This window comes from Primulina eburnea, chromosome 13 (genome assembly GCF_022965805.1).
Source record: "Primulina eburnea isolate SZY01 chromosome 13, ASM2296580v1, whole genome shotgun sequence".
Classification (NCBI taxonomy): domain Eukaryota; kingdom Viridiplantae; phylum Streptophyta; class Magnoliopsida; order Lamiales; family Gesneriaceae; genus Primulina; species Primulina eburnea.
This window is the reverse complement of record NC_133113.1, coordinates 24,038,492-24,110,580: the sequence shown is the minus strand read 5'-3', so window position 1 is coordinate 24,110,580 and position 72,089 is coordinate 24,038,492. Positions and strand designations below refer to the sequence as shown.

Below are 72,089 nucleotides of genomic sequence, written 5' to 3'. Positions count from 1 at the left end.
GTTAATACGTAGGCCAAGGCTCGGTTGAAGGGTGAGAGTGTCTTGATGTCCACGCCGCACAGTACTGTGGTTATATGTAGATGGATCCATCACCCAATACGAATACGAATACAAAAATCACAATTAACGATTCGAATTCAACGAAAACAAAAACGAATATGAATATGTCGATATGAATATGTTGATATAAATATGGATATATTGATATGAGAATGTTTACGAAAATGTTTATGAAAATGTTATATTTAAAGTTTATGAAAAATGTTTATGTTTATGTTATGTACGGTTATGAAAATGATATTTTAAGTACAATTATTTTCACTGTTGAATGTGGTATGTATATGTAGTACTTGTTATCAAAATTATGTAATGTTGAGTCTTTAGACTCACTAAGTATGATTGATGCAGGTGATTATGTTAATAATGATAATGGAGGACTTGATGGTTGATCTGAATGGACTGAAAGTGCACATAACCCAAGGATCGGCACTAGTTTCTCCGCACTAGTTTACGATTTATGATTTATGTTATTTTAAAGATTTTACGACTATTTATTTATGTTTATGAGTGGTTTTAGAGAGGTTGATAGTATGGGCTGTACCTTTCGGATAATGCTTTCATGGTTGGTAAAACGCTTAACGATTTGAACTATTTTCCTTTGGATTTTTAAATGTTAGTTGGTTGTTTTATTTTTAAATGGTGCAAAATATTATATATATATATATATATATATATATATATATCTATCTCTGTTTTCGGCCGATAATGTGAGGTTTAAAAAAAATAGTATTTTTAAGAAAATGAGTAGTGGACGTTTTAGTTGGTATTAGAGATTGATGTATGAAAACAAGTCATTTTCGTATCAGTCCACCCCACACATTTTCGTTATTTTCTTATAAAACGCAAAGACACGCCATATTCTTTCTTCAAACATCTATCACACCATAGTATTTATTTGATCATGTTTTGAATGAAAACAAGTCACCACTATGCCAAAAATCACTTTTTACTTCAGATAATATCTGAAGTAATAGGGTACTTAAGTGCCGAAGTATATGGACGTGAAGTAATAGATGTACCTTTTACTTCACATAATACCCGAAGTTGTAGTATTGAAAATACCGAAGTCTTTTGGCCGGTTTTGGGAGGAAAACCGGTCCAGAATTGGACCGGTGTCGAAGTAATAAATGTGTTTTACTTCATCGATTATAGTGAATAATGAAGTAGTATATTATATAACTTCCTCTTAATTATTATTTAGCGACGGAATACATGTTAAAAAACCGTCGCTAATTTGCGACGGAATTCATGTTAAACACCGTCGCTATATTGCGACGGTAAGTCATTTTAAACACCGTCGCTAGTGTGCGACGGAATTTATATCACAAAACCGTCGCTACTTAGCGACGGGGCTCAAATGAGTTCCGTCGCTAATATGTTAGGTAAAATCAAAAAAAAATTTAATAAGTCTGTGTTATGAATTGGTGCGGTAAAATATAAAAATTTAATAAATCTGTGTTATGAATTGGTACAATCGTGTAAGAGATAAAAATTTTAAGTATGGTAAAGTGGTAAAATCGTGTAAGAAATACAAAATTTTAAGTGTTTTGAAATTGTAAAATCGTGGTAAGTGATAAAAATTTTAGTGTTGTGAAGTTGTAAAATTGGGTAAGTGAGAAAAATTTTAATTGTTGTGACGTGAAGTGGAATAAATTGGAGAGAATTTGTATGTATTTCTAGAGAGTGGTGGAAGAAAGTAGAGGGAAAAATAGGCGGGATTGAATTTTTTTGAAACTAGCGACGGTTTTTAAAAACCGTCGCAACATTTTAAATCGGCGACGGTTAAAAGGGAGGGAAATATATGCGGGGTGGAATTTTTTTGAAAATGGCGACGGTGTTCTTTAACCGTCGCCAAATTTTAAAACGGCGACGGTTTATTTTAACCTGTCGCTACTTTTAGCGACGGTCAATAACAACCGTTGCTACAGATAGCGACAGTTTCTAAACAACCGTCGCTAGTTTTAAATATGCGACGGGTTTTATTTGACCGTCGCTAAATTTAGCGACGGGTTAAATTAAACCGTCGCCGATTTAAAATTCGGCGACGGTTTAAAAAACCCGTCGCATGTTTTAATCTTTTTACTTCATTAAGACGTATTTTCATTATTTTTACTTCATCAAAATTATATGCCGAAGTAAAATATATAAAAAAAATACAGTGAAGCCCGTGTTTTTAAACATCCGAAGTAAAATATATTATTTTACTTCGCTTGTGTTATTAATGAAGTTATTGGTAATATATTACTTCGTAATTTATTTTTGCCGAAGTAACGCCTGGCGAAGAAAAATGTCATTTTTCACATAGTGCACACATCAAGTTATCTTCGGAACTATGCATATGTATGGGTTAAACTCTTGATTTTTTATTTCTAAAACATGTTTTTATGTGTTAGAATGGGCTGTCATGATTAGGATATGATCAAGGATGTCTTTACATGAGTTTAGGGTCCTAAGAACACACACCACACGCTGCAAACATGAACTAAACAGGTGGAACCGAAAAATGTTGGTTGTTGATCATAGGGCTCGATTTATGGGATTGGTGGCTTGGCTTGGTCTCGGCTGGACCAGGGCTGGGGAAGAGTCCTAGACCCGAGAAGGGGTCATGCCAGCGCGCTTTTGTGCAGAACGTGCATAGGGTTAAGGGAGGGTTAAGGGCTCGGCCAAAGGGCTTTGGCTGTGCTAGGTCAAGTAGTTAGGGTCCTATGAGGGTGCATGAGGGGCTGATTCAAGGGTTGGCTAGTTGGTTAGTGGCTAAGTAAAAAAAATAGAGTCCTAGTCTAGGTGGGCTCTCAGCCATGGCTTGCATCTGTTGCTGGGGTTTGGTTTCAAGCTTGGGGCTGAGTCCTATGGTCCTAAGGGTCCAGGAGGGTCCCTAGAGGAGCTGGGCAGGGTTCGGCTCGAGGTGGTCCAAGCTTGGCTCGAGAAAAAATTGAATATGGCTCGAAGGGTTTAGGTTGGTTCAAATTAGGGTCTTCCGCATGGTTTTAAAATCAAAAACATGGCTCATGGGGGTTGAGTCATGGTTCACGAAAAATAATTATTAAAGTCTAAGTTTATAATATGAGAATTTTATATTAAAGTTTGGTTTAGTTCAGGATTAGAACGCATTAATACGTTATATTTAAATATTAATTTAAAAGTAATTGATTTAAGCCAAATAAGAATACGAGAAAATTAATATAGGCTTAAATAATTATTTGGGATGGTCTAGAGTCGACGAGATTAAGAAAATATCAAAAAACATGAAATTTTACATCTATGGGTAAAACAGTAATTTTACACCCGAAAATTAGTAAACGTCATGGCAGGTGATTATGTTAATAATGATAATGGAGGACTTGATGGTTTGATCTGACTGGACTGAAGGTGCACATAACCCGAGGACTGGCGCTCATTCTCCGCACTAGTTTTGGATTTATGATTTTAAGTTATGTTAAATATTTTACGACTATTTATTTATGTTTATGAGTGTTTTTGGAGAGGTGGTATAGGGATGGCAATGGCCGGGGTGAGGGCGGGTTTGCCATTCCCATCCCCATCCCCGAATGCCATCCCCCCCCCATCCCCGTTTTTTCGGGTTCGGGGAATCCCCAAACCCGAAACTTCGGGGATCAACTTACCATCCCCGTCCCCATCCCCATTTCAAAATATTAATATGACAAGACGATGACGGATTCGGATATTTCTCAAACCAAAACTTATTATTATATTATTATTATTAGATATAATTTTAATATTAATATTAATATCAATATCAACAATAATAATATTATTAATATTTAATTAATATTAATATTAATATCAATATCAACAATATAATATTATTATATTTAAAAATTATATTATTAATACTAATAATACTATTATTTTATTATTGATAATATATTTTCGGGGCGGGTTCGGGGATTTCGGGGATGGGATAGTAATTCCATACCCGTCTCGAACTACATAGGGGATTTAAAAAAATCCCCGAACCCGAACCCAAACCCGAAAAAATCGGGGATCCCCATCCCCGTTCGGGTTTTCCCGCGGGGCCCCAACCCGCGGGGGAAATTGCCATCCCTAGGTTGGTAGTATGGGCTGTACCTTTCGAATAATGATTTTAGGGTTGGTAAAACGTTTAACGATTTTACGATTTCAACTATTTTCCTTTAGATTATTAACTGTTAGCTGGTTGTTTTATTTTAAATGGTGAAAAATATTTTTTAATATATATATGTATTCCAGCCGATTATGTGAGGTTTTTAAAAAAATAATTAGTACTTTTTATAAAAACGAGTAATGGACATTTCATCCATCACATGTGCTTCGACTATATGAGGTTGAGCTTGATCCTTCTCTTTCCTATATTGAACATTCATTTTGCATTATGGATCGTAAGGAGAAAAAATATTGCGTAACAAATCAATTCCACTAGTTCGAGTACAATGGACACGACATGGTGTGGAAGAATCAACGTGGGAATTGGAAAGCAAGATGCGAGAATAATATCCACACTTATTTGATTTATTCCACTTGTTCCATTGTATTCGATGTATAATGATCCATTTACTGATTTTAGTTTTGATACGTACTATAACTGGTGAAATATTATATGTTTCCAATGTTAGTATATATATATATATATATATATATATATATATATATATATAGATACTTAAGATTTCGAAGACGAAATCTTTTAAGCTGGGGAGCAATATAAGGACCTCGTATTGTATTATCGTAAATTACATGTTGATTATCGATATTTATGAGATTGTGTAATGTTATTAAGTGAATGAAGTATATAAGTGACACATGTTACAGTTTTTAGCATAATCATATGAGTATTAGTCCAAATGAAATGAAATAAAACCAACTTCACTTAGAAAGCTAATACATATTATACTAAAACTTTGTATTTGAGTTTTGTCCAAATCCATTTGAAAATAGGGGCAAATCATCTCGAAATGTATCGTGAGCATTGAAGTTCATACAATGACACATCTTGGAAGAATGAGCGTACCTATCGCGTCCAATATCCAAATTGAGTGAGGTCAATGGCAAATGAATCCAATACATAGATCTACAAACTTTCATGTTGACCACTTTTGCTAATTCGAAACCTAGTGGTTTGGACAGAACAGGGCGCGCTAGGGTGCCACTTTATTTCCGCCCCAGTGCGGCATTAAAGCACATTTAGGACAGAGCTTGGCGCGCTAGGGCAACACTTCATTATCGCCACAGTGCGTCATGATAAAATTGCTCCGGGCAGAGCTTGGTGCGCTAGGGCGTCATTTATTTACCGCCCCAGTGCGCACACCAATATTTAATGGTGATAAGAATGACTCTCACCTACAACTTTTGAAGATTCGAGAGAGACAAACGAGGAATTCAAGTTCTACGTGTACGAATCGACTTCGAAACGTTATCAAAACTCGAAACCAATTATATATTCGGAATCATCGCGTTGAGAGCGTTCTTTTGGGGTAATTTTCTTCTCTATTCAGAACATTTATTCTTGAATAGCTGAAATAGCATGTATTTGAAGTTAATTTCAATATATGTGATAGAATCACTAACAAGAATCTAACTTTCACTGACAAGAAACTACTTTCAAAGTTAGAATTAAATTATGTTATGATTTCAATTGATGTGCATTTTCAAAGTTTCAAAAGATTTGTAACTTGAATTGTTGATTTTAAATGAATTCATTAATTGAAATGAAAATATTAATGATGTAGATTGATTATCTGTATTAAAATCCTAATTGTGGATCACGATACATTGACTGGAGAAGAAGAATGGAGGTATGTTATGACTGAATAACATACGACAAGTATCTGTATCATATGATATATGTTTGATTGATTTGATTGAGAATATGTTTCTATATGCCTTACTTGTTGAGTTGATGTGGCATACATGACATTCATGATTGGTATATCGATGTATACAATAAATCTTTTGTTAATACACATCATTTTATTCATATATCGATACATGATATACACAATGAGCTATGATCCTTGGCATACCTTTATATTCATTGGATTTGATTCCAGGGTTTGTGAGCACGATGCTACGTTTGGCATTATGTGGCCCTTAAAACATAGTCATTCGTGACCCCTATGATTGATTGATTGAGATTTGGGAATTTGATGGCGCTTTGCCGACGCTATCATATGATCATCCCTTATACTTGATTGAGGCCGATGTGCCAGCTCGAGCATTGATTTGATAGCGATTTGATTGGTTCTAATACATGCTCAGTGGATGGGCATTTGACCTGATATCCTCACGACATGCATGCATTGTATAATCATATACCATTGTGGTAGATACATGTTGTATATATATTATGTTTGTTCCATACGGAGACTTGTGTTCATTCCCAAAGGGGGGCTGTTGTTGTCTTTGTGTGGACACAATGGTAGGTACTCCAGGTTATCAGGAGATCGGAGATGATACTTCTAGAATTAGTCACGTCTGAGTTGAGGTTGAGTGGTCTATCTCAGTGTATATATGTTATCTATATCCCGGGGCATGTCCCGATGATATGAGTTATATGTAGTTGATTTCGATTATGCATGGACATATTTATGATGTGATAGTTTAGATGAAACTTTATTATATATTATTTTATTATCATAACTATAATTGTCACATTTTTGGCTCATTGTAAAAAAAAAATTCACTCGTTTTCTGCTGTAATTAATTAATCCTAATCAAATTGCATGTAATAACAATTAAGAACTAAGAGCCCCACACATAAATAATTTAAATAATCTTCTTCTACAAATTTGAGAAGGGGTTCAGCCATTATAATCATTTTAGCCAGGCTTTTCAACATTCATCCTGGTCAAATTTCTAAGAACTCAAGCAAAACCTCACCCTCTCTGGCACTGGTTGTAAAACTTAGTTGTGCATGATTTGTTTCAACAGCATGAGTGTGATTTCTACATGAGTTCATATGAGATCTCAAGCTTGTAGTTCCCATTTCTTGTATGGGTCACACCAAAAAAAAAAAAAAATTACTTCTCACAATAATTGCAATAGGATTTCAAGTCGTTATCGTCATAATTAGTAAATTTTGTGAAATTATCTTATACATTACTTCTTGGTTTTACTGCTTTTCGCTTGGTTACAATCTGCACATGTTTTTATTCCCTATATATAAAGATTATGGCACGAAACAATTACCTCAACATCTATATTTGTCTATTTTCTTGCATTGAAACTTACATATAAAATATATACATATAATTCTCCTAATGGAATTAAACATAAACACAAATAAAAAGATAGATTATTCATCGAGTTCTATAAAATTTATAAATAACTTTAAAATTTCGTTGTGACTCAAGCTTCAATTGTGAATGGCCACCATTCAGTAACTTCATTAATTAATGGACATAAATCATATAAATTACACATAGTTACAAATAAACCTAAAAAACTGAAGAAATGATAACGTGAGAGAAACTGAACCGTTGAAGAATTTTCATGCAAGAAACTAAAGAACTATTAACAGCAAAAAATAAAAAATAGATATTTTCGAAAATAAACTTAAACTTAATACAGAAAATCATAACATAAACTTTTACGGATACATAAATTGCTCAAAGATACAATATTAAATATTCATTTTCGCAAATAAACTTGATAAAATCTCCAATCCAACTAAATCAGCGCTTGTTCGTATGTATTTATTTTTGCAAATAATGAAATAAACATGAGTGATAAACCCAAATCTTATAGAAATTTTATGGATTTTATTTTATAATATTGTGATTATTTGTAATTGTTATCCCTAAATATTTGCTTATTTGAATTAAAATTCAACAATTTTTAATTTGATATGGGCTTCAAAGATTTGGAGAGTTGGGCCTAATAAGTTGAGATAAAAGAACAAACAAAAGACTCTGAAGAAAAAGGCGTGAAAAAGAAGAGAGAGGACAGAGACGAGAAAGAAGATAGAGAACATAAGGGAGGAAGAGAAGTGAGTTGAAATGATGGGAGGAGAACAAAAAGAGGAGAACAAAAGTGAAGACATCAACATAGAGGAAGAAGAAGAACACAGTTGAAGATAAAGACAGAAGAGGAGAACACGCTAGGAAGATCTCAGCACACCAAAATCACAGAAAATTCCTCGTATTCCTTCTTGATTATGTTTTCTCCTATGAATTTAAACACGAGTTTTCATTTTTGTTTTGAATTTATGGTAGACTTTTATAGCTAAGGTCATGATAGGGTCGAGACAAGTTATTTATGATGTTTTGAGTTTGATTCGATTTTATTACTATTTCAATTCATTAATTGATGTCTTTTATCGTTGTGTTCTTTTAATATGGTTAATTATATTAAATAGTTATTGGTTAATTTAAAATAGGAAGACGATAGATTAATATTTGTTTTACTAAATCAATCAACCCATAGATAAACTGACTAGAAATAGTATTTGATTTAGTGTACGATTTTAGGTTGAAAAATGAATTTTACAGCGACTTAATGCGGGTAATCTAATTAAATTCAGTTTGGAATAATGGACTGTTAGATTTAATTAGGTTTATTAATTCGAGAATCGTTTAATAATAATTTTGAGAATTTTGTCCTAAATTAAGTAATTAATTTATTGATTTGGATTTTGAGTTGTGCGCCTTAGTCGATTTTAAAGAATTTGAATTTTCTTTCTAAATTAATAGTTTAGATTTTTTTACTTTAGTTAATTTATTTAAATTTTTTAGTTTAATTTTAATTAATTTATGTCATCTCACTTAAATTTAATTATCCTAAATTTAGAAAAATAATTCATATTCTAGTATTTAAACACCGATCTCTGTGGGTACGATACCCTGACTCATCATCAAATTACTATTACTTTACCTAGTCCACTTGCTATAATTATTCTCAACCGAAATCATCGGTCAAGTTTTTGGTGCCTGTGTCGGTGATCAAATTGTTAATATTAGGATTTATTATTTTTTTGAGATGAGACTTTTATTTATTTTTATTGATTTTACGTATATTCATAAGTTCATATTTGTTTTTTAGGATTTATCTAGTTGTGTATGAGTTGTGCTAGAGGAAACATAGAATTAGAGTCTTTTGATCCAGAGATTGATAATATTTTTCGACTTAGACATAGAGCACAAATCGAGCAATCCTCAGACTCTGACGTGAAATTCAAACTAGAAGACAAGGTTGAAACAACATGGATCAAAGCAATGGCCAACAAAGATGATGACCACGCTATCTATGATCTTACTAGACAAACTACTGAAGGTTATGGTTTGAGCATCACTCGTCCTACTGTGGAAGCAAACAGGTTCAAAACACTGAACGCTAAGAATTTGATGGAACTGGCCTAAAGTAGATGCTCTGAATATCTCTCCACGAGAAGAGATGATTGCTGGCATGAAGCCAACCGAAGGAAAAAAGAGCAGCAAGGATCCAATACCTAAGCCTATGAGAAAATTGGTGATTCAATCTAGTGATTTTGAGGCTAGTCCTCCTCAACTGACCAAGAAGCCAAGGACTTTAAAGAATGAGACAACCTTTAGTCCTATGGTTCCAAAGATCATTGAAGCAGTCCCAATATCAAAGTTTCCCAGTGCAACGAAGGTTGCTGAACTAGTTGCTCCAGTTGCTTCCAAGGATATTGAAAAGCGTGTAACTTCCAAGGTGGAATTTGTTGTTGTCCTAGTCCCACCAAGAGTTATGAGGATTCTGTATCCTATTCCAGCCCCTCAATCGGATATGAGATTCCATAAAGGATTCAATTGAGGCTACTTGGTCAGGCTCTGTGTGGGGCCCTTATCTCCTAATCGTTATTACAATGCAATCTGATTAGGGTTAATTAATCACAACGGAAAACGAGTTTAAATTTTCTTTACAATGAGCCCAAGTCATTTTATTTTAATACTAAAAATAGTATCTCATCTCACGTCATAATCATGCCCACACGTAATCACAACCAATCACATACAAACATCTCATATCCTTGGGACATGCCCCGGTATATAGATACATATACATATATACTGGGAACAAGACATAAACATAAACCTCAGCTCAAGCTGTGGCTCCCACCAGAAGTACCCTCTCCGGTCTTCTGATATCCTGGAGTACCTGCCATTGTCCACACACAAAGACAACAACAGCCCCCCTTGGGGTGAGCAAAGCTCCGTATGGAACAACCAATCATATATACCACAGATATCTAAACAATGATATATGGTATGCAATGCATGTATGTCGTAGAGGTATCAGGTCAAATGCCCATCCACTGAGCACATGTCAGAATCAATCGAATCGCTATCAAATCAAATCAATGATCGAGCTGGCACACCGGCCGATATGGGAATACACATATGATAGCGTCGACGAAGCGCCATCAATCCCACATCTCATATCCAATCATATGGGACCACAATTGTCTATGCTTTACGGGTCATACAATACCGGCATAGCGATTGTGTTCACAAACCCCGGAATCCAATCAAATCATATAGGGTATCCAAGGATCATAGCTCAACGTGCATGTCATGTATCGATGTATGCATAAAATGATGTGTGTTAACAAAACATTTATTTTATACATCGATATCTCAATCTCAATGTCATGTATGCCACATCAAATCATCAAATAGGCACATAGACACGTATTCCAATCCAATCAATCCAATAACACCGACATATATCATATAATACAGATACCCGTCGTATGTTACCCGGTTGCAACATACCTCAATTCTTCGTTCTAATTGATGTAGCCTGAAGATATCGGTATTACACTTTATCTACATCAATAACATACTCATTCCAATCAATAACATGCCCCAAAATCATTAATATGAGTTTCAAATATCATTTGAAACTTCAAATATTCATATCAAATCAAAATCATATCATAATTCAATTCCGACTTCGAATATAAGTTTATTGTCGGATATTCTACTACATATCAGAAATTCAATTTCAAATACATGCTATTCCAGCACTTTGATATTTAAAACTGCTGAAATCAGAAGAAAATTACCTCAGTCTAAAGCCCTCGACGCGTAGATAACAAATATATAATTTTTTTCGCATTTAGACAGCGTTCGAAGTCGATTTGGAAGAAAGAAATCAAAATTCCTTCGCGTCTCTCGAATTCACTGAAATTAACTGACGGAGGAAAAGGAAAGAAGAATTTATCCTCATCCCACCGCCTCTCGCGCTCGGGCGGTAGAATTCTCGCGCCCGAGCGCGAGACATTCTGTCCCCGAGTTTGATTTGTGCCGCGCTCGGGCGGTCAAAAGTTACCGCTCGGGCGCGGAACATTCTGCCCGAACACTTATATCAGATACCCTGGCGCTCGGGCAGTAATTTTCTACCGCTCGGGCGCCACATGTTCTGTACAAATTATTTTTTTTGTACTATATTGGCGTCCGGTCTTTCAAATCAAGTTCGTACAACGTCAATTCATATACAATATTCATTTCTCAATTCATTGTCACGATATACATCGAATACATAATCCATGACAATTTCATTAATTATCGATAATCATATAAGATTTACGATAATACGATACACGGTCCTTACATTTCTCCTCCTCTTAAAAGATTTCGTCCTCGAAATCTCAAACATCACTATATACATAACATGGGCAAACATACATATGTTACCAGTTATAGTACATATCAAAGATAAAATCAGAATAAGGATCAGAATACATCGAATACAATGGAATAGATGTCGTAGAATCAAACAAATGCGGATACGAATCTCGCATCTTGCTCTCCAATTCCCACGTTGATTCTTCAACACCATGTCGTGTCCATAGCACTCGTACTAGAGGAATCGATTTGTTTCTCAATATCTTTTCCTTTCGATCCATAATGCGAACAGGTTGTTCAACATAGGAAAGAGAAGGATCAAGTTCAACCTCATCAGGTGCAAGTACATGTGATGGATCTGGTTCATATTTCCTCAGCATAGAAACATGAAATACATCGTGAATAGCAGATAGAGCTGGTGGCAATGCCAATCGATACGCAAGATCACCAACTCGATCCAGAATCTCGTATGGACCAACATAACGATGAGATAACTTCCCTCGCATGCCAAATCGAACAGTGCCTCTTAAGGGAGATATTTTCAAAAATAATCTGTCACCTTTCTGGAATTCCAAGGGTCGTCTTCGCTTATTCGCATAACTCGTTTGACGATCCTGAGCAGCTTTCATCCGTTGCCGAATCAACTGAACCTTATCGTTCATTTCCTGTATCATTTCAGGTCCAGTCAATTGTCTTTCACCAATTTCATCCCAGAATAAAGGTGATCTACATCGTCTCCCATATAGAGCTTCAAACGGTGTCATACCGATACTCGTCTGAAAGCTATCGTTATAAGAAAATTCAACCAATGGTAAGGCATCTTGCCATCCCATTTTGAAATCCATCACAACAGCACGTAGCATAACCTCTAACGTTTGAATCGTACGCTCAGTTTGGCCATCAGTTTGAGGATGATAAGCAGTACTCATAGCCAAACGCGTACCCATCGCTTCCTGAAAACTACCCCAGAATTTAGAAGCAAATCTGGGATCACGATCAGATACAATTGAGACTGGCACACCGTGTAGTCTCACAACATTCTCAATGTATAAACGGGACATTCTCTTATAAAGATAAGTCCGTTCATACGGAATAAAATGTGCAGATTTCGAAAGCCGATCAATAATCACCCAAATAGCATCACAGCCCTTGGGCGAACGAGGTAAATGAGTCACGAAATCCATAGCGATATGTTCCCAATTCCATTTCGAGATTTCAAGACTATGGAGCAATCCTCCTGGTTTCATTCTCTCGGCTTTCACTTGCTGGCGGACAAGACATTTCGAAATAAACTCAGCAATGTCCTTCTTCATACGTCTCCACCAGAATTGAGGTCTCAATGTCAAATACATCTTCCGACCTCAAGGGTGAATACTGTATTTGCTACAATGTGCTTCTCGAAGAAGGGCGTATTTCAAATCAGAGTCGTCAGGAACTACCAGCCGACCATTAAGTCGTAAAGAACCATCAGAAGAAATTTGGAATCCAGACTGATGTCCTGCAGATACAAGTTCTTTCGACTTTTGGATTTGAGCATCGCTTCGTTGGGCCTTTCGTATTTTCGATATCAAATTCGGCTCAATTTGCAATGCTGAGATAGTGACAGAATTTCAATTCGAGTGAAAAGTCCAGCCAGAAGTACATATATCCTCGTGTACTTTGGCGACATTGACAGAAGCTAAAACAGAATCATAAACTTTACGTCTCAGGGCATCCGCAGTAACATTCACCGATCCAGGGTGATATTGAATCTCACAATCAAAATCTTTCAGGAGATCCATCCACCTGCGTTGCCTCATATTCAAATCAGATTGAGAAAAGAGATATTTCAGACTCTTATGGTCCGAATAGATAACAAACTTTTCTCCGTACAAGTAATGGCGCCAAATCATCAAAGCAAACACAATGGCAGCCAATTCGAGATCATGAACAGGATAACGTGTTTCATGAGATTTCAATTGACGAGACGCATAAGCAACCACCTTGCCGTGTTGCATCAAAACACAGCCCAAACCTTTACCAGACGCATCTGTACATACCACAAATCCTCCGGTACCTGAGGGAATAGTAAGCACAGGTGCTGTGGTTAATCTCGTCTTCAATTCAAGAAAACTAGCTTTACATTCATCTGACCAAATGAATATCTGATTCTTCTGTGTCAGTTGAGTAATAGGTTTAGCTATCTTCGAAAATCCTTCAATAAAACAACGATAATATCCAGCTAAACCCATGAAGCTACGGATCTCAGGAACATTCGTAGGTCTTGGCCAATTCAATACAGCTTCGACCTTCGCAGGATCAACAGATATGCCATGTCTCAAAATAACGTGGCCCAGAAATACCACTTTGTCCATCCAGAATTCACATTTGGACAACTTGGCATACAAATGACTAGTACGTAGAGTTTGAAGTACCGGTCTCAGATGTTCAGCATGCTCCTTTTTCGATTTCGAGTACACAAGAATGTCATCAATAAAAACAATAACGAATCGGTCTAGATAATCTCGAAAGACCCGATTCATTAAGTCCATAAAAATAGCAGGAGCATTCGTAAGACCAAAATGCATAACCAAGAATTCATAGTGGCCATACCTCGTACGAAAAGCAGTTTTGGGCACATCTTCGTCTCGAACTCGTACTTGATGATACCCAGAACGAAGATCAATCTTAGAGTAAACAGAAGTACCCTGAAGCTGATCAAATAAATCATCAATACGAGCAAGTGGGTATTTATTTTTCACAGTAGCCCGATTCAGCTGCCTATAATCGATACACCTTTGCATAGTACCATCTTTCTTTCGAACAAATAAAACTGGAGCTCCCCAAGGTGATACACTCGGTCGAATATATCCCTTATCGAGAAGATCCTGTAATTGTTCTTTCAATTCTTTCAATTCCAGGGGTGCCATGCGATAAGGAGCTTTAGAAATAGGCGCAGTCCCCGGCACAAGATCAATACTAAACTCAACTTCTCGATGAGAAGGAAAATCAGGAATCTCATCGGGAAATACATCCGAGAATTCTTTCGCAACTGGAATCTCAGATAAAGAAGACTCCTTCTTCGAAATATCAATAGCGTAGATAAGATAACCCTCATCTCCGCTAGTCAACAATCGAGACATTTCCAAGGAAGATACCAATGGAATTTTGGTTTGGGAACTCTTGTCATAAAAATTCCACTTGGGTCCATCAATCGGTCGAAATCGAACCACTCCATGACAACAATCAACAGTAGCTCGATTTGTCGTCAAAATATCCATGCCAACAATACAGTCAAAGTCGTGCATTGGGAGGACAATCAAATTCAGAAATGCCACATTATCCTCATATATCAATACACAATTATGCACAACCTTTTCAGACAAAATAATCTTCTTGCTTCTGGGACGCAGGGCAGGCTGCTGAGCTGACACTTAAGGTGGAGGAGTATACTGTGGACCTCCTTGCCTGAGTCCAGCCTCGGCTGCCTTAGCTCGTTCAACTGCCTCTGCGTAGCTGGTAGGCAATCCAGAAACAACATAAGTATATATAGCAGGATGTAATGCATTCACAAACCTGTTATATTTTGCCTTCGCATTCCCAGCTACGTGAGGTGCATACTTCAACAGAGTGGAAAAATTCGAAGCATACTCTGCAACAGACATCGTTCCCTGCTGCAGATTATTGAATTCATTCTCCTGAGCAGTATAATAGGAAGGAGGGGAATACTGCTCCAAAAACTGAGCCCTGAAGACATCCCATGTGACTTAAGTCCCGGCCTCTTTCAATCCAATCTCAGCGGCTTCCCACCAAGATTTAGCTCGGTCTTTCAGCTGATACAAAGCAAGTTTCAGTCTCCGAGCCTTGGAATACTCAACAATATTAAACAAGTGCTCGATATCCTTTAGCCATGCCTCAGCTCTTTCAGCACTCTCAGTGCCAAAGAACCTCGGTGGTTTCAGATCCTGGAATCGAGCCATCACAACATCCATGGACAATCCTTCAAATTGCCCAACAATCCTCTCAGTACGGCTACTCGCAGTTTCATTCGTGTGATCCATCTACAAATCAAAAGATGAGTATCACAATTTCATATCAATTTCATAATCTCATCACCTCATATCATCAATCTCATCAGATACTTACTAAAATCAAATCACATAAGAGCAAGTAATACAAATAAGTCAAACACATACGCACAATTCATTTGTGCCTATTCAAGTGTACACAAGACTCAATAGAGCATTCCCAACTATGCTCTAATACCACTCTGTGTGGGGCCCTTAGCTCATAATCGTTATTACAATGCAATCTGATTAGGGTTAATTAATCACAGCGGAAAACGAGTTTAAATTTTCTTTACAATGAGCCCAAGTCATTTATTTTAATACTAAAAATAGTATCTCATCTCACGTCATAATCATGCCCACACGTAATCACAACCAATCACATACAAACATCTCATATCCTCGGGACATGCCCCGGTATATAGATACATATACATATATACTGGGAACAAGACATAAACATAAACCTCAGCTCAAGCTGTGGCTCCCACCAGAAGTACCCTCTCCGGTCTTCTGATATCCTGGAGTACCTGCCATTGTCCACACACAAAGACAACAACAGCCCCCCTTGGGGGTGAGCAAAGCTCCGTATGGAACAACCAATCATATATACCACAGATATCTAAACAATGATATATGGTATGCAATGCATGTATGTCGTGGAGGTATCAGGTCAAATGCCCATCCACTGAGCACATGTCAGAATCAATCGAATCGCTATCAAATCAAATCAATGCTCGAGCTGGCACACCGGCCGATATGGGAATACACATATGATAGCGTCGACGAAGCGCCATCAATCCCACATCTCATATCCAATCATATGGGGCCACAATTGTCTATGCTTTACGGGTCATACAATACCGGCATAGCGATTGTGTTCACAAACCCCGGAATCCAATCAAATCATATCAGGGTATCCAAGGATCATAGCTCAACGTGCATGTCATGTATCGATGTATGCATAAAATGATGTGTGTTAAGAAAACATTTATTTTATACATCGATATCTCAATCTCAATGTCATGTATGCCACATCAAATCATCAAATAGGCACATAGACACGTATTCCAATCCAATCAATCCAATAACACCGATATATATCATATAATACAGATACCCGTCGTATGTTACCCGGTTGCAACATACCTCAATTCTTCGTTCTAATTGATGTAGCCTGAAGATATCGGTATTACACTTTATCTACATCAATAACATACTCATTCCAATCAATAACATGCCCCAAAATCATTAATATGAGTTTCAAATATCATTTGAAACTTCAAATATTCATATCAAATCAAAATCATATCATAATTCAATTCCGACTTCGAATATAAGTTTATTGTCGGATATTCTACTACATATCAGAAATTCAATTTCAAATACATGCTATTCCAGCACTTTGATATTTAAAACTGCTAAAATCAGAAGAAAATTACCTCAGTCTAAAGCCCTCGACGCGTAGATAACAAATATATAATTTTTTTCGCATGTGCCGCGCTCGGGCGGTCAAAAGTTACCGCTCGGGCGCGGAACATTCTGCCCGAACACTTATATCAGATACCCTGGCGCTCGGGCAGTAATTTTCTACCGCTCGTGCGCCACATGTTCTGTACAAATTATTGTTTTTGTACTATATTGGCGTCCGGCCTTTCAAATCAAGTTCGTACAACGTCAATTCATATACAATATTCATTTCTCAATTCATTGTCACGATATACATCGAATACATAATCCATGACAATTTCATTAATTATCGATAATCATATAAGATTTACGATAATACGATACACGGTCCTTACACTTTGAATCCAAACTGACAACGCAATTTGTGTTAGGAAAAAAGAAAGTAGTGTTTGGTGAACCCATCTCCCCAGTCCAGAATCAAGTTGACTCGTTGATGGTTGAAGTCCGGGAATATGCTGAGGAAAATGTTAAGTTCTTTGATGAATGTGTGGAGTTTAGAATAGTCACCCATCGCAGGTATTTGAAATGGAAGTATGTTCTGCCTAGAGCCATCAGTTTAGAGAAGGGGTCTTGAATCCAGATAAGACACAAGTCATTTCTGAAGCCCAACAAAGAAGAAATTATCTGGTCAATTTAATGAAGTCTTATGTCTCTATCTTTACCTTTGTACAGAGTGTTGGCGTGAGTCTTTCAATTAGCCAGCTGTGGTTTGCTAGCTATGGAAATCTTAGATTTAGGAATCCTTTCATTCAAGGGATTGTAGCCGTAAATAATATTGTACAGACATAGAATAAACTTCCTAAAATAGTTTTCTTTGTATCTCTGTATCTTGTACTCAATTTCTATGGTATCAATGAGAAAGAAAAACATATGTTTGACATGGTATCAGAGCATGATCTTGGGTTCCCTCGGTTTCGATCGAGTAAGGGACAAGATTTTGATTGGCCTCCATGGCTGACTCCAACGAAAACAGCCTTGATAATCTAACATAAAAATGACGGAGTCTTTGTCAAGAGTCCAGACCTCTTTCTCTCCCATCACTGATTCCCCGATGCTTCCCATCAACATTAAGTTGGATGTGTCCAACTATGGATTATGGTCCCAGGTTGTTGAGATGTATATCTCAGGAAAAGACAAATTGGGATACATCAATGGATACTATCCCCAACCACCAGAAACCGACCCCTCTTTCGTAAATGGCGCACTGAGAATGCCATGGTGAAAGGCTGGTTGATCAACTCCATGGACCACTCCTTGGTTGTGAACTTTATTCTCTACCCAACAGCTAAGCAGGTATGGCATTCTGCTGCAACAACATACTTTGATGGAACTGACACCTCACAGGTATACGAGCTCCGACGTCGTGTATTTCGAATGAAACAAGCAGGAGATCAATAGAAAAATACTATAACGACCTACAGGGTCTGTGGCGAGGGATCGATTTTCGCCGACCGAATCCAATGAAATGTGCAACTGACATACAAAGCTACAACTCCATTTTACAGGAGGAGCGAGTGTACAAGTTTCTTGACGGACTAGATGACCGACTGGATCTTGTTCGGAGCGATGTTCTTCGCTTGAAACCTTTTCCTTCCATTGAGAAGGCATATGCTCACATTCGAAGGGAAGATCTCTGAAAATCTGTGATGATCTCTGGAGTAGAATCAGTGGCTAGTGGTGCTGCTATGGCCATCAAAGGCGTGAAATCTGGCCAGCCACAAAGGCCTGGGTCCTTTTCACGTTCAAAAGGTCATTTTGATGGGAATAAGTGCAATCACTGTGGGAGTACAAAACACACTCGAGAAACCTGTTTCAAATTACATGGCTACCCAGACTGGTGGCACGAATTACAAGCCCGAAAGAAACGAGATGGTCTTACAACTGAAGATGGCCCAAGTCGAGCAGCGGTGGCCATGGCTGGATCTCAACTCTCTCTTGTTCTCGTGGCTGAAACTTCTACCTCAATCCCAGATCAAGGTAATTGTGGTAAAGTTTTTTCCAGATCTACCACTCCGAAGGATGGTGCCTGGATTATCGACTCCAGAGCGACGGATCATATGACATTTTATTCCTATGACTTATCCAACACTATTCAGCCACGGAGGACTTGCATTGCCAATGCCAATGGGGCTACTTATCCAGTCATAGGGGCTGGAACAGTGCCCTGTCTCCCGCTCTCTCTTTAACTCACACACTTCTTGTTCCATCTCTCTCCAACAAATTGATGTCTGTGAGTCAAGTTACTGAAGAGCTTAATTGTGTTGTGCTGATGTATTCAAACTTTTGTCTTCTTCAGGATGTTCTCAGCTAGGAGATCATTGGGCATGGTACTAAGAGGGGGGATTGTACTACCTTGATGACTTCAGCCCAGGCAAAGCAAATTACACGCACCATCAAACTAGTAACGATGAACGAAAGATTTGGCTATGGCATAGGCGATTGGGTCACCCATCATTTGGTTATCTCCGGCATCTACTCCCATCTTTATTCTCCCGTCTGCAGACTGTGGAATTTAAATGTGATACATGTATCAAGGCTAAAAGCCAACGAGTTTCTTATCCAGTTAGTTTGAATAAAATTAATACTCCATTTGCTTTGGTACACTCTGATGTGTGGGGACCATCCCCGATACCTACTTAATCTGGTCACTGTTGGTTTGTAATTTTTGTTGACGATTGTACTCGAATGACATGGCTCTATCAGATAAAAACTAAAGATGAAGTCTTCACCATTTCTCAAGCATTTCACGCCATGATTCGGACTCAATTTTCCTCCAAGATAAAAATTCTTCGTTCTGATAATGGTGGCGAATTCATTAATCACAGATTTCAGGCCTATTTCCAAAAAAATCGCCTTCTCCATGAGACCTCATGCTCTCAAACACCGCAACAAAATGGTGCCGCCGAGAGGAAAAATCGGCATATCTTGGAAACATCTCGTTCTCCACTCCTTGGAGCAAGGGTGCCGAGTTGCAATTGGGGGGATGCTGTGACCACTGTCGTGTACTTAATCAACCGTATGCCATCTAAAGTTCTACATTTAAAACTCCCTTACAGATCCTCTCTACTCATATATCCCTTTCCTCCATAATGATGCATCCTCCCAGAATTTTTGGGTGCGTTGCTTTTGTCCACCTCCACAAGGATCAATGTACCAAACTGGACTCATGTGCGGTTCGGTGCTTATTTTTGGGATATGGTTTACACAAAAAAGGCTTCAAGTGCTATGACCCCGCTACCAACCGAACCTATATCACTATGGACGTTACATTCCTTGAGTCTGAGAATTTCTATCCTTCATCGATATCCAAATCCTCTCTTCAGGGGGAAACTCAAGTAGAAGAGACGAATTGGTTGATGGCCCCTGTGGGTGAGCATGGAACTAAAAATGGAGAAGCTGAACCGAATGAGATACCACTAGAAATTAAATATGTCGAATCTGGAAATGAAGAAGCAGAAAAATACAGAGCATACTCAGTCCCCTCACTCCTCAGTACCCAAAGACCCTTCTCCTCCTGAGAATGTTCCTGATGTAAGTACTTCTGCTGCACCTTTACATGCTAATATTTTGGATTCCTCTACTAGTTATGTGTTGCCTTTTAGACACAATCATGGGAAACCACCGAACAGATACTGCCCAGATGAAAAAGGTCGAAAGTCCAAGTACCCAATTGCATATTATGTATCTACTCAAGGTCTGTCAATGTGGGGACCCGGACGCTAATCAAGTTCTTAATCATTATTGGGACTAATTAATCAATTATAAAACAGGGTCTAAATTAAATTTTTTTTAAAAATACAAAGCGGAAACGTAATGTAATTTAATCAAATTACATATTAAACATGAACATACAAATCTTGTGTTATCTACAAGAGTTCAACTAGGTCCAACTACATATCAGTGCTGAATCCTATGTTGCTTCGAAGCCCGGATCTCCACGCTATCTAATCTTCTCTCATCCTCTTCTTGACCCTGATCCAGCCCCACCTGTTGTCATGCACACATACAAAACAAGACAACAGCCGGATAACTCCGGTGAGATATAAATATCCCAGTATAAACAATGTAAACATGCAGTCATATAAAAGCATATACGAAAGCATATAAGAATTATTCATAACATGTCTCAAATCAGAAACATAAATCCATATCAAACATTCAATAATCATGAATGGTATAAACAATGTAAATCAACATGTCATATTAGACTCAACTCAATCGACGCGTCGTCTCAGACTCGACTCCACTGACGCGTCGTCTCAGACTCGACTCAACTCTAACCTAGGGATCCCGATGTCTGGATATAGGTAATTATATCGAATCTCAGTCGATAGGAATGAATCAATTCCTAAACGGCATCGATATAATTAATATCTCCAGTGTCTGGGCGAATCAGCCGCAGAATTGACGACTCAGTCAATAACCCGACGAATCAGCCGGTAATTAGGCGAATCAGCCAATAATCAGACAACTCAGCCTGTAATTAAGCGAATCAGCTTAAGTTTAGACGAATCAGTCAATCACCAGACGAATCAGCCGGTGACTAGGCGAATCAGCCTATGACTCAACGACTCAGTAATCAATACATGCAGTCAGTATCTAAGCAAATCAATCAATGACTAGCGAATCAGCAGTCATTACATGCAGTGGCTATAAATCAATAGACAACAATCATAAGTCTCATCAATTGCAAATGTCAATGAAATAAATGAAAGTATGTGATTTAGGGAGACTCGAGTCAAACATCACTCGAGTTGTGCAATCCCAACACAACATTAATTTATACCTTTCTTTCTGATACCCTGGCTCTGTCGAAGTCTCGAACCCCAAGCCTGTCAATGCTCAGTCTGACAATAACAATATCGAGGGTATGGTATCAATACACCACTCAATCAATACTGGATATAATCAGAATTCAATCAAATTCTGTTTCAACAACCTAACGACATAATCTCAATATATCCAGTCATATCATATCAATCAGATATCACTTCCAATATCTCATAATCGATGATAATTACATTCTGATATCAAGTCGACTCCAAAACTATTCCGAAAATCATAACAATTCCATAATCAGTCCGTTTCTTAATCTGACTTCGATTCTATAATGTCTAATATGTCAAGAACAACATATATGAGTTCCATTCAATTCTGACAATATCATAATTTCAACGCATGTCAAAACGTAGTAACACTTACGTCCAGTTGTAGCCTACGTTGCTAGGAACTCGATACCGAAGTCGGATTCAAAATTAGACGGACGGATTTCTCGCAAAAGGCGTAAGAATTTTCTCCTTTCTTCTTCAGACCCTTTTTCAGATTGTCTAATGCTTTTTCGAAGGGATTCCATGCTATATATATTTCAGTGCATGCATATCATGAGGTGTCCTCATTTTCGCACAACACGTCGCACCGCGGGTGCGGTAGGTGTAAGACCGCGGGTGCTCTCAAGCTTCGGCAATCTTATCTATTCTGAAATTACACGACCGCGGGTGCGGTCTTGTTTGCACCGCGGGTGCGGTCCTGCACCGCGGGTGCGGTCTTGTTCGCACCGCGGGTGCGGTCCTGCTTCGATAAAACTGACCAAGTTTCTGTCCATGCACCGCGGGTGCGGTACATGCAAGGGCGCGGGTGCAGTGTTGCTTCGGCAACACATTCTAAAATTCAGAATAAATGGCCACCCATTATCTTAAATCGTGTCTCAGTTGCCCCTTTCGTAATCACGTTAAATTATACATCAATAACCCTTAATTAACAGTGATTAATTCTCGGGCATTACAGTCAAAACCGCTCAAGACTTTCACTCAAACACTATCCTCTTGCCACATTCCCAGTAGTGTTGAAGAGGCGTTATCTGATCCAGAGTGGGCGCAAGCAATGCAAGAAGAACTATAAGCCTTAAAGAAAAATAATACCTGGAAATTGGTCCCATACCAGATGGAAAGAAATTAGTGGGATTCAAATGGGTGTTCTCGATAAAATACAAGGTTGATGGATCAATTGATCGCTACAAGGCGAGACTTGTAGCGAAGGGTTTTACCCAAACATATGGCGTAGACTACTCAAAAACCTTCTCACCCGTAGCTAAACTCAATACCGTTAGAGTCCTACTATCTCTTGCAGCAAATTTGAACTGGCCACTACATCAACTCGACGTGAAGAATGCTTTCCTTCACGGGAATCTTGATGATGAAGTATACATGGACGTTCCGCCAGGATATACAGGAACGGCTGGTAACAACATTGTTTGTAAATTGGAGAAGGCATTGTATGGACTAAAACAGTCACCGTGAGCATGGTTTGGCCGACTTAGTTCAGCTATGAGGAAGTATGGCTATCGCCAAAGTAACTCTGACCATACTCTCTTCCTGAAACACCGACAAAGCAAGGTGACAGCGTTAATAGTCTACGTGGACGATATGATAATTACAGGGGACGACACTGATGAGATCTCGAGGATACAAGAACAATTGTCTAATGAATTCGAGATGAAGAACTTGGGAGGGCTTAAGTATTTTATGGGAATAGAAGTGGCGAGATCTAAAAATGGCATATTCCTCTCTCAACGAAAATGCGTAATAGACTTACTAACGGAAGTTGGATTACTAGAATGTAAACTTGTGGAAACGCCGATTGTACAGAACCATACACTTGGAGAATATTTGGACCAGGTGTCAGCTGATAAGGTGAGGTATCAAAGACTAGTGGGAAAGCTCATTTACTTATCTCACACTCGTACAGACATTGCTTACGCCGTAAGTGTGGTAAGCCAATTTATGCATAATCCAAGTGAAGAAAATATGGGTGTCGTAACTCGAATTCTCCGCTACCTAAAATCATCACCAGGAAAAGGATTAATGTTCTCCAAGAATGCTCATATGAATATTGAAGGGTACACTGATGCGGATTGGGTTGGGAATATATCGGATAGAAAGTCTACTTGAGGCTACTTTACATTTGTGGGAGGAAACTTAGTTACATGGAGGAGTAAAAAGCAGAAGGTGGTAGCCCTATCCAGCGCTGAAGCTGAGTTCCGAGGAATGGCGAAAGGATTATGTGAGCTTCTTTGGCAGAGGTCTGCTAACAGAGGTCGGCTTTCCTCCTGACTCTGCAATGAACTTATTTTGCGATAACAAAGCTGCCATCGACATATCTCACAACCCAATTCAACACGACCGCACCAAGAACGTGGAGATAAACCGACACTTCATCAAACAGAACCTAGATGAGAAGATCATCCAGTTACCTTTTGTTAAATCTGAAATCAGTTAGCTGACATTCTTACCAAGGCAGTGTCCAGCAGGAACTTCAATGACTCACTTGACAATTTAGGTGTTAGAGATATCTACACACCAACTTTAGAGGGAGTGTTGGCGTGAGTCTTTCAATTAGCCAACCACTAGCTATGGAAATCTTAGATTTAGGAATCCCTTAGGTCAAGGGATTGTAGCCGTAAATAATATTGTACAGACATAGAATAAACTTCCTAAAATATTTTTCTTTGTATCTCTATTTCTTGTACTCAATTTCTATGGTATCAATGAGAAAGAAAAACATATGTTTGACAGAGAGTGTCCTATTGCCCCATCATGGTAATACATCTAGCATTCGTTAATAGCATTTAAGCTAAGATGAGCAGAGGAAGAACTATGATCCTCAATTTCCAACTGTATTTGATGATATATCAGTAATTAATCAGTTGGACATGGATCTTGTATCACTGTAGATTAAGGTTAAGTGCTGAGAGAATGAGCATTAGTTGGTCATGCCAACTGAATCTGATCATGAAGTGGAAAAGACTCCTAAAAATCGAGCTCAACCAAGCTCTTCAACCGCAGATGATTCATCATTTGATCAGTCAGGTTCCACAGCCCCATCGGAACGACAGTCATCTTCTTCAGTGCCCTTCAGCAACCTTCCTCTGCAGTTCAATTACAAGTTGAAGAAGATCTACAACAAATCAGTGAGCCTTCTATCAGTGTCCCTTCGTCTGAGTCTATGTTAGCCCCAAACAATCTACAACTACAGGCTATTTCCTATATGCAAATCCGAGACATTTCCTTAGCTAATGTTGATGAAGTTGTGAAATATATTGCACAAAAATGCTCAAAAGTAATGGAAAAAAAGTCTCATCTATCTCCCATTATTGTTGAGACTGAACAAGAAGCTTTTTTTTTTTTACAGAAGAAGAAGTGCCTGAATTGACTATTGCATAGCAAGTCAATCAGGCTAAACAAATTCTGTCGATTGAATAGGCAGGTCCTTTATCTGTTCAAGATCCAGATTTATATTTGGAAACGACACCTCTGGTTTCCTCAAAATAAATTCAAATGATCATGCACTCCCCAAAGCTTGAGATCCCAAATAAGTTATTCTTAGATGATATCAACTCTAGTTTGACTTCAATCACATAGAATCTTACATCTTTACAACATACTCAACTAGACTCCTACAGCGCAATAGACCAGCTTAAGGAAAATATGTTGAAGGAAGTGTCTTGCCTCTCCAAAGGCGTCGTTGATACCTTTATGAAGTTTGAATCACTAAAAAAGATGCAAGTTGCCACGGCTGAAACTCTTGCAAATTCAAAGAAGAAATTTTCTTTGTCCTCGAAGATCGATAATATTAGCTCCAAATTGAACATTGTGTGCTTGATATTTTGAATTACCCCGGTGTTGACAAAAAGGGGAAACAAGTTAGAAAAAAGAATCGGAACCCCCAAGTTGTTGGTCTCACGTGCGATAATTTGAGATAATAAATATGAAATTAAAGAATAAATTGGACACATAGATTTACATGGAAAAACCTTAAAAATTATTATGGTAAAAACCACGGGCAAGATGAAAAGAATTTCACTACAATATTTTACGGTATACAACTCACTCACTGTGTTTCCAAAGAGAACACACTCTTTTAATACAGGAGAACAATCAGCTCACAAATATTATAGAACTTATAGTGAACATCTAAAAGAATCCAAGCTGGACTGAATACATAAAAGAATATGAATTTTCAAGTATGATTATTTTCTCAAACAAACAGAAAGTCATAGAGTATAACTGATTCATAAGGAAATGAATCAGTCAGGAATTTCGACGATCTATGAAGTTCTCTAGAACATTTCTTTAACATTCAGAGCTCAATTAATGATATTAGATGAAGATAATCTCCGTACATAAAAACTATTTTCATAAGGTCAATGATGTGGCATAACGGTTACCGGATTTGAAAACGACTATCAGATCAAAAAGTCGAACAGTAGTATCAGTCTGTATAAACATATGAGTTTGAAGACATTTCAGTCTATTGGGAATACACTCACGCTCAAAATTATGTACATCCTCTATTGTTAACTTATAAAGAATCTATGAAAAACACACCAAAGTGTTTATATTCGATCTTTGATGATCCATTGTGCTAGTTGTATTTTGTTCGAAGCACCTACAACTGGCAGTAAGAGTCTTACTGATCAAATTATTTTAGTTGTTGTAATAGCTAGGAGTTTCAATAAGCCAGACATAAGGCCTGCTGAAGTAGATCGTTGCAAATTGCTTGTAATCACCAAATCCTTCTAGTAATATCTTTTCATAAACGAAAGAATGAGAGATGTAGGAGTGTTTAATTCTACAAACCTCCATAAACAATTGTGTTGTGTATTTTATTTTTATTTACCAAGCTTCGTCATTTTTTACCCTTACCAATTTTATTATTCAACCAATTCAGTGAGCATAATTCAGTACAGTTACTTTACTGCTAGTTTACTGAAGCCTAACCGATAAAAACTAAAATTCAAAGTGTTGTTTATCCAACCTGATTTTTGGAGTTTTTTGTGTATATTACACTCTAATCAATCTCTGGATCCTAACAGTTTTGTTTCAGGGTCTTGCGTGCCTAGATCATATTTCTTTGGCTGAGGAAAATAAAACCTTGGAATTTATTACTTGTTAGATTTGAAATTTTCTTATGTTTTTCATTTATTAGCTTAATTATATTTGAGCAGGTCTCTTATGAGAGGTTATCACGAATCTTTATCTGTGAGACGGGTCAACCCTACCGATATTCACAATAAAAAATAATACTCTTAACATAAAAAGTAATATTTTTTATGAATGACCCAAATAAGATATCTGTCTCACAAAATACGACTTGTGAGACCGTCTCACACAAGTTTTTATCATTATATTTTAGTATCAAATTTTTTCCCCTTATTTTCATGATTTATGATTATTCCTTTACTTGTCAAACTGACTAACCAATTATGTGAAATCCGTAATTATTTAATCTTACTAATTATTGAAGCAATTAAAATTAATACTTTTTGTGCCAGGATTATTAATTTTTATGAAAAGAATAAATGTAAACGCTTGTATTTATGTTGTTTAGCTTCATAAATCTTGTTACTTTATAATGTTGTCTTTAAATTAAACCTTAATCGCTTATGACAATTCGATATATTTCAATCGATTATCTTATTTAATTTACATACTCAACCAAATATATCAGTTACACAAATACCAAGTTATATTATTATATATTATAATTATCATCATCCAAACTAATTTTGCTTCAATGTTGGGTTAAATATGAAAATAAGATTAGGCCAAAGTTTCATTGGTATATATATTAAAGTGTAAAACAATGCTCATAAATCCGCTGTAGCAATTAAAAAACAATTGAGTTTCCTAGCACCTCTTAGGTGCTCCGGGTTCGAGTCCCGGCAGCGGAAATCACCTTTTGCTGCACCTACACAAATTTTCTTTTATCGTTCTTTCTTCGGGAAATTGGCCTTAACTCCCAACCGTCGATTTTTTTTGTATTCAGTATCTGAGTACTTTTTTAGTACCACATTTCTGCATGAAGTGTACCACATTTTGTATGACATAGTACAACAATTTTGTGGTTAGGGAGTGAACCCAAAAAAATGTTTTGATTGGGGATTTTTCACCAACTTCCTCTTCTTTCTTCGTCCCACGAACCAAAAATTCACAACTTGGTTTATATAAATTAAACACAAACAATTTTCTCAAAAAAATCAAACATAAATACTCCTTTAATTTCGTCTCCAATGGAAGATGCAATTATATTCATAATAATTTGTTAATGTAAAATTTTGAAAGTTGTGAACTGATTGATTTGATTATCTTATTGCAATCTTTATTTTTCTTGAATTAAATATATAGACTTGGGTTGGGTTCCAATTGGTGAAGTTTGTGCCAAAACCGTGACCAGAATTGGCAACCTGAATCAAGCCGTATCCACGCCACTTTTGGTTCCACCTTCCGTACTAACCAAATTTGTAGTTGAAAATTTGTCTAGTCCAAATCGAAGTCATTCTTGTATGAACCTCTTATAGAAGGAAATTTTGCCGGGTTCGTCTCGGTTACCAAGTTATCGAATCTTGTCGATCTCCTCAGGTGGAGATGACGAGCAAGAACGAGTCTGGACACAGAAGAAAAAGTGAGGAGGTGTGGAAGATGTTTCGGTATAATCTCTCCGTTGCCTTAGTCAAATAACGTATGTCAAACAACGGATACATGTGTATTTATAGGTGTCAAAAGAGTCGGTTACCTTGTTGACAGGGAAAATAGTTAGAAAATTTTCCTTAGAATAGTGATTTGTTGCCAGATTTATGCAGATATCTGACCAGATTTTGTGTATGTCCTTCCAATTATAAAGGATACTGCATATTTGTTTCCAAGTACCGTTGTGTTTCTATGTGGCTCGATTACAAATTATCTAGGTTGGTCAAGTCGTGGTGTGACCCGAGCAGCATCTGTGGGGCTTGTAACTAACTCCTAATCATTATTAATATGCAATTTTATTGGAGTTACTTAATCACATCAGAGAAACAAGTTAAAAAAAATTCTTTCTAATGGACCTAAAATATGCTAACTGTGATGATAATACTGAAAATAATCTAATATAAAATATCGTCTACATACATCATAATATATACTATATTATTAAGTGTGAGACTCTTAGTATAATTACTTTACATGACAACAAAATACTTAATTATCCTTCTTACCCTCATAAAAACTTACTCAAGTAACTCCATGTTTTACTTAGAAAAAAATCTAAACAAAAATTGTTTTTTAAATCGAAAAACTTTTGTAAATTGAAAATAATTTCGTGTTAATTGTTTAGTATTATTTGATTAAATTAAAATAATAATAATACATACGTGTGTGCATCTTTTACTATCCTGGAGCGCTTCTGCGTCTTGCTTCCGGCCACTCACAGAAGGATTTAGGATAAGTTGTTGCAAAACCAAATAAAGATACACACAACTCATATCCCCGTGATATGGCATAGAATAATTCATTAGTTGCTTTTTCCACATACGTCTCAAAAAATGTTGTCGTCAAACGGAAAAACCGATAAATTGTAGACACTAGACTTTCTCTTCTTGCCCAAGCGTATATGACTTTGGTATTTTGGGAAGATGCTTTCTCGAAAGTAGTGTGTTTTATTTAAAAGATTGCCTATGACAACCATTAAGGGTTTTTTAAAAAAATATTACAAATTAATAAAATCGTTATTAAAATGTTGCAAATTGAGAAGTTTTATAAAAGTAGTATAATCCGTATTACATTGTAACGGAATCTAAATTTAGAAAAAAAATTAAAAAAAAGGAGACACAGATTCAATGAATCCGTGACAGCGTGTTACGGATTCATATCACAGATTCGTTGAATCCTTGACAGTGTGTCACGGATTCTATGAATCTGTGCCCATTCCCCTTGCTATAAATTGCACCGAGTATTGATCATATTTTCTGCTTAGATATTCCGCGTTATTCCTAAGGCTGGCAAAAATCAGAAAATTCCCGACTTCCGACCCGGTCCCGACCCGCTCAGAATAGAGAAAGGGATCGGGAATATAGGATATACCCGACGTGATTCTCGACCCGACCCGAATATATTAATAATTTTTTTATTAAATTTAAAAAAAAAAAATAGGAAATCCTCAAATCCCCACTTTCAGGCCCTATCCAATTTTCATATTTTCATTTCGTTTCAGGCTTTCATATTAACGTACGCACCATTCTTTTTAAAAGCCCTAAACCCAACCCACCGCCCCTCTTCCTTCTCCCAAATCCGACCGCCGCGTCGTCGTGAATCGGTGCTCGACCGCTATGGGTTACAGCTGAGGTCCAGACGTCTCCTGTAGCGGCCTGAATCGAGAGAACCTCGCTCCATTGGAGCAGCCCTGAGCCGATTACACGAGCCCTGCTTTTTGCGTGAGTCTCGGCTGTTTTCCTCGTGAATTCTTGCTTGTTTTTTGTTGGTTTTTGTTTGATTTTTTGTAAGTATTAGCATGTATTCGAAGTTCTCTAAATATCTTTCTATTTTTCTACATAAGCTTGCAGCAAAAACAGAAAAACAAAAAATAACTGTGTTGGGTGGATCACTGGATTGTGGGGAGTTGTTATTGTTTCCGTGTAATTTTTTAGTAATTTTTATGAATACTTAAATTATGTTTATGTTTTATAAAGATCCATTTAGTACTTTTTATGAATACTTAAATTATGTTTACTTAAATTTTTTAGTACTTTTTATGAAGCACTTGTGTGCACTAGTGGATGTATGTTTATGTTCTATTATCGATCACCTATTTGTAATTGTGAAAATGCTCACATGATTTTATTATATATTTTATTTATTCATTGATGTTCATGGAAAAGAATGTGGCTCAGTAAGTTGAAGCGAAATAAGTTCATGCTTGGTATATATTTATAGTTTTGTGTAATGGTAAGTAGGTGCTTGGTATATTTATTTTTTTAAAAAAAGTTGGTGCTTGATATATATTTATATTAAATATTTTTAGATTATGTTTATATAATATATGTTGTTTGTAGGTACCCTCATGCACACAACAAAGTAATGCATCCCTCAAGTGTAAGCTCCAAAGGTCTCGTGGTGGAAGAATAATGGATTAATGGTAAGAATCTAATAATTTTTTTTGCTTGGATATATTTTTATATTTAGATTGGCATGATATGTTATAAAGTCATCTTGACTTTAAAAACCTGATGCTAAAGACTCAAAGTGTATATGTTGTTTGCTCATATGTTATTTAATTGAATTTTGATTTTGTCATTTTCTTTCATCAACTTTTAGATGAATGATTGTTGGAAACACACTCTTGCTGAAGACCTGTCGGACTAAAAGTTGCATCCTCGTGAAAGCTTCGATGAATGATTTTGTTAGGAGGCGAAAGTTGCATATGGATACATTTCTTTCTTGCTTGGATACATTTCTTTCTTGCTTTAGTATTTGAATGTCGGTTTGGACAGATGTTCGATGTTTCTCAACTGTGATTGCTTTCTCAGAATGGAAATAGTAGTTTGATAGATGGTAGATAATTTTCAGATTGAACATTCCTGTTACATTTTAATTTGAACATACAATTTCGGCACTTGGTTGCAAAAATGTTCTGGTTTTTGTTGCACGTTTTCATGAGTGAATCCATTGGAACCATAACATTAAAGGGTTAGAAGTGTAATCCAAGAATTGGGAAAGGAAGCCACATCTCTACTCAATCTCTTATGCTAGTTTCATATCATAAGGGATGTGGTTTCATAGTTTCAGGTTCCGAATTTTTTAAAAAATATTTATCAGGATTTTGTCTCCCTTCCCGACCCGATCCCGAACATTCCCGATATTTGTCGAGTACGGGATCAGGAATCATTTTTTATTCCCAAGTCTTATCGGGTTAGGGGGTTACGGGACGGGTCCCTACCCGATCCCAGCCCTAGACTTATTCCTTTCTTCCTTCGATTTGGCATTCTTCCTTGGCAAATATTCAGCATTTTTCCACCACGGTTTTACTTATTAATTATAATTCTTACAATTTGTGACTCTCCTTGTGGGGACCCGAACGCTAATCATTTTCTTAATCATCGTTGGGACTAATTTAATCAATTAGAATAAACAGGGTTTAATTTTTTTTTTTAAAATACGAAAGGTAATGGAATCATTCTATTATACAAACCAGTATAATAATACAAGTCCTGTATAACATGCATCTAGTTCAAAACTAAGGTTAAACTACTACAATCAAGTAATAAAACCTATCTATATCCACGTCCGGAATCACCACTCTAATCTCGATCACGCTTCACCTCTGTCACCCTGAACCTGTCCCACCTGTTGCCATGCACACATACAGACAAGACAACAGCCGGATAACTCCGGTGAGAATAAAATCCCAGTATAAACAATGTATCAATGCAATCATACAAAACATATATAAGAGCATAATAAACATCATTAAAACATGTGTCTAATCTGACTACATGAATCAATACGAATCTGTATTTAAGTCAATGACTTGTTATCTTATCTCAACTTATTTCTAATATAGGGATCCCGATCTAATTTAGACTTTGGTATGCTGTATCGAATGTCTACAATAGACGTCAATCTACATCTAAGCTCATCGATACACCGTAAGTCTAGGGTCTTAGCTGTTTTGTCAAAGACCTGGCGGTTCTGCCCTAGCTAGGCTGATCTGTCCTAGACTCGAATTCTGGCTCTGCTATAATTCAATAGACACATATCAATCTGATAATCTGCAAATATCAATACAATAAAATAAAGTATGTGATTTTGGGAAATTCAAGTCAAACCTAACTCGAGTTGGGCAATCCCGAATCAACATTTATTTATACATGTCTTTATATCAGTGTGACTCTGTCGAAGTCTCGGATTCAATGCATGTCAATACTCAATCTGGTAATGACAATAACGAGGAATACGATATAAATATCCCACTCAATCGATACTGGGTAAAACCAGAACTAAATCACATTCTGTTTCAACGGCATAACTGCCCAATTTCAATATACCCAGCAGTACAAATTGATACATATCAATTCCTGTAACTCATGATCAATAACGATACACATCTAATATCATATCTCAACTCCATCAAATCCGAAATTCATAACAATTCCATAATCAGTCTGTTTTTCTATCTGTCTTTGATTCTATGATGTCTACTATGTAAAGAACATCATATATGAATTGTATCCGATTCTGACAACATCATAATTTCAAGACATATCAAAACTTAACAAAACTTACGTCCAGTTGAAGCCTGCGTCGATAGGAACATAGTACCGAAGTCGGATTCAAAATCAGACGAACGGATTGAAGTGTAAAGGCGTAAGGATTTCTGGAGGCTTCTCGATTTCTTTTCTTCGTTTTTGATGCATTCTGAAGAGGGAAACGTATATATGTATATCACCTTGCATGTTAGAGATACGTGTCACATTTTCTTCAATTCTGGTTGGCGCTCGGGCGGTCATAAATTGCCACCCGGACGCTTGCTCGGCGCTCGGGCGGTTAAAACTTACCGCCCAGGCGCGGGAGGTTCTGTCCACTCTTAATCATTGGCGCTCGGGCGGTCAAAACCTACCGCCCGGGCGCCACATCTTCTGCCCGCAGCATACTTTGTTGAACATTGGCGCTCGGGCGGTCACTTTATACCGCTCGGGCGCCAATAGTTCTGTCTAAAATTTGCACAATTCATATGCTTTGTTCAATCTGGTCTCGGAATGGCCCGACTATTATCACATCAGTTTAAAATCAATAATCTCAGATTAATATAATCAAAATCTCCGATTAACAAAATCAAGATCTTGGCCTTACACTCCTCCCCTTATAAATTGTGCTGAGCGTCTGAGTATCATTAATCATAATTTGATTTGCGAGAATTCTGTCGAATATCAAAATTCAAGAGAATTGTGCAGAGTATAATAATTCAGAATTTGATTTTGGCGAATTGTGTTGAGTATTAGAATTTGAGAGAATTGCGTCGAGGCTGAGTCGAATTCATGTTTTTTCTTTCTATATTGTTTTTTGTATAATATTTCTGATAATTTGTGTAATTTATTGCAGATATTAAATATTGTTCGCTGATTCAATTACAAATTCTGTACAACAACATTTGAAAAGGTAATTTCAGTAATTTTTTATATTTTAATTGTGTTATTTATATTCTATTAATATAATTATAATTTTGTTCAGTTGTATTATACTATTAATTATAATTTTTTTAAATTTTTAAATATTAATATTAATAAAATTATAAAATTACTAATAGAAATACTAATAAGAAAGTAATAATAAATAGAAATGCTAGGGTTTGAAAAAAATTTCCATCGTATTTTAAAACTAAATATATTTTTAAATATGAAAATTAGTTAATATTAGGTGCTTTTTCACTATTAGTATAGTAATTATAATAATTTAATAAAATAAAGTAAGTAAAAAGTAATTATAAAATTAATGTATCATGCTTACTAAATTGGCGTGATTTTTAATTTTAAATCATCTTCTTTGTTTTTTAAAATTTATAAAAATAAATAAGTCATGTCTACTACTTATTTTTTTAGTAAAAATTTTTCAATTCATGTCACGTCAATGAAGTATTCGTGACATGAATTGAAATAAATTTTTTTAATTAAAATTTAAAATCATTTAAAGTCTATTTAGGCGTGACATGGATTGAAATAATTTTTTTATTCAAATGTAAAATGTAGGCGTGAAATGAATTGATAATATTGTTTGAAAAAAATTATTTAAATGTCGAGTTATATGCATGAGATGATACTGTGAGGGCCTTACGTTACGTACTTGGCTAAAAAAAGTTTTAATTTTTTTTTTTGTTATGATTGTATACATTATGTCATATTTTTTGGTGCAGACATGGATACTGTGAGGGCCTTACTTTACGCAGATGTCTACGTCATTATTGAAGATGGTAGGGTTGGATATAGTATTCCCGTGACCAGACCCATTAAAATCCTTCGGTCTACTACATTTTTTCCACTGGTGAATTCTGTGCACCACAAGCTGGAGATCGACCAATCAAAATTCTGCATCAAATTGTCAACGAAATATTGTTATAGCTCGTTGTCTCGTTACATTGAAGAACATGTCTATATCACAGATGATGATAGTCTACAATTTATGTTTTAGTTGCCGACACTGGATTGCATGTACTTGTATGTTGATTCATCGTCAGTGTTACAAAACGTAAGTGATTACGATTTTGATGCAGTAATGCCGGTAATTGTGAGGCCCAGGGCCGAAGAGGGCGGGGGGTGATCGCCGGTGCCATGAGGTTGCACGGACAATGAGCGGCTCCTGGCAGGCTTCTAGGCGGAGGGAACATGGATGAACCGATCTTGCACCGGAAAGAGAGGGATTCGGAAACTGTTCAGGTATGGGACTGTGCAGTTGAAAAGGGCTTAAAAGATTTGATAGGTACTATTCATATCAAGAAGGTGCATCTTCTTTTCGGTAGCTCATCACATAAAAACTCCAAAGTTAAGCGTGCTTGACTTGGGGCAATTTTGGGATGGGTGACCCCCTGGGAAATTTCCTAGGGTGCGTGTGAGTGAGGACATAAGCACGCTGGAAAGACCCGTCTTGGTACAGTGATGACAGTTGTCGAATCTAGGGCGTTATAGTTGGTATCAGAGCCGACCTCTCCGAGTACGGTGTGGTTCGGGGACGAACCAAGCGGAAGCTGGTAAGCGTGTGAGGCCTGGGGTCGAAGAGGGCGGGGGGTGATCGCCGGTGCCATGAGGTTGCATGGACAATGAGCGGCTCCTGGCAGGCTTCTAGGCGGAGGGAACATGGATGAACCGATCTTGCACCGGAAAGAGAGGGATTCGGAAACTGTTTAGGTATGAGACTGTGCAGTTGAAGAGGGCTTAAAAGATTTGATAGGTATTATTCATATCAAGAAGGTGCATCTTCTTTTCGGTAGCTCATCGCATAAAAACTCCAAAGTTAAGCGTGCTTGACTTGGGGCAATTTTGGGATGGGTGACCTCCTGGGAAGTTTCCTAGGGTGCGTGTGAGTGAGGACATACGCACGCTGGAAAGATCCGTCTTGGTACAGTGAGGACAGTTGTCGAATCTGGTGCGTTACAGTAATAACGCAAGGTTTGGGAACAATAGGTTTAAATGAAGCGGGACCTTCTATGTATCACGTCAATGAACAGTCAGCTCAGACATACTCTGGGATCAATACTGGTCCTTGGGATCACCATATCACGGGTCACACTGAAGAAGAATATGCATGGGGGATGAACAAAACACGAGAATGGGTTTTTCTTCAGGAGTTGAGATCATCATATCACGGTTCCATCAAGAGTTGATGTCCCATGGGGTTCTAGTAGAGTAGACCATTTGGATTTAAATTAATGTGCTGATGAAGAAAATACCACAAATGTAAGACATTTCGATAGTTCTGTTGGGGCTGCAAATATTCCCTCCCTAATTATGGAACACATGGATGAGCAAGATGATTTATTTGGGGACAGTTCGCATCATGTCATGAATAGAGACGATGATTTGTATACTACATCAATTGATGGAGAAGATGATGATCATGTTGACAATGCAAATGAAGGGACATCGGGTGTGTTAATGTCTGGACCAACAATGACAGAGAACATTGCTATTGCACAGGAGCAACATTTACGTGAAATTCCCCAATTTTTCAATGAGAGCTATGACTAACAAATTCCAGATTCATTTGGTATTCCTTCTGGATCACGAAAAAACTTTTACAATCCTGAAAGGCCAGAGATCGGTGTAGAAATGGTTTTTAAGAGCAAAAATTATTTAATAGCTTCAGTGAAGGATTTTTCTGTTCAGGTTTTGAGACGTGAATATATCATTGTCCAAAGTTCTCCGACAATTTGGAAGGTCAAATGCAAGAACTAGTCCGAAGGTGGCAATTATGGGTGGGGACTTTGAGCATCGATGAAAAAAAGTTTAGGCTACTTCATGATAACAAAATATGGTGATGATCACACATGCATATCTACCCAAGTCGGTATAGATCACCACAACCTTGACGTAAACATAATAGCCAGTACACTTTTGAGAATCGTGCGTTGTGATCCTGTAGACGAGATCAAATATGTGCGAGGAAGTATTAAACAAAAAGATGGGTATGATATATCGTATGCTAAGGCATGGCAGAGTTTGAAACGCGCGGTGGAGATAGTCTATGACACATGGGAAATCTCTGTAACTTTTCTTCTTAAATATATGGGAGCTTTGTCGAAGTGCAATCCAGGAAATACTGTAGAATGGAAGCATCTTCGACCGTATGACCATCCACATAAAGTTTTGAACTTTGTGTTTTGGGCATTCAGACTATGTATAGATGGTTTTCGACATTGTCGCAACGTAATCAGTGTAGAAGGTACCCATATGTACACCAAATATAAGCACAAACTACTAATAACAGTAACATTGGATGCCAATAACCAGGTTTTGCCGCTAGCATTTGCGCTTGTTGATGAAGAAAATTATGAGTCTTGGCATTGGTTCCTCGGTAATGTTGCATGACATGTTTCCAGAGGTAGTGGTGTGTGCCTTATATCTGATAGACATGCGGGTATAACAAGTGCCACCACAAGAAAAAGGCCTACGACAACGGTTTAACCGTTGTCGTAGGTAACATAGTTTCACAGCAGCACCTTCCGAGTCCGGAAACATACAGCCACCAATGATCATTAATGCAACACAACGAGAATTTTGTGTCACGTCCTCTTCGGTGCTTTGATCATTAATCATATTATTTACACAATGATCTCGCAAAGCGGTCAGGTAAAAATATGCACCTTTAATCTGAGAAGATGTAGGCGTAAAACCTAACCAAATTGCACAGCGCTGTTGTAACGTATGTTTGTCGTACGCGGTATCTACACCAGTGATGGGAATGCCATCAATATTCAACCCCCAAATAAGGTCCACGTCCTATAGAGTGATTGTTGCCTCGCCAACTGTAAGGTGAAATGTGTGTGTCTCCCAACGCCATCTCTCAACGTTGGCTGTAAGCAAATGATTATCATAATTTTTAATTTGGCCAAACTGAATAACTCCATAGAAACCCATGCGTGCTAGACATAGGCGGACACGAAGGTGAATTCCAGCATTATGCAATATTCAAAGACATTTGTCAAACCGACATGGAGGAATTAGTGCATCCATGTTTTCAGCGTTGATATTATTTGATATATGTTTACCCGGCAAATACAACACATTATCCGTATTTTCAGCCATCTTGAAAACAAAAAATCGTTATATAACAAATATTATAATCTTTATAAAAAAAAATGTAACTGAATATTGTATATTAAACGAAATTTATTTGTAATTTTCGACTATAAATAATAAAACTTATATGCTGATGATAAATTGGTAAATGTTATAAAGGTGATAAGTTTTTTTAAAATATAAATAATAATTTATAATACGTAAATAAACTACTTATTGTAAATAATTATATTGTATTTCTAAATTTGTTTAAATGTGGATGCAAAAATTAGTACACAATTAATATTATTATTATTATTATCTAAATTTAATAGCTATAAATAAATATACTTAAATTACTGTCATTAGTATAAATAATGTAATTTTTTAACAATGAGATAAAACCATTATTTTCATATTTTGAAGAGGAACATAAAAAACTTAATTTGTTTACTTCCCAAAATGTTAAAAAAAGTTACCGTAACTTCTAAATTCCCAAACAATTAAGATTTCCAAACAATAATAAATTTTGAGAATTAATTCCCAAACAATAACGTTACAAAAAAAATAATTCCAAAACAATAATAAATTAAATTAAAGAAATAAATAAGGTTATTTCTTAGGATTTTCTCGTACGAAATAATCTGTTAAAGTTAAGAATTATTATAAAAAATATATTATAAAACAACAGTAATTCAATAAAAATAAAATAATTTCATACCTGATAATTTTCGATAACAACAAACTTATTAACACAACATCTGATCGAGAAGAATTTTAATTAACAAAAACCGTCGCTGCAAAAAATGAAACAAAAATAAAGAGAAACTAATGAAGAAGAAAAACAAGGAAAACTTGCGCTGAGAAAATCCGAAGAAGTGGTGTTCGAATGGTAAGTCTTCGGCGCAATTTAAAATGGAAGGCGGAGTCGCGGGATTGGAAAGAGGAGTCACGGGTCTGGAAAAAGGAGTCACGGATTCAATGAACCATGTTGCAGATTCAGAATCTGTGGCAGTCTGTCGCGGATTCAGAATCTGCGACAGTCTGTCGCGGATTCATTGAATCCGTGACTCCACGTCTGTATTTTTTTTTAAAATTGAATCCAGAGTTTTATACACCGGATTGTTATATTTTTAAAATTCCTCCACATTTGCAATATTTTAATATATGATTTTTAAAATTATATTATTAAAAAAAAAACCCCAACCATTAATGGTGATGCTCCTGTAAAAGATATCCAAATTACTCTTTTCTTCCCATCTCTGGGTGGCAATGTTTCCCATGTCTCAGAGCATAAAACACTCATATTTATTGGGTATCAATCAGGATGGTCGCGTGTATACATACATCTAGCTAGGTATGTTCGATTTGATGAGTCGTGCTTTTTCCCTTTGAAAAAATTGTTGGGGAAAACTCATAAACCGCATAATCCATCATGCTGAATCATTAAGAATTTGACTGAAAACTTAAGTGGAAGAGTATTTGAAGCCATAATCCTGAAATTTTTGGAACGTGTATTGATCTTCCATATCTACACATTTTTTCCTTGAGAAAAACCTTTAGATTTCTCTTCTAAACTATTTTCTTAATGATGATGATAATAGGGAACGTGATAGAGCGTGATCTAGGAACCATAACCCATATATATAGATAATGTTTATCTTATGATATTTCTGTTTTAGCCAATCATAAAAACAGAAATTACACTTATGTATTAGATACATTAAAGTTCAATATCCCGAAATTTTAGTTGATAACTTTATTTTGAGCTTAACTTAATAAACAACTCACAACGAATATTTATTTACATATAAGTTCATATGAATAAAATTGATCCAACAAAAACTGCATCTATGCCAGTCACCAAATTTCAGTGACTCAAACTCCCATAAACCTCTTAAATCATGTTCTTCAATATGATTATAATAATATTTTTATTAATTATTATGGTAACAATTATTATTTTATTAATCAAAATATAAAACTATATATTACATGTAATTGTTAAAACTACTTATATGTTTTATAACGTTATGTGCTTTTGTAATTATCATAATAAAAAGATATTATTTAAAAACATGAATCGCGCCAATATACTTGATCGACCGGATGCAAAATTGAGCTGCCACATTTAAATCAAACATTTCAAAATAAAATATAACAATCATTATGTAATTGTTTTTTTTTTAAAATAAGTGGCCAAAGTCACTTTTTTATAAAGAAAAATAAAAAATCTACAAAATTATTATTTTTTTTTAAAAAAAAGAAGAAGTAAAAAACAATGTCCTCCATGTGCTATGACGGATCCTGCAAATTATTTTGCAGGTCCGTCAACACAAGGTTTTTTTTTAAAAATAATATAAATTATAAAAATCATTACAAAAATAGTGCAAAATGAGAGGGTTTACAAATCTATTATAATCCGCAATTAACTGCCGGGGATTCAGAATTTTTTTAAAAAAAATAAAAAAAAAATAAAAAAAGAGTCACGGATTCAAAGAATCCGTGACTCCTTCCCGTGATTCCCCTTCTTTAAATTCTCTCGCACCTTCTCATTTTCATCACCGAGCCTTTCTTGTGCGCTCCTCCTCATTTGCACCGAACAATTCTTCTTTTTCCCTCGGGCGAATTGTTATTTCTATCACCGAGCATCGAGTATTTTTTTTCCGGCACGGATCTTCAGAATTCTTCATTTACGTAAGTCTTCGTCATTAAAATTATTTTTTTTAAAATTATAATACTTTTCCGTTTGAGCATTTTTCTTTCGTCATTAACGTAAGTTTTATTCATTAGAATTATAATACTATATTTTACAATATATATGTTCACGTATCGTAAAATTTTTGAGTAATATTAATAATTATGTTTAATTTGATTACAATAATTATAATAGTAATTGTATTATTTGAATTAGGTATAATATTAGTTGTTTAATAATAACTATATAATTATAATATTTGATTAATTAGAATATTAATTGTATAATAATAATTGTGTAATTGTATAATAATAAACACATCACGTAATATTTATAATAATAATTGTATAATAATAACTATACTTAAATTAATTATAATAAATATATACGTTTTGTATTATAGAAATAACTACTATAATAATTGTATAATAATAAATATATTTAAATTAATTATAAAACATGTATACGTCTTGTACTATTGGATTAATTCAAATATTAATTCCATAATAATAAATATATAATTATTAGATTGGAATAAATAAAATATTAATTATATAATATTAATTGTATAATTGTGTAGTGATGAACGCAACACGTAATAGTTATAATAGTAATTTTATTATTGGAATAATTATAATAATAATGGTATAAATAATACACTAAACTTAATTTAGTTACAATAAATGTATACGTTTTATAACTATTACTACTGTATTGTTTATAATAAATAAATATTACTAATGTCTACGTTTTATAACTATTACTATACTTAATAAGTAAATGTTATAATAAATGTTCTAATAAATAACTATTATAATTACATGTTATATTAAATAACCCATCTGAGGCTTGGAATCAAAGAGGAATCTGATATGTGGCATTGTTTTACCAAACTTTTCCTTAGTGGCTTTCGCACACATGGAGATTATTGGTTTCCAGCCTATATACCATCTTCAACTCAAATTGAGCTAAGAAAAGGAGAAATTTAAACTCCAGAATAATAATGAATATAAGATTCTTGCTTGGAATTTTACAAAACATAAAAGGATTTACGAAAGATATACCAGAGAAATTAAACAACAAAAGATTTATCGAGTGCCCAAAGAATCATAAATTCATAAAAAATCACCCATAAATGCCTTAAACGTCATTTCTCGGCTAAGCAGGCTGAAGGGCTACAACATGAATTTATTTTTCTCGGATAAACTCGAACCTTGTGTTTACTATTTCCTGGTTCATCTTCTTACCTTATGTTCTAACCAAAGACTCTTATATTACATTAAATTCCAGAAATTTAAATAAATCTTTTTATTATATCAATCTGATTACAAGTTACAAATAAATATAGATCATGTCATAGTAAGGAAAATAATTTAACACAAATATTTTAGCCTGTCATTCAGGCTAATCTCTGAAATATAAAATTAAAAACAAAAAATAAAAAATAAAAAATAAAAACAGTAAACTTACAAGGTTGTAGGCAGAACTTTAAACTTTTATTGATTTACTTCAGAAGGGTTGTATACAAGAGAGAGTAGAGAGAGGGGAGCAAACTCAACCGTGTCCTCCTAAGAACACAGAAGTAACCTATATATAGATAGAAGAGCCGGATATCAAACCCCGGATTCCATCTTAAAATAAAAATAGTACATGCTTTATTAAAGCAAAAGTAACTTTTGTTACAAAATTCAAAAAGTAAATAGTGATATGCCACCCACTTTTTGTCACGATATTCCATGATGTGTTATTCCACCAACTCTTGAATAGTGAGATTCCACTATCAACTGCTCTAGTCATCTTTGATATTATCTTTGAGCAATTTCTTCAAATTTTCAAATATATCATCAATTTAAGATAATTGAGGAATATCCTCATCTGTATCATGTGCATCATGCATCTTCATTAGATGTATGAATTGATTTTCACTTGATTCGGAAGCCATTGATTTATCTGATTTTGAATCTGAGCATCCAATATTCTGGAAAAGATCTTTTTTCATTTCTTCAATATAAACTTCAATCATTTTCTCTTTAGAATAAATCTCAGAGTATTTCTGAGTCAAGATCTTGAAGGGACTCATAGAGTCTTTCTCTTTTTCCTGTTGATTAAGGAATTCTTTCTGATATAAAGAAATTTTTTCCTCCATAGTGAGAAGAGTATCATGTCCATGAAGTTTTCCAGTTGCTGGATCTTCTCGTAACATTTTATCCCAGAATTTAGTATAACTGACTCTTTTTAAGCAAGAGATACCTTCCTCAGTATAATCACATTCTGGTTGCCATCTCCAGATCCATGGAATTCAAAATTCCATGAAGAATAGACATAAAGTCTTGCCATCAATCCAATGATCAGAAAAGGATTTCTTTATGCATGGAGCCACGTTTAACCATGTATTCATAGGTTTTACAAAAACCTCTGGCAAAATTTTTGCAGATGGACCAAATATTTTCCACCATATATAAAACCAATTTGGAATAGGATGGTGAAAAATGTTTTCACAAATTTTCAGAAACCAAGTATGTTTCTTCTTTTCATTTTCATAAAATAGAGTTTTATTAAAACTCTCAACATAGTCCCAAAAATTGAATTTGAAACTCATTTTATGAGGTTCAGAATAAAATTCTTTTTCAACTAACGGAGATATATACCATTCCTCAATAGATATAATCTTTTTAATAATGAATTTTGAGAAGTTATAACTTCCTTTCTGTTGAGTATTACTAAAAAAGTGAGTTATATCAACACTTTTTGTAGAAATGAGAAGATTTTCATAAAATCCTCTTTGCTTATAAGCACCATATACATATGATGTATTGGTAAAGTATCTGTCCATGATAGTCCATTGAGTCTTTTCCCATTGGAGATCTTTTTCTTCTATAAGAAGAATTAATTCACGATGTTTAGTCTCTGTATAAAGAGCTGAATCATTATCATCTTCTTTGATGATATTAGCATATGATGCTGAAGACTGAGAATCTGTATTATTCTTCTGCTTTTGTTTCAAGAATTCTTGAAATTCATTGTATAACTCAGTATCATGCTCAGTATTATTGGCTGATGAACTTGATAAGTTCTGGGCTATTAGCCTCTGTTTACCATGCTGGGTAATAATATTAGGGGGTTTTCCCCTACCACCTCGCCCTCTATAAGAGGACTCTCCTCTGCCTCGAGAGTACATATCTGTGAATAAAAACATTAAGATAAATATTCTCGAGTTAAGAAATCTGGTAAGTGATTATCTTCACCTTTTTTTATAAATGATCTCATTATTATCTTTAATTTTCTTCTTACCTTTATTAGGTAAGTCCATACCAAATTGATCACAAAATTTACCTAGCTGTTTTTTCTCTAGTAAATTCTGTCTTTTAATTTGATTATTTAATTTTAATTCATTACAGATAGCTAAACCCTCTTGAATACAAGTATTAATTAAATTACCATAAGTATAATTATCATAAGAGATATTTATATCATCCTTTCTTAATACTTTTCTAACCCTTTCAGCAAATAAGAAAGGTAAGCCATCTATGAATTTAGCTTTACAAAGACTATTATTACAGTCTGGAATCTCATAAATACGATATAAGAAAGTATCTTTATACCATCTAAAATCAGTAAGTGTTTTACATTTTAGATTACTTAATAAAGTTCTAATTTGTTCACTATTATCAGTGAATTTTCCTGTGAAATGTTCAATCATAGTTAGTATTAATGTATATACTACATTTTCTGATTGAATATTATTCTCCATTTTTATAGAATTAAAGATTTCATCTTTTTGAGAATAATGTAAATAATTATCCCGCCAACCTTTAAGTTGGCCAGTAAATCCTGCTGTTATCATTTTAGCAATATTTTTATCAGTATTACCTGAAGATTTACACACAGTACTATACATAAGTATTCTGTGAGCAGTATTATAGATTTGCCTATCACTATAACCATCAATATTCCATTCATAAATATTTTTCCTATTATAGCTATTAGCAAAAATGTATTCATTTTCTTCAATAAGAACATCCATGGGAGTGGGTTTATTATAATAATATTTGTATGTAGTAGGTCTATCAGCCCATTTAATTTTATTAATTTCTTCATCAGAATTATTTATTTTTTCTAATTCCTCAAACTCTTCATTAAGAGTATTTAAATTAAGATTTCTAAATTTTTCTTCTAATAATTTTTCTATATCAGAAATAGAAGATTTAAATTTAAAATCCTTAATATCAGGAGGGGATTGTATAGATGAAGTAGCAACAGAAAAAATATTATTTTCTGGTTCTTCTATATGAACATCTGGTTTAATTTTATTGATAGCTAAAATAATTTTATCAATACGATCTTTAAGAGAATTAATCTCTTCTCCTATAATCGTAAGATATAAATTTGTATAATTCTGTTTTTCAATTATCTGATTTATATGTTTAACAGTAATTTGTAACATATCATTATCAAATAATTTTGAAAAAGCAGTAAAATTTAAAATTTTATTATTCTTTTCAATTATAAAAGATTGTTGAGTAGGATAAACAGATTCTTGAATCTGTCCTGAAGAAAATTTATAATTTCTTTCAAGAATAGAAATATAATCTATAATAAATGTTTTAGAAAACCAAGGAACAAAATGTATTAATTTATTCTGGTTTTCACAGTATTTATAAAATGTTGAAACAATATATTCAAACTCTTCTTCAGAAAAACTTTTAAAGTACCAATCTCTGAAAGATTCCCATTTGGGTAAATAAAATTCTGCATTGATCTTTGCTCTAGCAGAAGATCCTTTAGTAAAATCAATTTTAGGTTTATTATCTATTAAATACTAAAATTCATTTCTGAAACTGTATCAGTTTCTCTAACTTTTTGAAAGTTACTTTTATGAACAATATTGTTTTGATTTATGATTAAATCATCTACTGTATTAGTAGATTCTAAATCTTCTCTAACTTGAGAAGTAGATGCTCTAGAAGTTTGTGGTATATCCACCATATAATCTAGAGGAGAAATAAAAGAATGACTAGATCCTGATCTAGCATAAACAGAAGAGGGTAATAATCTTCTTTGTTCATTATTAAACTGTATTTGAACAGTTCCTTCATTATTTTGAATAACTTGTTCTAAATCCTTATTTATTATAGGATTTCTAGGAGCAGCTTGTTCAATTATCCAGTTTTCTGGAAATTCTATTTCTTCCCATTTTATAGATCTACGGGTTGTAATATTAGATCTATTAAAATTAGTTTCTATTAGAATAGTTTCATTTAATTTTTTATCTATCCTCTTACACATAGGATTCAGTGTAAATAATGGTTTATAATAAATACGATAACAGATACATATAACTTCTGTTCCAGGAGTATAATTATAACCATGAGTTTTAACATTTAATGTTAAAGAATCTAATATATTAATATCAGACAAAGATAAAGATAAATTTGGATAAACATCAAAATATACTGGACCATGTGCCAGACTAGATTGAATTATTCCCATAAGGGATTGTTTCCAATTCAAATTTCTACCATCTCTTAAAGCTACTATGAAGCTTTCTGGTAAACCTTCTAAAGTTAAAGGTCTAAAAGCAATTTGAATTAATCCTATATGAATAAATTTATAATTCTTCATATAAGGCATAATATCTTTATTGTTTAACAATCTAATTACCATTTCTTCATTATGAAGAGGTACTGATGATTCTGTAGTTTTAAATACTTGTTTAAAACCAATTTTTTCAAAGGTTCCTAACTTATAGATCATTTTAGAATCTATCTTAGGAATAGTCCATTTATTCAATAAATCTAAATTTTCAGGGTAATCATATTCTTAATTTAAACTGTTATGAACAGTTTCTTTTGAACTGAAAAAATTCATTTGAATAAAAAGTGTTAAATTATTAACCAGACTATTTCCATGGCTCTGATACCATATGAGGCTTGGAATCAAAGAGGAATCTGATACGTGTCATTGTTTTACCAAACTTTTCCTTAGTGGCTTTCGCACAGATGGAGGTTATTGGTTTCCAGCCTATATACCATCTTCAACTCAAATTGAGCTAAGAAAAGGAGAAATTTAAACTCCAGAATAATAATGAATATAAGATTCTTGCTTGGAATTTTACAAAACATAAAAGGATTTACGAAAGATATACCAGAGAAATTAAACAACAAAGGATTTATCGAGGGCCCAAAGAATCATAAATTCGTAAAAATCACCCATAAACGCCTTAAACGCCATTTCTCGGCTAAGCAGGCTGAAGGGCTACAACATGAATTTATTTTCTCGGATAAACTCGAACCTTGTGTTCACCATTTCCTGGTTCATCTTCTTACCTTATGTTCTAACCAAAGACTTTTATATTACATTAAATTCCAGAAATTTAAATAAATATTTTTATTATATCAATCTGATTCCAAGTTACAAATAAATATAGATCATGTCATAGTAATGAAAATAATTTAACACAAATACTTTAGCCTGTCATTCAGGCTAATCTCTGAAATATAAAATTTTATAAATTTATAGTAATTAGTTTTATTATCAACATATACGTTTAATTTTTTCAAGCCGGAGAAATTGCAAATAAATTTTGTTTAGTATAAAATATGTATTTAAATTTTGTACAATATAAAATTTAATATTTGCTAACTAATGATTTTTTGTTTGCAAGATGGCTGAAAATACGGACAATGTGTTGTATTTGCGAGATAGACACATATCAAATAATATCAACGCTGAAAATATGGATGAACTAATTCCGCCACGTTGATCTGACAAATGTCTTTGGAGATTGCTTAATGCTGGGATTCACCTCCGTGTCCGCCTATGTCTTGCACGCATGAGAAGGATGATAAAATCAACAAACAATATTAATAAAGATCGAAGTGAAAACGATAGATTTTGTCCATATTTCTCGGTATATTTCTCGCAATACGAGGAACAAATATTTCGGTATATTTCTCGCAACACGAGGAACAAATATTTTCGAGAAATGGAATGATACACACACCGAAGAGAAAAACTATTCTATTTAAAGTGGAGATTACGCGGAATGTACACGGATTTTGAGAATCCGTGGGACACTGCCACGGATTCAGAATCCGTGGCAGTGTTCCACGGATTCTCAGAATCCGTGTCTTTTTTTTTTTAATTTTTTTAATAAAATGTCAGAATCCGGGACAGTGAGTCCTAGATTACAATATATTTGTAAATCTTTTACATTTGCAATAGTTTTACAATTAGTTTTATTATTTACAATATTATTAAAAAAAAGCCTCAACACAAGGGGGCTTTTGCTATTTTTGCAAAACACCCCAATTTACATTAGATTTGAAATTTTATTTTATTTTATTTAAAATTATTTCTAAAAAACCCCAAAATTTGTGAAGAAAAAATTGATAAATATTTAAAAAAAATCGATTTTTCTAAAAGAGAAAACCGTATGCCAGATCAAATAGGGGCCATGTATTTCTTTCTCTAAGTGGACCGTGTAGTGTGCGGAAGGAATAAAGGACATAATCAAAGAAGATTTGTTGGTGTTTGGATGTAACATTAGAGTACGTATTCAGAAAGTCAGCTTGTGGGTTGAGCTTATTGACTTTTATGTGATAAATATTTTTTTTAAATACTATTTATGTTTTAATACAATATGGCATTCCCTTATTTGTATACACATGCATACTGCTAAATAAAGACCTTGAATATTATGGTATAATGAGGTAAAACGTTAGCAGGATCCAACATGTATGTTTTTCTTAAGTCTTGTGCAGCGAAAACAAAGACATTCAGGACAAAAAATATATTGCTGACTTGAACAGCAAAACCAGTGGAATCCTTGGTAACCATGTCCACAAGAGCAACGAAGATGATAGAAGACCAGTTAACCTGTACATTGACAGTGATAACAGTCATCACAAAAAAAAATTCTCCTTGGTGTTGGCATCTAGAACCAACTTTAACCAGTAAAGCTTTGGAGATAAGGTCCATCGAACGTGATATTCCATTTTCATCTCCTTATTTTTTGCAAAAGACGGACATATCATTATCAGTGAGCGAGAATTTCAGATTCATCTGGGAGAAAACAGACTGAGATAGTTGACAAAGATTGGACAACCCTTGCATTTCAGAGATAGTTGACCGAGAATTTCAGATTCATCTGGACTTTGATAGCCAAGATGAACCCTCAAACAGTGGTACAATGCCAAAATTGAATACAAGCAAATGTAAATACATTCACTTTTGTTAAATTAGTCATGATACATGAGAATCCCGAGTTCAAGAATTCGTAGAAAAACTAACTGAAAAATCATTTGAGAATATGAACAAGGCAAAGCGACATAGAATTGGTGATCGAGCAAAACTTGCACTGTGAATTCCCCAATAAAATATGATTTTGTATGCTCAAAAAGTAATCGCAAGTGCACGATGTCAAGTAATAATATAGTGTATGTGAATACGAGTATCGTTCCGCTGAGGACTGTATTTAACAATTATTATTCCAGTTATTTAAACTTTAGCGACGAAATTTGAGTGGTTGTTTTATACTTACTAAAATGCAATAAAATTAAATAAACAAGTTCAAAGATGACAAGATGAAATGTGAATGCTAGATCAATTGATTAAAATTCAAATGATAAAAGGATTTGTTGGGAATTCTGGTTCACCTACCCCGTATTAATTTATTAATTCGTTCGATTGTGTTCTACGCTTCCGACAGGATTTCCTACTCAATTGAACACACTCTCTCGAGCTATGCCAAACTAATTCACTCAATGAAGTAATTAAATGTCTTTAATTATTTATCAAGAATGAACCGCATTTCGATTAGTGAAACCCCCTAGTTTTCGACCCTAAGGACTATGACTATCGGCACGTATCCAATTTCATATATCTATGCAAATTGTAGATCCGCGAATTATACTACTCGATCCTATCACTCGTTATTCTCTCGAACTCACTCGTGATACAAAATTGTCGTTAAAGTTAGCTACGCTCAAACGACGCAAATAAAATCGTAGTATAATCAAAAACAAAGCACAAATCAAAATATGAATTAACAACTAAAAGTTTGGGGTAGGATCCCCTTCAATCCCAACAAATATAAAGAGTTTAGCTACTAGAATTCATAATTAAAACAAGCAAAACAATGTTTAAACAAAGGAAAATAAGCTAGAAATACTAGGCGTGACGGAATCTGCGAAGAACGAAGCCCGGAAACCGTCGATTCTTCAATCCGAGTGCAAAAAGCTCTCTTCCACCCTTGCTTGCTCGAAATTAATGTCTGAATCTCCTCCAAGTCGGCCAAGAAGACTTTCCATCTCATTCCCCTTTCAAAATAAGGTAAGGAATCGCACACCATAATTTCCAAAAATAGGCGGCGCTCGGGCGGTAGAAAAGTACCGCTCGAGCGCCACACTCTCTGTAATTAACCTCGTAACATGCGGCATTCGCGCTCGGGCGGTAGAAATATACCGCTCGAGCGCCGATAGTTCTGTCTCGGATGCACCTTCTCGCGCCCGGGCGGTAGAAAAGTACCGCCCGAGCGCCACATGTTCTGTAAGTCTCCTTCAGCTATTCACTTCTCGCGCCCGGGCGGTAAAAATGTACCGCTCGGGCGCCGCTTTTTCTGTCCAAATTCTCTAGCCTTACACTTTCGGCTCTGATTTTCGTTCTCCGATCATTTTCCCTGCAAATTCATCACACACAAGTGAGACATAATCGAAACAATTAATTACTCAAAAAATGACCAAAAAGTAAATGAAATGCATGCATGCACAATGTAAACGCAATTAAACTAATGCAATAAACACGCAAAAACACCCCCTATCAACCCCCTCATACTAACCTTTTGCTCGCCCTCGAGCAAAATAGGTTAAAGTACGAGATTCTAAACAGACAAAATAAAAACGAAATAACCAACACAAGAAACAGTTAATGGTGAGTTAACAACTTTATGTTCATGCCTCAGTAAATTTTTCATCAAAATCAAGTCATTTCACAACTAAATACTCTTTCTCATCTACAAATAAGTCTTGGCACTAATTCGAACGTGTGTGTGTGTCATGGTGGGTCTAGTCATTCGTACGTCAAATAGATCAATCGTCAAGTTACGCAAGTCACTCAATCAACACTTCAGTACAAATCTTACTAGCGTGCATCCCCGTGTTCATTCATCACTGACCATCAATTTGAACTTTAGTTAATTTTTAAGTGCACAGAAGGGTGTCGAAAGGAAAGAAAATAAGCTCAAGTGGCGAAAAGTTGGGAGTACATCGATCATTTTCATTGTGCAATTGTCAAGACTGTGCGTCTGACTTCCTCGACTCCTTACATCTCCAACTTTTAGCCTAGGAATAGAATTTCATTCCTTTTATTTTCGGCTCCCCCTCACCTTACATCTCCTTTTTTCCCAAAGTTCTTTTTACAAGAACTTTGTTATTTCAACATTTTGATGCACAATTTTCACACATGTACTCCCTAGGCTACGAATATATCTTTTTGGATTATAGCTGGTTAGGAGTACTATATTTCAATTCAGGGTATTGACAAGGGGCATCAAATGCTATCGTGCACGATCTCAATCAGTGACTTATTTCCACGGGTTTTCACGCTAAATCAATTCATACGTGATGTCTTTCAAGTTACCCAACAAGAATTTCAAATTTCACCATTATTTCTACAAAATTCTAAGCCCCACACATATGTGCTCAAAAAGTTCAAAATTTGCACCAAAACTCATGTTTCAACAATCCAGAGTATCCGTCATGCATTGACCCAATCAATATTTCTCAAAGCAGCATCATCATCGGCTCATAAATCATGTCAACTCACCATAAACGACTCACAATCTAACAACGAAAATACGACTCAAAAACCCAAATAACAACTAAATAACTAAACAAGCAAACAAAACAAACTACCCGACCCCCTCATACTTGAGTTGTGCAATGTCCTCATAGCACAAAACGAAAAACACAAAGAAAACACAAACAAACTCATGAATGCAAATGCAAGATGGAATATGCAAAAATAAAAAGAAAGGGGAAACAGTGAACTCCCCTGATCAAGGCTCGTCCTCATCATGATCCGGCGGTTGTACTCCGGCGCCCCCCTGCGGATAGTAGTCGTATTGGAACTGGAATGGGGGAGGAGGTAGCGGAGACGGCGGCACGGTCCCTGGTTCAGTGCCTCCTTGCACAAGTAGCGAGCGCATCATGGAGTCAATGTGCGATAGATGGTCGGAGACATATGAGTTGAATTGACCCTGATACGTTTGGAAAGCGAGATTCTCAGCCATCATATCCGTTTGAGTTCTCCGACGGGGTGGTGGTGGACGGGGACGTGCAGCGGCGGTGCTAGAACCACCTACATCTTCCTCGGGAGAGGGGAAGTCGATTTGGCGCTTGGCATTCTTCCTTTTCCAGTCGTCGATGCAAATTGGCTTCATAGGTTGAATTCATTCCTCGTCGTCCCGGAATAGAACTCCCGCACGGGCACACAACTCGGATATAATCGTCGGGAAGAACAGACCGACGTGACTGTTGCGAGCACACAACATGATTTGAGAGTTGATCAGTGTGCCCACATTCACGTCGTAGTTGTGAGTTAATGCAAAAAGGAGAACCGCACGTTCCTTTTGGACCTCGCTCTTATGCGAGACCGGCATCATCCGTCGGGCCAAAAATAAGTACCACATGGCTACGTCAGCGGTCAAGAATTTTTCGTCGAAGCAGCTCGGCGGTCCGCCCAATGGTTTCCACATAGCACCCGCACCCGGATGGCATAGCGCTGTGATAATCAAATCGTAGTTCGGGTCAGCAGTTAACGCCTCAAAATGAGAATTGTCGACCTCCGGCGTTTCCAAAAGTGCGTTGATCGTTGCCGAGTCACACGGGACATGAACACCCCGAACATACACCGTCCCATTTCTCCCCTCCAAAGCATTTGCGTAAAATTCACGCACCACCGAGACTACCGCCGCCTTAGGATGATTGGAAAAAGTTTCCCATCCCCGCCGTTCCAAATCTATCCGAATTCCTACGTGCCTATCTTCAAGTTGTTTTCGGAATCCCCTCTCCACTATCGGATTTCTATGTATCTTAGCATGCTCATACCTAGCCCGAGCTTCTTCACTAACAAAGCGATGTCTATCAAAAGTCGAAGAAGCGGAAGTACCTCTTTGTTTCTTCTTTGGAGCCATAGGAGTGGATGAGAGAGATTGTGGTTGAGCCGGAGAAGAGGACGCGTGAAATCCGAAGGAGGAGCGTGCCCACGCAGCGTGAATCTTGTTGGTTGGAGTGATTTCCTGCAAGAAGATGAGAGGAGAGGGAAGGGGGTTAGGGATTGAGAGAACAAATTGGGGGGGTTCGTGCAGAATGAAGAAAAAAACAGGGATCTCGCGTTTAAAAGGCATCGCGCTCGAGCGGTAAAAATTTACCGCTCGAGCGCCAGGGCCTCGGGAAAAACTTTTAAGGCAAATGTTCGCGCTCGGGCGGTAAAGATTTACCGCCCGAGCGCCCACCTCTCTGGAAGTTGTGCCTCTGCTTCGCGCTCGGGCGGTAAAAATGTACCGCCCGGGCGCCGAGTTCTCGGGACAAATCACAAATTTTTTTTTTTTTTTTTTTTTTTTTTTTTTTTTTTTTCACAACTACACAAAATAAAGAACAAGAAACGAGATGAATAGTAAATACGAATGAGGATGACAATAATTAAAATAGAATTAAATGCGAGATAAGAGAAAAGAATAGTTCTCAATTTATAGTCGAGAGCTTGACTGTCGGTCCGTCTCAGTTCGGATGATCTTGGAACCGTGTGATTCCAAGTTGTGGCTCAACTGTGCCACCCATGTAGTGCTTGAGGCGCTGGGCGTTGACCGTGAACGTCCCGTCCTTCCCATCTTTCAAGTCGACAGCTCCCGATGGATAAACTTTCGAGATCACGAATGGACCGGACCATCGCGACTTCAATTTGCCGGGAAATAAGCGCAACCGGGAGTTGTAGAGCAGAACACTTTCACCCTCCTTAAATTCTCTCTCGATGATTCTCTTGTCATGAGCCTTTTTGGTTTTCTCCTTGTACGACAGTGCGAGATCGTAAGCCAAATTCCGGAACTCCTCCAATTGGTCCAGTTGGAGCAAACGCTGTTCACCTGCATCAGTAAAATTAAAGTTCAGCGCTTTTGTTGCCCAATATGCCCGATGCTCCAACTCGACAGGTAAATGACATGCTTTACCAAATAACAACCTATATGGTGTAGTGCCTATCGGTGTTTTGAAAGCAGTCCTATACGCCCAAAGAGCATCATCTAATCTCACCGACCAATCCTTCCTATTGACACCTACCACTTTCTCCAAAATTCGCTTAATCTCGCGATTCGACACTTCCACTTGACCACTCGTCTGTGGGTGATAAGGGGTAGAGATTTTATGTGTGACACCATATTTGCTCAAGAGTTTTTCAAAGAGTTTGTTGCAAAAATGAGTGCCACCATCACTAATGATTGCTCGTGGTGTTCCAAATCGGTTAAAAATGTTTTTCTTTAAAAATTTTAGGACTACTTGAGCATCATTAGTGGCATATGCTTCCGCCTCTACCCACTTAGACACATAATCCACCGCAACCAAAATGTATTTTTTCGTGAAAGAACTAGGAAACGGTCCCATGAAATCGATTCCCCACACATCAAAAACCTCACATTCAATGATATTATTTAAGGGCATTTCGTGACGGTTAGAGATGTTACCTGTCCGTTGGCATTTATCACATGCGAGCACATAAGAACGAGCATCTTTAAAAAGGGTTGGCCAATAAAAGCCACATTCGAGTACCTTAGACGCCGTCCTCGTTGGTCCAAAGTGACCACCTACCTCACGGTCATGGCAATGCGTAAGAATCGATCCCATCTCTTCCTCCGCCACGCATCTCCGGATCATGGCATCTGCACAAATTTTGAACAAGAAAGGTTCCTCCCAAAAATAATATTTCACGTCCGAAAAGAATTTCTTTCTTTGGTGAAATGTTAGATTTGGGGGAGGTGAGCCTGTAACAAGAAAATTCGCAAAATTTGCATACCACGGACAATTTTTCACCTCAAACAATTGCTCATCCGGAAACCAATCGTTAATCGCATGATCGACAGAATCATCACAAATAAACTCTAATCTAGACAAGTGATCTGCCACTACATTCTCTACACCCTTCTTATCTTTTATCTCAAGATCAAACTCTTGCAACAATAAAATCCATCGAAGTAAGCGTGGTTTTGCATCTTTCTTAGCCAGTAGGTATCGAAGAGCAGAATGATCAGTGAATACAATGACTTTGGACAAGACAAGGTAAGAATGAAACTTATCAAGTGCAAATACCACTGCAAGTAATTCCTTTTCAGTTGTTGCATAATTCAGTTGAGCCTCATCTAAGGTCTTACTTGCATAGTAAATTGTATGAAATACCTTGTTTCGCCGCTGGCCAAGTACAGCCCCCACTGCAGTGTCACTTGCATCGCACATTATCTCAAAAGGGAGATCCCAATCCGGTGCTACCAAGACAGGAGCCGTCACCAAGCGCTCCTTCAGCTTCTCGTATGCCTGCAAACAATCAGAATTAAAGTCAAAAGGCACATCTTTCATAAGTAAGGAAGATAGAGGTTTTGCAACTTTAGAAAAGTCTTTGATAAAACGCCGGTAAAAACCGGCGTGGCCTAAAAAACTTCTAACTCCCTTGATGGATGCCGGAGGAGGTAAGTTCTTGATCACTTCAACTTTTGCCTTGTCCACCTCTATTCCGTCCCCCGAAACCTTGTGCCCGAGGACAATTCCCTCTTGTACCATGAAATGACATTTTTCCCAATTAAGTACCAACTGTGTCTCCTCGCATCTCTTCAACACTACCTGCAGATTCTGCAAACAATCATCAAAAGACGAGCCAAAAATCGAGAAGTCATCCATAAATATTTCAAGAAAAGTCTCAATCATATCATGGAATATAGCAGTCATGCACCGTTGAAAAGTGGCAGGGGCATTACAAAGACCAAATGGCATGCGGCGAAAAGCAAAAGTGCCGTAAGGACAAGTGAAAGTGGTTTTCTCTTGGTCCTCCGGCGCAATCATAATTTGGTTGTACCCCGAATACCCATCCAAAAAGCAGTAAAAATCATGACCCGCTAACCTCTCAAGCATTTGATCAATAAAGGGAAGGGGAAAGTGGTCCTTACGGGTGGCATCATTCAATTTCCTATAGTCAATGCACACACGCCACCCCGTAACAGTCCTAGTAGGTATCAATTCATTATTTTCATTTGTGATAACAGTGATCCCACCTTTCTTTGGCACACATTGGACAGGACTGACCCATGCACTATCAGATATAGGATAGATAATACCTGCATCGAGAAGCTTAATCGTTTCAGCTTTCACTACCTCTTGCATCTTAGGATTCAATCTTCGCTGAGGTTGCACAAGAGGTGAGTACTTCTCTTCCATCAAGATCTTGTGCATGCAGACTGATGGGTTAATCCCTTTTATATCCGCCACCTTCCAAGCAAATGCACCCTTGTGCGCTTTCAAGACTTCCAACAGCTTGTCCTCCATCACATCTGTCAAAGCAGCAGAAATAATGACAGGTAAAGTGCTATTCTCACCTAAGTATACGTACTTGAGGTGTGGAGGCAACGGTTTTAGCTCAAGTGTTGGTGGATCCTCGATGCTTGACCTTTGAGGGGTCAAATCTCTTCGTTCTCCTAGATCCTCCAGTCGCATCCTCATTGGCCTTCTCCAAGGTTGGTTGGCATTAAAGTGTGCCACTATTTCAGCCCTCTCTTCATCCAACTCCTCTTCTCCCAAGTCAGTGTCTATAGTAGCCTCCAAAGGATCCCTAAGAGCATCCTGCACATAGTTAGATGCAAGAGAGTCAAAAGCATCAATTCTAAAACAACTATCGGAGTGCAGTGTGTGCTTAAGTGCATTAAAGACATCAAAAGTAATCTCTTCCTCGCCCACTCTCAATCTCAACTTCCCTTCTTGCACATCGATGAGTGCCTTGCCAGTTGCAAGGAATGGTCGTCCCAAAATTAGAGGCATCTCTGTATCCTCCTCCATGTCGAGCACCACGAAGTCCGCCGGAAAAATGAATTTGTCCACCTTCACTAGCACATCCTCAATCACTCCGCGGGGGGTACTTGACAGACCTGTCCGCCAGTTGTAAAGACATCCTTGTCGGCTTAGGATCTCCTAGTCCGAGTTTCCTGAAAACAGATAAGGGCATCAGATTAATACTTGCTCCAAGATCACACAACGCTTTACGAAAAACAACATCACCAATCATGCAAGGAATAGAAAAGCTCCCTGGGTCTTTTAGCTTCGGTGGGATTTTGTTTAGCACCAAAGCCGAGCAACTCTCAGTCAAGTTCACTGTCATGTGATCCTCCAGCTTTCGCTTGTTAGCTAAGATGTCTTTCAAAAATTTAGCATAGCTTGGCATTTGCATCAAAGCATCAGCAAAAGGGATATTAATGTGCAGTTTTTTGAATACCTCTAAAAACTTACCGAATTGCGCATCCAATTTCGCCTTTTTCAATGCTGCAGGGAAAGGAGGAGGAATAACAATCTTATGTTGTGCAGTGGGTGCGGGTGTAGGGTTAGAAGACTTACCTTGAGATGATTCAGTCTGTTCATCCGGCACTTGACTTTTTCCTTTTTCTCTTGGCTCTAGAATCTTTCCACTTTTCAGCTCAATGGCTTTCACTTGCTCTTTTGGATTCGTCTCGGTATTGCTAGGCAAGGTGCCCGGCTCTCGGTTTGCTATCATCTTGGCCAGCTGTCCAATCTGAGTCTCAAGCCCCTTAATCGATGCGTCTTGGTTTTGAAGTCTAGTTTCAGTGGAAGAGATAAATTGTGACATCATTTGCTCCAAATTTGATTTTTCTTCTTTGGGAGGATCGGATCTGTACATCGGCTGTTTTCCATACTGTTGTCCTCCCTGTGGTCGATTCTGACTGTTTTGGCCACCCCATGAGAAGTTGGGATGTTGCCTCCATCCCGGATTGTATGTATTCGAATAAGGGTCATTCCGTGGACGGTTTTGGACTCCCACTTGATGCACAGGTGCTCCTTCGGGCACATAGAATGGATTTCCATCTTGACAGTCTTTCACATAGTGCTCACCTCCACATTTCTCGCAGAATATCTCTTGAAGACGCATGGCCGTGCCACCCATGTTCAATCCATCCAGTTTCCTGTTCAAGACATCAAGTTGTGCAGTAATAGCAGATAAATCAGTTACCTGATGAACTCCCGCACTTCTCCGTTGGTTGTTCCTGTCAGATTGAGGATGATAGCTACTAGCCGCCATCTCCTCCAACAACTCATACCCTTCTTCAGCAGTCTTCCTCAGTAGGTTTCCACAAGCAGCAGCATCTATCATAGTGCGATTAGGAGTAAGCAAACCATAGTAAAAAGTTTGAACGACTAACCCAAGTGGTAACTCATGATGTGGGCATCGTCGCAATAGGTCCTTGAAGCGCTCCCATGCCTCATATAGTGACTCTTGATCAAACTGAGCAAATGTTGTAATGTCTGCCCGCAGTTTCATGGTCTTTGATGGAGGAAAGTATTTGATAAGAAACGCTTTCGCCATGTCCTCCCATGTAGTGATCGAACCTACAGGTAAACAATTCAACCAAGCTTTAGCTTTATCACGTAGAGAGAATGGAAATAAACGCAGTCTAACAGCATCATCAGAAACTCCATTAAATTTAAAAGTATCGCAAATCTCAAGAAAATCCGCGATGTGTGTGTTTGGATCGTCCATCGCAGTCCCTCCAAATTGGACGGTGTTCTGAATCATCTGAATAATGGCTGGTTTGATCTCGAATTGGTTTGCCCGCACAATCGGCCTCACAATGCTGGGGCGCGCACCATCCAAAGAAGGTTGGGCGTACTCTAACATGGGAATCCGGCGTGGCATCTCAATTTTTCTCTCGTTTTGGCTCACCGCCTCCTGCTCTTGTTCGTGCCTCTCCATCAGTTCCTTAAGTCTTTGCTGTTGTCTTCGCCTGCGGAAAGTTCTTTCAATTTCAGGGTCACACTCAAGCTCCAAGTCAAGTGACTTTGGCATGCACCGAAAGAGATATCTGAAATAAGATATGGAGTGTTAGTTCAATAAAAATAAAATACACTAAAGAAAATAACTAAAAAATATAATTGTAGATTAACAGTCCCCGGCAACGGCGCCAAAAACTTGATCGAGCAAAACTTGCACTGTGAATTCCCCAATAAAATATGATTTTGTATGCTCAAAAAGTAATCGCAAGTGCACGATGTCAAGTAATAATATAGTGTATGTGAATACGAGTATCGTTCCGCTGAGGACTGTATTTAACAATTATTATTCCAGTTATTTAAACTTTAGCGACGAAATTTGAGTGGTTGTTTTATACTTACTAAAATGCAATAAAATTAAATAAACAAGTTCAAAGATGACAAGATGAAATGTGAATGCTAGATCAATTGATTAAAATTCAAATGATAAAAGGATTTGTTGGGAATTCTGGTTCACCTACCCCGTATTAATTTATTAATTCGTTCGATTGTGTTCTACGCTTCCGACAGGATTTCCTACTCAATTGAACACACTCTCTCGAGCTATGCCAAACTAATTCACTCAATGAAGTAATTAAATGTCTTTAATTATTTATCAAGAATGAACCGCATTTCGATTAGTGAAACCCCCTAGTTTTCGACCCTAAGGACTATGACTATCGGCACGTATCCAATTTCATATATCTATGCAAATTGTAGATCCGCGAATTATACTACTCGATCCTATCACTCGTTATTCTCTCGAACTCACTCGTGATACAAAATTGTCGTTAAAGTTAGCTACGCTCAAACGACGCAAATAAAATCGTAGTATAATAAAAAACAAAGCACAAATCAAAATATGAATTAACAACTAAAAGTTTGGGGTAGGATCCCCTTCAATCCCAACAAATATAAAGAGTTTAGCTACTAGAATTCATAATTAAAACAAGCAAAACAATGTTTAAACAAAGGAAAATAAGCTAGAAATACTAGGCGTGACGGAATCTGCGAAGAACGAAGCCCGGAAACCGTCGATTCTTCAATCCGAGTGCAAAAAGCTCTCTTCCACCCTTGCTTGCTCGAAATTAATGTCTGAATCTCCTCCAAGTCGGCCAAGAAGACTTTCCATCTCATTCCCCTTTCAAAATAAGGTAAGGAATCGCACACCATAATTTCCAAAAATAGGCGGCGCTCGGGCGGTAGAAAAGTACCGCTCGAGCGCCACACTCTCTGTAATTAACCTCGTAACATGCGGCATTCGCGCTCGGGCGGTAGAAATATACCGCTCGAGCGCCGATAGTTCTGTCTCGGATGCACCTTCTCGCGCCCGGGCGGTAGAAAAGTACCGCCCGAGCGCCACATGTTCTGTAAGTCTCCTTCAGCTATTCACTTCTCGCGCCCGGGCGGTAAAAATGTACCGCTCGGGCGCCGCTTTTTCTGTCCAAATTCTCTAGCCTTACACTTTCGGCTCTGATTTTCGTTCTCCGATCATTTTCCCTGCAAATTCATCACACACAAGTGAGACATAATCGAAACAATTAATTACTCAAAAAATGACCAAAAAGTAAATGAAATGCATGCATGCACAATGTAAACGCAATTAAACTAATGCAATAAACACGCAAAAACACCCCCTATCAATTGGGTACATTCATGTAAGGCCCGAGAAATTTATCCTGTTAATCCGAAATGATTTCTTGATTAATTGATGTAATTATGGGCAAAAGGAATTAGACAGGGAAAGACGAGAACAGACGCGAAATATGTGCGAAGGAGAGGCCATATGCGCACATGCGCGAGTTGGTGCGCACACATGCGCGGTTTTGGCAGAAGACTCCGTGCATATGCGCGGCGTGAGGGCGTGCATATGCGCAAGGTGTCTAGTAGCCTAGGGGAGTGCTCGGCGCATATGCGCGACGTGAATGGGCGCATATGCGCGAGCAGGGTAGAGAAGTTGGCGCACATGCGCGGCGTGAAGGCGCGCATATGTGCGAGTTGCATTGCACGAGACAGTAGGTCTCACGCATATGCGCGACGATGGGGCGTGCATATGCGCGAGCTGTCGTGACGAAGACGCGCCGAGACTTTGTGTCTCGCGCATACGCAACGTTGTTGGTCGGGCATATGCGCGAGACATGCAGAACATGCATGTAGCCACCTGCCTTTGTATGCGACGTATATATATATATATATATATATATATATATATATATATATATATATATATATATATATATATATATATATATATATAAATATATATAAGCAACGTCCATTACTCAGAATCAAGAAAAGAGGAGCCGAGGAAAGCTCAGGTTCTGATCTACGATCTGGTCATCTGGTTTGTAATCCGAGCACAACATCGTGTTCCTAGCGACGACAGCTACAACGGGATGTAAGTTTCATTGAGTTCTGATATCGTCTGAAATTATGATATTGTCATAATTGAATATGAATCATATATGGTGTTTATGATACAGTGAACATCGTATATTTGAAGTCAGATTAAAGAACAACCTGTTTATGTAATTATTATTATTTTCAGAGTTGATTTGATTGAAATTCGATACCAGAGTTGTATTGTTATTCAGATTATGATCCGTACCAATATTAATTATGAGTTCTGGTACTATATCTGTGATGTTGGGACTGACGAGGTTATCGAGATTGTATTATTATGCCGTCGAAATATCCGTAAATTGATATTGATCAGAATAGATATTGAATTGGGTTAGATGTTGATATTGTGCATGTTTGATATTGTCATTGCCAAATTTGGGTATGGACAGAGTTGAATTCGGGACTTCGTCTTCGTCAGACCGAGAAGATAAATGTATAAATTAATGTTGAGTTGGGATTGCACAACTCGGGTGAGGTTTGACTCGAGTTTCCCTAAATCACATACTTTATTTTATTGCATTGTTATTTGCAATCGAATATGATTGATATCTTGGGTCTATGGAATTATAGACAATATATGTCTTGAGTCATAGGCGGATGTGCCAAGTCGTAGACATTTGATCTTGTGACAGAAGGGCCAGATAGTGAGGACTCGTCACTGGCCCATTGCACTTTGTCACAAGATAGGATATTGGTGAAAATGCCAAAAGCCTGTGACGGTTAGGTCAGGACACCGGATGTTTGGCTATATCGGAGTGGATAGAATCGGAGGTTATTCTATTACTGATGTTCGATATGGAAAGAGCCAAAGTCCGTGAATAAGAACATACCACCACCCCGATCGGGAGTGTAGGTGGGTGTATGTTCTTATTCCGATCGGGATCCCTAGATTAGGACTGAGTCGAGTCTGAGTCTGAGAATCACGGAGAGTGATTCATTGATTGATATTGAATTATGTTCCTGATGATGATACATGTTTAGAATATGATTTATTCTTGATAGTGATTCATGTTTAGGATTATTATACATGTGATGAATATTTGATTCATGTCTCTGATTTTGATACATGTTAGGAATATCTGTTATATGCTTTTATATTATTTTTATAATTGCATGTATACATGATTTATACTGAGAATATAATTCTCACCGGAGTTATCCGGCTGTTTTCTTGTTTGTATGTGTGGATGACAACAGGTGGGACAGGATAAGGGTCGAGAAGAGAACGAGGCTGGACTAGATAGCGTGGAGATCCGGGCTCAGAAATGGACTAGGATTCAGTACTTGATCTATAGTAATTGAAATATAGTTTAATAGGAATGTATTAAGTACTAGACTTGTACTTTAACTTTAATATGTAAATTAGATTGATTTACATTACGTTTTCGCTATGTATTTTTTTTAAAAAAAATTTATGTCCCACATTACTTAATTGTTTCTTTTGATATTAAAAACGATTAAGGAAATGATTAGCGTCCGGGTCCCCACAATTCCCAAGAGTTCAGCTGAATCAAACAGCTAGTCACCCAAGAAGTCCAATTATGCTGAACGAAATTCAACAAGAGGTAATTATTATAATTATTACAATATCAAGCTTGTTCAAAAATGTTACCGGATGAACAACAAGGATAAAAGAGCACAAACCCATGTTATATCATCCTCACCGCACTCACATGTCACACACAAATCAAGAAATGTTATCTTGAACATAGAAATTGGTAGATCATTTCCACTGATCCAAATCTGGGTTCCCAAAGGAGAGTTAAGAATAGATTTGTTCCATCCATTGTGCACGGAATTCTAGAGCATGATCCTCAATGCATGAGTTTTTCCTTTGCTTAAAGAACATGCTAAAGTCAAATATTCAAGAGTAGGGTGGCCAGAGTCAAAAACAAAATTTGCATAACAACTCCCATAAAAAATGATATGTTTGTCAAACAAAGGAGGTTTTTCATCAACTTTGATCCAATGAGAGGCGATAGAGGAATATGAAGGAAGATTAATGTGCTGAATAGATAGAGGAGGAAGACCAACAAAAGAAACCAACCCCAAAGTATCAACACCTAAGACATGATGTTTAAAAGCCTTAAAACATCATGGAGGGTGATAGACACGGGGTCGCAGGGGAACACAAAAAATATACTAGCAAAAACACAACATAAAAAAACTCTCTATAAGGACACCATATAGTGTCATATGGCTAGTGGTTGTTTGAATAAAATGATATAAACCCTTGAGATTTCCAAGTTTCACTAAATTAGGGTTCTTGTTTCTTTTCCCAAATAGGCCACTATTCATGAAAGAAGGCCACGACTTAATCTTTGCTGATTTTACAAAAAAAAAAAAGAAAAAGAAAAAGGAAAAAAGAACAGGGTCAGAGGATATGATAGATGAAGGAGATAAGAAATACAAGGTGTTTGGTGCAATAATTGTCCATGTTGGGAGAGCAATCGAAACACGACGCTTTGAATGTTATACAATTTAAAAGATTAGAATTGCACAATTACCACCAACTATAGCTTTTGGTAAAGCGACAAATGCTCAATTCTACAATTGGTATCAAAGCTTATGTCATGAGTTCAATTCTCATTGATTTAACGTAGTGGAATTATTAGGAGAGAGATTGTTGTGTGCAATAATTTCTCTTGCTGGGAGAGTAATCGAAATTTGACACTTGGGTGATTGTACGGTTTAAAATATTAGAGTTTTACCATTATATCTATAATTGTTAGTAAAACAACAAGATATCATTCGTTTATAAGAGCAGAATGTTTTCAAGAGCCTCTGAAAAATGCTCTAAATCAATATATGATCTTTCAACAATATCCAGTATAACCAATCCGATCGTCAAAGAGGGTCAAAGGCATACAAGATATGGTAAAAATAAAACTTAATGTACAATTAGAGAGCACAAAGGTTGTCTCAACAATGTATTCGAGCTAAAAAAAGTTAACGTAACGATTTCGACAAACACTTTACTAGTAAAAGAACTGCCTTGGTATTTGGTTGGAGAAGACATCCTAGAGCAAAACAGAACCTAGAGCATTAAACCAAAGATGCCATTGTCAAAATTAATTCAAGGAAAATCATGGAGAAAAACTAAATCGTAGGGTAGATAAAGTTGGTCCTGAAATAATGATGACTAAGATATGAAAATTCACACAAAAAAGAAAGACATGTGTCATGTGAAGAAGAAAAATGATGGAAAAAGAATGAATGTTTGAATAATCAAAAAAGATAATGAATAGAGAGAGAAAATAATAGACCCAGAGAGAAATTACTTGGATCTGTGCAGATTTCAGAGAGAATAAATGACAAGTTTGTCTTAAGTTCCAGGAATACAGGGAATTGGGAATTCGAAGGAACCAAATATCAAAAACCATAGAGGAGGTACAAAAGAAAAGAAAAGAAAATATAATTTCAGGATTATTAGCCAGCGAGGAAACTTATTGGGCCTCAAAATAATGGGTTCATCTCAGTAACTGATGGGTCAAATATCAATTTTAATGGGCCTAAGAACTTGGGCCTACCCTTTTAGTTACATAAAGACAAAGAAGATTCAAAGTTAACCTTGGAAACTGGAATGCACATGATAATTGCTAAGTAATCAAGCAAGCCATATTTGAATTCAAAGCAAGCCATATTTGAATTCAAAGCACACCATTTTTGAATTCAACAACACAATTAACACATGGTTTGAGATTAGTCAAAAATGGTTGGTTTGATTAGGTAAGCAATGAGGTTTTATTTTTTGTTTTTTCCCTAAACTTCACTTATAAATACCCATCCATTCTTCATTTCAAAATCACAACAAAACACAAAATCCTCTCATCTACAATCATAAGTGTAGAAGTGAGACAAAGGATTTAGTGTGAGATTTCTTAAGGAGTGTTTATTCTTGGAAGGAATATGATTAGTGGAGAGAAAGTGAGTGTTAAAATCAGAGTGTTCTGAGTGAAATACTTTGTCTTCTCAATTCTCTTGTCTTCTTTGTTATTAATAAAGAAGTGATCTTGTTGGAACTTTTCAAGTTCGCAATCTTGATTTTGATGTTAACAAAACTTGTTATTATGTTTCTAACATATTTACTCAAGTGTGAAGTTGCAAACACGAGAAGCAAGCTGAAACTGAATTTTGCACAAACTAAATTTCTGGCGAGCTTCGGTGTTTTGAAGATATCTCTCAACTGGATGATCCAAATGACAATCTGCGAATTGGAGTGATTAGAAAACTCAATTTGGAACAAATCGTATTTCACGTCAGTTGGGCAAAATCGGATGTTATCAAGGGCTAACTGATCGCTGAAGTGACGAACTGATTGCTAGAAAACAGCATTCAGTTGGCTTTGAGCAGCTGTGGTATTTTGGTCATATCTCTCAGCTCGTTATCAAAACGAAGCGATTAAGTATGCGTTGGAAAGATAAGACAAAGATCTACAAATCATTCTCATAAGTCAAAGTCTGAATCGAAGCTTACGATGCTGATAAATGACGATGAAGCTACTGGTTCTGCACAAACTGAAATCAGCTAGACTGATTTCAGCACACCAGCTGAAACTGAACCAGCTGCTGACCAGTTGACCAACCAACTGAACCAGTTGAACTGAACCAGACCAGCTGAAGACCAGTTGAACCAGACCAGCTGAAATGAACCAGTTGAACTGAACCAGTCCAACTGAACCAGACCAACTGAACCAGTTGAACTGATTGACCAGTTGAGTTGACCAGAGTTGACCAGTCAGGAAATTTTCCAGCAAGACGAATTTGACCGTTGCACTTCCTGAAACAGTACAGAAACATTCCCAACGGTCATATTCTTGTGTCTAACGTATATATCATTGTTGAGGCTTATAAATACAACATATTGAAGATCAAACAACAACTTTGGAAGGGGATTCAAAGCATGGGCAGTTAGCATGAAGAAATCAGCTAGTTGAGAGCACAAGCCCTTGTGTGAGGATACATTTGAGATGTGCACTGTAAAAGATAAATTCCTCACACACACACAATCACTCACACATATATGAGAGAGTTGAGTTTACAAGTTTAGTTGAGTGAGTCTTGCACAAAGACGTAAAACTTGTGTATGTAGTCTTTGCATATGAGACATTAAACAATATGCTGATTGTGAGGTGTTGCCTACAATCTTGAGTGCTAGGAGTTCTAGTTGGGTGCTGCCCTTCCGGATCGGGTTTGTACAAAGAGTTGTATGAATCAAAGTCTTCTAGTGAATCCTTCCCAAGGGGAAGAAGGGGTGACATAGGAGTGTTTGAAATCTCCGAACATCCATAAACAAATTCGTGTCTATTTGTTTATTGCATTTACATATCATTTCCATTAGTTTTAAAGATGCATTGTTGAAGCATTTTATGTGTTCTTCAAATACGAAAATATTGCATACCAAGTGTTTGATAAAATGCTTTCGCCGAAAATCTTTTTACTCATTCAACTTGCATATATCTTAAATGGTTTATAAAATATTTATTCGGTTTCTACGAAGGATTATTTCGAGTGTTTTCCGCTTGATTTCATATCAAACTCGATTTAATTCATCTGTGTTCAATATTTCAAGAACCGAGCTATTATAGCTCAACGATGTTACCCCAATAACCGATCCCAACAGATCTCCTTGAGAGGTTTAGAGTGGACGTAGCCCAATCTTGGGGTGAACCACTATAAATATTGGTGTCCATCTTATTCATTGTTGATATCACTTATGATGTTCCACTGAGATGTTCTCTCGTTTATTTCCCTGATATCCCAACAACTGGTAACAGATCTAGATTCTCAAAAACTATAGGAAGTCCTCGTATGCTCTGTGGTTGCAGCTTAGTCTGAACTTCCACATCAGAAAAGGCTTTCTAGACAGTATTGGGAAGTGGTTCTTTTGTGTTCAGGCTTTGACAATTAATTCGTTGGTAGCAGTCACAAAAGATGGAGGTACGCACAAGCAAGATGATTATCCTTAATGGCTCTAATTATCAACTTTGGAAAAGTAAGATGAAAGATCTTCTATTCGTCACCAAGATTCACCTACCGGTGTTCAGCTAGTCTAAACCAGATGATAAATCAGATGCCGAATGGAACTTCGAGCACGAGCAAGTCTGTGGGTACATCCGACAATTTGTCGATGACAACGTGTACAATCATATTTGTAACGAGACACATGCTCGTACACTTTGGACGAAGTTGGAGACACTATATGCCTCCAAAAGTGGCAACAACAAATTGTTCTATTTGAGCAAGCTTGTCCAGGTTCGATACAAAGCAGGAACTTTGGTTGCAGATCATCTGAACGAGATTCAAGGATTCGTGGAGCAGTTATCAAGTATGAGCATAAAACTTGATGACGAGGTGATAGCTCTGATTGTGCTAGCTTCATTGCCAGAGTCTTGGGAGACTCTGAAAGTATCACTCACGAACACAGTACCAGGAGGAGTCGTGAGTATGGACTTCATCAAGAATGGCATCTTGAATGAAGAGATGAGGCGGAGATCTCAAGGTTCCTCTCCCTCACAGTCAGATGTTTTGGCTACTGAGTCAAGGGGTAGAAGCAAGATCAAGAAAAACACAAATCAGAAGCCAAGAAGAAGCAAGTCCTCGGGCAGATATGCCAACGTAAAGTGTTATCGTTGTGGAGAAAACGGACATATTAAAAAATACTGCCGAAAACCGAAAGACAAACATGAAACCGATGATGAGCAAACAAACGTCATTGACGAATTCAATGTTGTTCACGAGCTAGAGCAGGAGTCCGTAAATTTGGATACTCAAGTAACTAGTTGGGTGATCGATAGTGGAGCAATAGTCCACGTCACATCTCGAAGAGAATGCTTTACATCCTACACACAAGGGGACTTTGGTGTGGTGAGGATGGGGAATAACGACTTATCCAGAGTCGTGGGAAAAGGAGATGTGAGCTTGACTACCGTGGATGGCTCTACACTGATCCTGAAAGACGCCAGGCATGTGCTAGATATGCGCCTGAGTCTGATATCGGTCGGAAGACTCGATGAAGAAGGTTTCTATACAACCTTCCGAAATGGGGTATGTAAGATTTCAAGAGGATCACTTGTGGTGGCAAAGGGATTAAAGATGTCAAAGCTATATGTAGTTCAGGAAAATCAATCTGAAGGAGTGAACTACGCAGGAGAAGAAAACTCAACAGAGTTGTGGCACCGACGTCTTGGTCACATAAGTGAAAAGAATCTTACACGCCTTGTGAGCAAGCAAGTTCTGCCCGGTATAAAGCAGGTTCATATGAAACAATGCACAAACTGCTTAGCCGGAAAAAAAAAACAGAATACCATTCAAAAGTTCACCTCCTAGCAGAGCAGATAAAATTTTAGATCTGGTGCACTCAGATCTATGTGGTCCGATGCCATTGTCGCTCGGAGGAGCGAGGTACTGGGTTACTTTTATTGATGATCATTCTCGGAAAATTTGGGTGTGCACACTCAAAACCAAGGACCAAGTTGCGGAAACATTCAACAATTTTCTAAACTTGGTTGAACGACAAACATGAATTAAACTCAAATGTATTTGAACAGATAATGGAGGAGAATACATTGGAACCTTTGATGAGATATGCAAAAAGAACAGAATCAGACATCAAACAACACCACCAAAGACACCACAACTCAATTGATTAGCTGAGAGGATGAATAGAAAATTGGCAGAAAGAGTCAGAAGTATGCTCTCACATGCAAAGTTGACTAAGGAATTTTGGGGAGAGGCTGTGGTTGCTGCTGCATATATATTGAATCGCTCACCTTGTGTTCCTCTCAATTATGATGTCCCGGAGCAGGTGTGGCAAGGCAAAGAAGTTTCCTATAATAATTTGCGGGTATTTGGCTGTGTTGCTTATGTTCGTATTCAAAATGATGAAAGACAGAAGTTGGATCTCAAAACAAGAAAGTGCATATTCATAGGCTATGGCGAGGATCAACTTGGTTACAAGTTTTATAATACAGATCTCAAAAAGCCTATAAGAAGTCCTGATGCCATATTTCAGGAGAATGAATTTTTGGAGACTGCAGAAAAAGGAGAATTCTGGATCTGAACAAGATCTGGAATGGTGGCCTTCAACGGTAAATCCACAACCGGTTGAAAATGAAGAATTGCAGAACGATCATGAGGATGATGAAGAGATCCGTGTTCACAGTGAACCACCAGCAGAAAGTTTTCGTGGTACAATAACCACACGTTCTGGAAGAGAAGTGCGACCCTCAACCAGATATTCCTCAAATGAATATATCATGCTAACTGACGGGGGAGAACCAGAGAGCTTCGAAGAAGCTATTACCGGTGAACACACGGATAAGTGGATGGAGGCTATGCAAGAAGAAATGCAATCATTGCATGATAATGAGACGTTTGAGCTGGTGAAGTTGCCGAAAGACAAGAAAGCTTTGAAGAATAAGTGGGTGTTCAGATTGAAGCACGAAGAACACAGTAGTCAACCAAGATTCAAAGCTAGGATTGTCATCAAAGGTTTCGGACAGAAACACGGGGTCGACTTTGACGAAATATTTTCACTTGTGGGGAAGATGACATCCATCCGGATTGTGCTAGGGTTAGCAGCTGAGCTTGATCTGGAGGTGGAACAAGTGGATGTCAAGACCGCATTCCTTCATGGGGATTTGGAGGAAGAAATCTACATGGAGCAACCAGAGGGGTTTGAAGAGAAGGGGAAAGAGGACCTCATGTGCAGATTAAAGAAGAGTTTGTACGGTCTCAAGCAAGCACCAAGACAGTGGTACAAGAAGTTTGAATCGGTGATAATTCAACAGGGATTCAAGAAAACCACTGTAGACCATTGTGTGTTTGTCAAAGATACCTCTGATGATGATTTGATGGTGCTTCTACTCTATGTAGATGATATGTTGATTGTTGGCAAAAATGTTTCTGAAATCAAAGGCCTAAAGAAGCAACTAAGCAAGATTTTTTCTATGAAAGACTTGGGGCCAGCAAAAAGAATTATTGGCATGGAAATCCATCGAGACAGGTATGCCAAGAAGACCTAGTTGTCGCAGGGGAACTATATTGAGAAGGTACTTCAGAGGTTCAACATGGACCAGGCCAAAGCAGTTGGATGTCCTCTTGCCAACCACTTCAAGTTGAACTCAAAGCAGAGTCCTATTACAGAGGATGAGGAAGAAAAAATGAAAAGTGTTCCATATGCTTCAGCTGTTGGAAGTCTGATGTATGCCATGGTATGTACTCGGCCAGATTTAGCTCATTCTGTAGGAGTAGTGAGCAGATTCCTTTCAAAACCAGGAAAAGAACATTGGACTGTAGTAAAATGGATATTCAGATATCTACGGGGAACCTCTAAACATAGATTGAGTTTTGGAGGATCTAGAATTGAGCTTGTAGGCTACACAGATGCAGATATGGCAGGAGATGTTGACTCCCGAAAATCCACATCAGGATACCTGATTACATTTGTAGGGGGCGTTGTGTCATGGCAGTCAAAGTTGCAAAAGTGTGTAGCATTATCAACCACTGAAGCGGAGTTCATTGCAGCAACTGAGGCATGCAAAGAAATGTTATGGATGAAAGGGTTTTTGGAGGAATTAAGTTTTGTGCAAGATCAATACAAGTTGTTCTGTGACAGTCAGAGTGCAATCCATCTTGGAAAGAATCCTTCAATGCATTCAAGATCAAAGCATATTGATTTACGCTATCATTGGATACGAGATGTATTGGAGAAGAAGTTGTTGAAGCTTGAGAAGATTCACACGGATGAAAATGGATCTGATATGATGACCAAGACATTGCCGAAATGGAAGTTGGAATACTGTAGAACTATTGCAGGTTTGATCGAATTCACAAAATGGGCTTGAGGGGGAGAATTGCTAAGTAATCAAGCAAGCCATATTTGAATTCAAAGCAAGCCATATTTGAATTCAAAGCACACCATTTTAGAATTCAACAACACAATTAACACATGGTTTGAGATTAGTCAAAAATGGTTGGTTTGATTAGGTAAGCAATGAGGTTTTATTTTTTGTTTTTTCCCTAAACTTCACCTATAAATACCCATCCATTATTCATTTCAAAATCACACCAAAACACAAAATCTTCTCATCTACAATCATAAGTGTAGAAGTGAGACAAAGGATTTAGTGTGAGATTTCTTAAGGAGTGTTTATTCTTGGAAGGAATAGGATTAATGGAGAGAAAGTGAGTGTTAAAATCAGAGTGTTCTGAGTGAAATACTTTGTATTCTCAATTTTCTTGTCTTCTTTGTTATTAATAAAGAAGTGATCTCCTTGAGAGGTTCAGAGTGGACGTAGCTCAATCTTGGGGTGAACCACTATAAATATTGGTGTCCATCTTATTCATTTTTGATATCACTTATGATGTTCCGCTGCGATGTTACCTCGTTTATTTCCCTGATATCCCAACACTTGTCCATGTCATCCACTGTGAAGCTCGGGGCCGAAGAGGGCGGGGGGTGATCGCCGGTGCCATGAGGTGGCACGGACAATGAGCGGCTCCTGGCAGGCTTCTAGGTGGAGGGAACATGAATGAACCGTTCTTACACCGGAAGGAGAGGGATTCCGAGACTGTTCAATGTAATGGACTGTACAGTTGAAGAAGACTTAAAAGATTTGATTGGTTCTACTCATATCACGAAGGCGCATCTTCTTTTCGGTAGCTTATCACATAAGAACTC

General features: G+C 36.9%; 1 long non-coding RNA gene and 1 other non-coding gene across 2 annotated transcripts; both read left to right on the top strand.

Annotated features, from left to right (window-relative positions):
* The first annotated feature begins 30,201 nt into the window (after window positions 1–30,201).
* Window positions 30,202–31,815, top strand: LOC140810778 (uncharacterized). Its single transcript, XR_012113294.1, has 3 exons — window positions 30,202–30,407; window positions 31,026–31,108; window positions 31,288–31,815. It is a non-coding gene; the product is annotated as an uncharacterized lncRNA (long non-coding RNA).
* Window positions 31,816–58,405: 26,590 nt separating this feature from the next.
* LOC140810982 (small nucleolar RNA R71) lies at window positions 58,406–58,511 on the top strand. The gene has a single exon (XR_012113377.1). It is a non-coding gene; the product is annotated as a small nucleolar RNA R71 (small nucleolar RNA).
* Window positions 58,512–72,089: the final 13,578 nt, after the last annotated feature.